The sequence below is a fragment of the Anthonomus grandis genome, chromosome 13, assembly GCF_022605725.1.
Source record: "Anthonomus grandis grandis chromosome 13, icAntGran1.3, whole genome shotgun sequence".
In the NCBI taxonomy this organism is placed as follows: domain Eukaryota; kingdom Metazoa; phylum Arthropoda; class Insecta; order Coleoptera; family Curculionidae; genus Anthonomus; species Anthonomus grandis.
In genome coordinates, this window is record NC_065558.1 from 19,142,097 (window position 1) to 19,203,044 (window position 60,948).

Genomic DNA, 60,948 nt, shown 5'->3' on the forward strand with positions numbered 1-60,948 from the left:
AAGTACATTGACTTGAAACTGAACTACATATAGACAACACGTTTGATAAATTATTTAGGAATAAGATTCCGATCCTTAAGGATGTAAATCTTGGTTAGAATTAGGAAGAAAGGTTTAAATAAACTTGTATCCTAAACCTTTTTACTTTTAAGCTGTAAATGTAATGGAACGCTGCAGATGGATATCGAACTCCTAAATGACCTCAAGGTAAAAAATTAAAAACTTTAAAACTTTTTTTAAAGGATTTTTTTGGATGTTATATTTATTGGTAGGTTAAAAAAGGCACATTAATTTTTTGAAATTTTTATTTCCATTTTTGAAAAAAAACAAAAAACGGACAAAAAAGAACCGTTAGGGATAAACAAATTAATTTTTTAATTCATGATACTCAACAAAACAGTTTTTCGTTTGATTGCAACATAAAAATACCCCACAAGCTGAACACTTGCTATAAGGTATTGATTGTATAGCACGCGCACTGCACATTTCGCATCTATCTCTTTTATTTAAAAAAAAACCACCCAATGGGATCCACGATTTCCTAGACGGACATCATCAGGTACACTGTAATTATATTTTCGTCTTTTAACTATTGGTCCTGATCTTCTGGGATTTAAAGCTCTACCTGTGTTCATTGTCATAAGCCCCAAACTTATTATTCTTCTAAATTCAAGGAGAAAATTTTCTGAATATTCAAGTTGTAAATTATTTAGGCATTTACAAATGCTATATCAAGAAATCCCCAAAATAGTCGGTGCCACCACTTTCGTGATCTACGAATCATACCACATGTACTTCTCAACTGGTCTGCCCTGTCAATTCCTCCTATGTGCTTATTATAATCAGCTGCAATGGATGGGCATTTCACATCTAATCGTGTTCCACCTTTCTGAGTCCTTTTGACAGTGACCTCCTCTGTACCATGAAAATTAGATGCAAAGTGAACAATTTTATTGTCTCTCCACTTTAATACCCTTACTTGGGTGTTAGAGGTCATTTTCTATCATTGCTGGAAAGCCACTCCTTGTAGACTCCGACACAGTAGATTATGTCGTATCTTCCTTTGAGCCAGATTTCGTCAATTGTACTGTCTTAAGCTCAGGTTTCTCAGACCATGAAGCAGTGTTAACAAAGTTTTTCATAACTAAATCTAAAAGTAAAAATGTTCCACGCAAATTAGGCCGTATTTTCTCAGATCAATTTTTTTTACATTTTAGGCACCTTTGTCAATCAACTGACTGGAATATTTTCTCTGACGACGTTTATTCAGAATTCTCTAGATTTGTAAAAACGCTATCTAGTCTTTCTCACAAATCATTTCCTTTGAGACCTCTTAAAAAGAAGCAACATAACCCCTGGTCTACCCAAGGCTTGCGTACATCTGCTAAGAACATTATTATCGCTTATTATCTCATCTTAAGAAATTTTCAGACAGAGCTTTTTTTCATGAATACGTAAGACTTTATAAAAAGATTTATCAGAGAACTTTAAAAGCCGCCAAGGATATTTACTATAATAGGAGACTGGCTAAATCTAAAAATGTGGCTAAGGAAACATGGTCAATTGTTAATGCTTTGAGAAATAGCCTTCTTTGTCGAATACTATCTCCACTTCATCTGAGAACCTTAATGATTATTTTGTAAATGTGGGAAATAATTTAATGAGTACCATAACTCCTTCCCAAGATCCACTTTCATATCTTCCCATTGCAAATGAGAATTTCCACAGTTTTTTCTTTACGCCCGTAGTGTTACCAGAGCTTTGCAGTTCAATTAGGGAAATCAAAAACAAGGGCTCTTCTAGAATTGATGGACTTACTCTCAAAATGTTTTCAAATCTGCCCGAATGTACATTATGTCATCTTATTACTCTGGTGTTTTTCCTAACTGCCTTAAGTTGGCGATAATAATTCCACTACATAAAGGAGGAGACAAAGATCAGTCTTCCAACTATCGCCCTATCGCTCTTCTTCCCACACTTTCAAAAATTATTGAAAGATTGGTTAAAAAAAGACTTCTATCATTTTTGCTAAAACATAAAATACTTACTTCCCATCAATTTGGATTTTTAAATAACAAATGCACAAATGATGCTATGTTTTCTCTTTTTAATAATGTATACTCTAGCTTAAACAACCAACACCCTACAGCAACAATTTTCTGTGATTTTTCTAAAGCCTTTGATTGTGTTAATCATGACATCTTATTAAAAAAGTTGCAATATTACGGGTTCAGAGGAGCGCCTTTTGAATGGTTTAAGTCGTATCTCAATAACAGAAGTCAAGCTGTGAGAATTGATTCTACTATGTCTTCTTGCAAGCCAATACAAAGTGGAGTACCTCAAGGTTCCGTACTTGGCCCTAATTTGTTTCTTATCTTCATCAATGACATTGCTAATCTAAATATTAACGGTAAAGTCTGTCTATTTGCTGATGATACTAGTTTTACCTGGAGTAATCCGGATATTTCTACACTTCATAGAACCGTATCAAGTGATTTAACTACTATCAAATCATGGTGCGACTAATCTCCTTTGCCTCAACATTTCCAAAACTAAAATGTTGTTCTATAAAAATACCTTGCAATCTTTTGTACTTGGTAGCGCAACAATTGACGAAGTTGATTCTGTAAAGTTTTTAGGGCTAACTGTTGATAACTCGTTAAAATGGGACACACATATTGATATGTGACACATATGACTCTTTATCAAGAAAATGAAGTTCCGCTTGTTTTGCGTTAAGATCAATTTCTAAGGAGCTTAGCTTGTCTACTTCTAGAACAGTTTATTTTGCCCTTTTTGAATCGCTCCTTCGATACGCCCTTCCATTCTGGGGTACATGTAGTGCAACTCAATTTGACCGTATTTCTAGACTACAAAAGAGAGCTTTACGTTATACACTGAGACTTAAATACAGAAGTCATTGCCAGCATTTCTTCAAAAAAATTTAAATATTAACTCTTCCATCTTTGAGTCCATTATTCATATTTGAGTCCGCTTGTCTAATACGCAAACACGGTTCAGCATCTGATAGGCCTTCCCATAGTTATCCACTTAGAAACACGGAACATGATCTATACCTGCCTAACCCACATTCAGAGTTGATCAAAAGTTCCATATTATATAATGCAAAAAAAATGCACAATCATCTGCCATTGGAAATTAAATCCATCACATCTTTTTTTGCATTTCGTAAAGTATTAAAAGCATTTTTACTGGAGAGAGCTTTTTACACAGTTAACGATTTTTTTTTTGTAATCATTGTAATCATTTCGCACTAGCTGATTATGTATTTTTAGTATCTGTACATGTTTAGGTATACTGCTTTGTGTAGCTATTTTTGGATTTTTTATAATTTTTTACTTTTTTAAACATTTTTTACATTTTTTTTATCATAGAGAGATTTTTTAATGATTTTTTTTTTGACATATACATTAAATTGTATATTTTATAATAATATTTTTGACTACTTACAATTTTTAATTCTATTCTATTTATTTATTTATATATTTTTTAAATTTTGTTTTGTTTTTCTTTTCTTTAATTGTGTTTTGTTTGTAGCCTCTTTTGATTGGCTTCATTAGATTATACTGCTTCAATAAGCTTCGCCCTTTGAAAAGTAAAAGTGCTTTCATCTATACTAATTCGCCTTGTTGTTTCATAGGTAGCAATCTTTAAATCGTTTGTTAAAAGTATTTGCTAAAGGTCTAATTTTGTAAATTTTATCCTTGTTATCTTTTGGTATTAAACTGTTTTCATTGCAATGAACACATTTAAGAATTTCTTCAAAACGATTTCTTGACATACATTTGGAAATAATGGGTCCAAGTCTTCACTTGTGTTCCAATAATGTTTCCATGCAGGTAAATGGTGATAGGTCATTAGAAAATTTATAGCAATAAAAGCCAGGAGCTCTTCTCCTGTCAAATTTAAAGATTTATTTCTTTGTGTTGCATAAATATTACTTTGAAAAACAATGTCTTCAATAGATTCTCCCAACAACCGCAAATAAACATCTGTACAAGAATTACAATCTATAAATTCGGTTTCCACAGGACCTTCAGAAAACTAGACTCTGGCATTCTTTCTTCTGTATCTTGCTTGGTCCCCTTTCTATTTATATTTCTTGTTTGATCTTCTGGATTTTCATTTTCTTTTTCACGTTCCAATATTTTTGCGGCATTGTTTTTTTGAAGTAATTGTTTTTTATTATCCCCTACATCAAACACCTTTTCACTTTTTTGTTCTATTTTTGTATGTGATTACTCTACCTGAGCCAAATCTAAAGTTTTCTAAGAAGATTGAAAAGATTGTGAAGAGTTATACGAGCACGACGGTTGTGGCTCTGTAGTGCTTAGTGCTATTTCGCTTTCGGCAGTAACATGTATAAAAGCCATGAAATTATTTTCTGAATTCAAATTTCACATCTTCAGAATCGCTTTCTTTTTCATCCGTTAAAATATCATTGTCCAAGCGTAAATCTTCGGACAAAATTTGATTGGCAATATCTTCTAATTATAAAACCATTTTATTTTATTTGGGTCGGTCATAATTCCTGACGCTACTTTTAGGTCCAACTGAAAAAAGCACATTTTCTTAGAAAAATAATGTTCAGATTTACTGTCGTCATGAATAAACTTACTCAATAATCATTAAACCACCGTCAAAATACAAAAAAATATCAATAAAATCCTATAAAACAGCAACTACTGCGTTATAAAAACAATGCGTGAAATTAGCTACTGCTTACATGGAACGTCGACAGTTATTAACTGTCTATATTTATTTGCACTATGAACACATTTGGGTTTTTGATGCATTTGATTGGTCCACTAGGGGGATTCTCACGTACCGTTGGACATAATATGTATCATTCGCGTTGTAAATATTTTTTATGAGCTTCCGAAATAAGTGGTACTCTTAAGTACCGTCGGGCACTAAAGGGTTAAAACAGAAAATGGATAGTGCCTAACGCCTTGCATGCCTAAACTTACCGGATTCCATACGAACGGACCCAACAAGAGCGCTTGAGACTTCTGCTCCTGGACCTTGTGGTGAAATTTAAAGTATTAAGGCTACAGGTCCTTGGTGAACTACGGGCTGGTAAAACTGATCATGGAGAAATCTGGTCACTGGGCTTACAGAAATGTCGTCTCTTTCTGATGAGCAGTAACTATATGGCACCTGAAACAGTGTATCGCGGGCAGAGAGGAGCAGTAGGACCCAAATGATCCTACATTGGACTGCAATGGGCCTACATTGCTAAACAGGAGGATCATCTTGTATATAGATAGCATCAGAATAAACAACAGAGCTGATGCAGTGGTGCCATATTCCATATAACTAATGCTGAAGTGTTCGCTGTATTGAAATGCGGGCAGAAAATCATAAATTGCGGACACCGTAATATTGTCGTAATAATCTGCACGGACAGCAGGCCTGCCAGTAAGACTAAAAAGATGAGATCCAAGCTCGTACTATAGTTTATAAAAGACCTGGAGTAACTGGTAAAGGATTTAGCTTGTCTGGGTGTCTGAACACTTAGGCTATGCTGGAAACGAGGAAGCGGACTCCCTTGCTAGACTGGAGTCTACGAAATGGCCAGTAGGTCTCGAACATATAATCTGAGTCTGCTGGACAAGTGAACCCTCCGGAGATAGACGGTAGCACCTGCCTACTATCTCACTTCTGCGTAAAGAGACGCGAAACCCGGATAGTGACAGGTCTTTTAACCGGAGACTGATATTAGAGACGCTATCTCCACATCATAAGTATTGCGGAATGCCGGTAGTCTTAGCAGGAGGATAAAACTGCAGACCACGTTACCGGGGAGTGCCCAATACTCACGCGCGCTGGATTCAAATATCTAGGTAATACCTACAGTTTACCCAGCGACATTAAGTCTTTCAAATCAAAGTGCCTTATTGATTTTCCCAAGGCTATTGGCCTCTGGTAATCATCGGTGGAGCACTACGGATCCATTAGGAGCCATATGTGCATACTTCTTTGGTAACCCACTACCTTACAATTTAATACAATTCAATTGTAGTGAATCTAGCACGGAAAATTGATATGCTATTATATTAAAATATATTAATATTATATTATATTAAAATAACCTTAAGTGTTAATACGATATGACTGAGTAGATGAAAATATGCAAATCTATGAGAATTCCGAACATAATTTTTAGAAGTCGTGAAAAAAGAAATTTTCATCTAATTTTAATTGCCGGTCATTCTCGACTGTCGCGCTTTCTATTTCAACAACAACGCACCAATTGTTGGTACATCTATATACATATATTATAACTTTGTACGTAATCCATCGGTATATTTATGGTCGGGTATTGTTCCATTTAGCATTTTGCGCATTTTAATTCGATATAAGTAACTAATAAAAATCCAAGTGACAACGTGGGTGCAGACTGGTTTGTCCAAGATATATTATGTTAATCATTTATTTTATCATGTAAAAATCGTGTTTGCAATTTTTCCTGCAAAATTAATTAATTATTATCGTCGTGACCATACTTGACCCATAAACCAACTAAAATTTGTGTTATTTATACCCGCGCTTCATTGACCAATTATGTGAAAAATATTGAGAGATGACTATAAGAGAATTAGTATATCTGCATAAGAATGACCCTTTCACGAATCCTCATCATTATAACAACTTAAAAAAAATTATAATCAATTATTATTTATTTACCGCAATTAGCGGTGAAGGTGCGTTACCTCAATGCTAAACCCATTAGGTAGGTAGACTTTGGTATATAGGTAAAACCAAATAAGATTTTAGATGGCATTCAAGTTACATACAGAGTGGCTCATCAAAAACAGTTCAGCCAGATTTATAATATTATATGTGAAAATTCCTTCATTGTTCTCAATTATAGCCTCTTAGCGGGGTGGGCATTCGCCCCATTTTTTCACAGTTTTTTTTAACATTGTAAAAAATCATTAGTGATCAGATGGCATATAATGATTATTTAGCCTTCTTATAAAAGTAAATCAAGGAAGGGATAAATCCGGTGATCTTGATAGCACCTCTTCTTCCAATCCTTATACCATGATATATTTAAGTCGGAAACTACATAGTTTTCACATTTTCTTCGCAACACACAGCAATATTTGTCATTTTCCATAGTTTCGATTTTATTTCCATTTTTCGACATTCTCTAACAAGTCTACATTTAAAGGTCTCATGACACTACTAGTCCAAGTGGTTAATTTTTAAGAATGAACCTTATTTGCCGTATTGATCATTAGATTCTCTTTGATTTCATTAGATCGGATTAGAAAGGACAACTATCGTCGTATGATAAAAAATTCTGTCGATTGACAGTGCCATGGAGAAAAAATGAACATTTGTCTAAGAAACAACCAAATTAAGTTAGGATTATTTATAATTACTTAGGATATTATTTTGCAAAATTGTAGATATTCGTCATTTGTATAAACTTTATTTAATTTTTCAAGAGTATAGTAGTCCACGAAACTTCGGTTACATCAGAAATTTTCCTGGTACCTAATAAATAGAAATAAAGGATTCATAGTAACTTGGATCGGATCATCGGATTTTCAATATTCTATTTTTATTTGCCACTGAACAATTGTTTATAAAATAAAACCTAAATATTACTCTCCTCCTCTGCAATAGTATAAATAATTCCTTATTCAATCCAACAACTTAAAAAAAGAAGACCTATAGAAAAACACAATCCGAATCAGCTGTTTTACTCAAGAGAAAGTTGAATTATGAACTGATATTTGTTAGTTTAAAAACAATTTGGTGCTCACATACGCATCCTATACGCATATATGTATGTTATATGCCGAAAGTATAAAACCATATAATTTAAAGTTAGTTCTTTAAGAGTAGTTTAAGTTGAAGAATTAACCTATTTTGTTTATTATAATTAACCTATGCGAAATTCACATTTGATTTCTTTCAATAAATAGTTATAATCTTTTTTATAAATAGCACTTTTTTTTGCAAATCGAGTGAAATCGAGTTTTTAAGAGATGGTTGGCACAGTTGGTAAGATGTGTAAAGCAGGAAAACTTCAACTGTTCATGGCGAGTTCGAATCGCTTAACAGACCATATTCAGAACTTCAACATAGCAAACAAGGCGTCCTCAATCCATCCCGTTTATATTCTTATAAAAGTGATTTGTTGATACCAGTTGTTCAACAATCTGATATTTTTTATTTTTAAATATATAAAACCATTTACCAAAATGCCTTCGAAGCAAACTCGTCCGGCAACAACCGCTAAAACAGACAGAAAACGAAGAAGCAGGCATTGAACCTTATATTCTTGCTGATATATTTTCAGTTATCCCTGAGTATGAAGGTGATCAAATGTTAAAACATTTAATAGTTCGTGCGAATATATAAATAACATAGTTATAAACGATAAAAAAATACTTACTTACACTGTTTAGAAAAAGCAGAGCTGCCCAACTAATAAATTCAAGAAATCCACAGCCATATGCAGAAATGAAGGAACTACTTAATCTTTACTTTGGATATTCCAGTGATATCTCTTATATAAGATCTACAATGGCTTAGGTAACTTTCAGATTCCCTTTTACATTTACATTTAAATTTTTTAATCGCTTGGAAATGTTAAATCCAAAAATGCATACTTCTATACTAAATTGAGAACAAAAACTTGCTTAACGTAATGTAATATACTATAGATACTATAGTCCTAAATACTTTCTTAGCGGTTTGGAACCCCGATTAGGCCAAATCATTCCAATCATTTATAGGGAACTGCAACTCTCTTACTTTGAAACCCAGAAACCCTCTAAAACGGTCGTACCTCCAAAACCTTAAGACCAACTTTTAGAAGACCTTCATTTCAACCACCTAAACGTTCACATTGTGGCCGCATAGGACACTATGATTATCTGGTCTCGTCTACAATCGACCCCAACCTAGCTCAACTCAATATTCTAATATATATATAATCCCTTTCTTCATTCAAGAAAATCCAAACTATGTAAGCCGCAATCAACATCGTCGTCAATTTAGCAAAGGGGCGTATTTCATAAAAATAGCAATTTCAGTTTTCCAACTGTACGGATACAACTGGAAAGACACATCATCTTTCCAAATGACGTATATGAATTGGAAAGCGTGTAAAAGTAATACCCATTTTAAATTTTGGCGTATCTTTAAAACAGGTTAACTAACTTAAATTGCTCTAATGAGTACATCACATACGCCTGTTTGCTAATGATATTTCTATAGGGATGAATGCCGTATATTGCCATATCTGCCTATTATCGAGCCTTTTCGTATGGCAGTTTATTACTTGCTTTTGTTCAATGTGCAATATTTTTAATTAATTGCTATGGATGCGTTGATTAAATAGAAAGATGGGACTCAAAATGTAGTGAATTCTAGGAAATTTTTCATTTTGGCCATATCGGAAGTTTTAAAAATATGTGCACGTATTAAAATGTTTTATATTAAAAACACGATTATCATTGTCACTTATATCAGGTCATTTTATGGTCACTGTATGGTCACTGTATATCAGGACATTTTATACGATATATTCTGAATACTTTTTGTATAGCTAGGCTAATGAAACATACGACATTAAAAAATAAAAATGTATACAATAATAATTGTAACTGTTGTCCATTTACTTCGATGCATTTTTGAAGTCAGTAACTATTTTCCAATTGCACATTTTCAATCAATTCAGATTAGTTTAATTTCGTGTCAAATTCTTTGCTTTAAATCATCAACATTATTTGGTCTATTCACATAAACCTTGGACTTTAAATAGCCCCATAAGAAAAAATCTAATGGGAATATATTCGGTGACCTTGGTGGCCCACTCAATCGTGCTTTTTCATCCAATCCATCTGTTGGAAAAATTGCATCAAGAAATTATCGGCGATGGCAAACTAGGGAGGTGCCACGTCTTGTTGAAACCATATCTCGTTACATCAACTTGTGGATGAGTAAATAAAATAACTAAAGCAGGGAAGTTCAAACTGTAGAAAGTCTAAGTAGCGCTCTCCTTTTAATGCTTCTTCGAAAAAAAAAGGTCTGAGGATTCGATTTTTCGTAATACAAAATTCTGCTCACACATTAATTTCTTGAGGGCCTTAGAACATTGAAAGGCTAGAATTAGTATTGCTATGGAATCATGGGTATTTTGTTTGCTTGCAACAACTTGCTCTGATGCAATGATGCCAAATGCTTATGTAGAAATGGCAAAAAAACACACTTTATAATATCATAAAAGTCACTTATTTTGCCAGGGGTAAAACAATACTATTCCTCTTTAATAAAATATGAACCATTTTTTTCCATAAAATTAGATAAGATATTCTATAAAGAAGTCAAGATTCAAAGTTAAATGAATGTAGATTACTCTACTACTGCTCGGTCGCATTGTTGATTCCACCGACACTGTATTTGTGTTCTGTGCCGACACAAGTAATCTTTACCAGTGACGTCGTCAAAAAATATTTACATGATAAATATTTATTTTAAATAGATTATGCTTTAAATTATAAATAATATTACCGTTCATAAGCTCTTTATGCGTTTTTTTTTGAAAATTTTTTCATAGAATGTTGAGTGTGGTCAAAATATTGATAAAAAAGTGAGGATGATTGGAAAAAATACAAAACTTTGGAAATTATGAAGATTTTTCTACATACTTAAATACGTAATTATTGCCAGCCTGCACAAGGTTTTTTAGTTCTTGATTTTGCTATAATTAAAATAGATATATATTAGGAATAAAAATGTTAATATTTTTTTTTTCTTTAAAGATGTTATTTTTGCGTTTAGAATAACATATATCTATTTCTACTTTTAGTTTTAATCCAAAATCTAACATAATAGCAATAAGTTAAATTAACATTGTTATATGTGTTGATATACTATAGCTGAAAATTTTATCTTTTATCTGAAAAAGAGTGTAAACTTGACAACAGAGAATATGTTTGTAAACAAAACACTCCCTTGTGTGTGCGTTGTGTGTGGTATTCTTGGGTCCAATGAGGATTTTTTACTTGATCACTCATATTTGACAAACCACTGACTTAAGGCATATTCACAAAAAAATTGCCATTTTGTGGCAAGTTCAAAAGATAGTTGGTAGAAAATAAGGTATAAAGCGCAACGTCCTAAACTGCCTCTATGATTTATTAGACCTAGAGTAATATAGGGCTCGGTGGTCTGCTGGACAACAACAAATAAGACCTCAAAAACTGGTTGAACTGCAAGGGCTGGCCGGTTTCGGCATTATAAGTGCAATAAGAACCACACCAGGTGCAGCGCTAAACATCCGCCTGGGTTTTCCAGAACTCCGACTGGGGAGGGAGGCGCTGGCATCCTACGTAAGGATGAAGGATAGCGCCATGTGGCAGCATGAACCAGATGTTGTAGGGCCTGCATCCATTACCAAACTGGCGGAGAAGGAAATGCGAATTCTGTTGCCTCTCAATGCAAAGCTAGAGGACACTGTATGACTAGAAGGTTCCTTTAAGGATGATATAGCAAGCATGGAAGAATGGCCTACCACAAAGGATCAATCTCGAAAGGATTTGCAAATATGGGATACAGACGGTTTAAGAATGGACCACAGAGGGCTGTTGAGCTGGAGGGTGTCGTAGAGACACCGATAGAGGACAAGCTTTCTCGCTTGGAAGGGATTCGACGGTTTTTCCAGCGGAGGTGTTTGTCATTCTAGAGGTGCCTACAAGGGGAGAAGTTAAAGAGGGCGCGGAAACAGAAATAACCATTTACTTCGGCAGCCAGGCTGCATTATAGGCCATCAAAGCACCCAGAATCAGTTTTTAAACTGGTCCAAGAATACAGGGATACGTTAAATAGGAGGAAGACGTTGTTGGGTTACGGGACATAATGGATTGGAGGGTAATGAGTGGGTGAAAGAATTCGGTGGGCTCGGATAATCTCTCCCACTGATCAGCTTCGAGCTCTCCCTTAAAGTAAGAGATACATTTCCCATATTCTAGACAACTGAGCCTGGGAAAAGACTAGGAAAAATTGGAGTTGGAACAGTGGTTGTCGACAGACCAAAAAACTGCTATCAAAAAATTGTATAATATAATGCAAACCTATAATTGAAAAAACACGCTTTTTCTCGAAAACGCCGTCTATTTTACAGATTACTGAGTATTACTATATAACTAGAGTATCTAAAGCTAGGATAGCATGGCTACTGTCCTGGCACAGAGGGATAATAGCAGATATGATTAAAGTCACTGTAGACTCAACCGACATCTGTATTACCACAGATATAACTAGCTAACGCAATTGCGTTTAGGCGTGGAGCCCATTGGGCCCTAGTTGTGGCGTGGCGGAGGAACCGGGATATCATTTTATAGGAGAATGCAAAGGATGGGATAGTATTAAGAAAGAAACCATGGGTTCCTCTTTCCTGCCATGAGAGGTACTAAAGGATCTTAACTGGAAGCTCTCTGCCACTAGAAAGACGGGTCGCTTACTTAGGGAGGAAGGCCAGCGGTAATTATGGAGTTTTAAGGATTACTGCTAATAAAATATTTTTACTTCTTCTTTTTGTTAGGACTATTTTGTATTTGTAGCCCAGAATATGTAGGCATCTTAACTCCAAAATTTAGATAGCTTGCAAGAAAAAAAAAGGGACGGACTACCTCTAACATATTATTGCCCATTTTTATATTGTATTTGAAAAAGTAAAAAAACATATTTTTTAGATAGTCATATCGATAAAATGGACGGTTTTCGACAAAATTTTTTTTTATTGAATTCGTCTTAAACTTTAGGAAAAAAATAAAAAATTAAAAAAAAACATCTTTTAAAAAATTTGATTATTTAAAAAAAATAACACAATAAAAAAAATATTATTGTATGTAGGTTCAACATGATCTTCTTCTAAATGTATGCATTTCCTTATCATTTGAACAAAAAATAGTTGGATCCTCCAAAATTGTTGAATATTGGCCTTATTTCTTCACAATGAAAATTGATTTTTTCTATGAAATTCTCTCTAGTATAAACTGGATTAGCACAGACTAAGGAGTTTAGGTATCCCCTTAGGTAGAAAAAAATCTAAGGGATTAAGATCAGGTGATCAAACAGGCCAAGGCACGGGTCCCCTCTTTCCTACTCAATGATTTTCAAAATGCTTATTTAAATAATCCCGAGTTGCTAGGCTAAAATGTCGCGGTACTTCATCATGAATGAACTTCATATTAGCGCATATTGTTAATGGTACATAATCTAAAATTTCCGGTTCAAAAGTTAATGTTTTCAAATTGATGTTGGTGATGAGATATAATACAGACAGATGTGGTTTTTATCTGCCCTGAAATGTAAATTGTGCAAGTTAGTAGTTCTGTATTTCGAAAATCCAGCTTCATCAGTATTGAAAAATTGATTGAATAAAGTTTATATTATTTTTATGCCTATCCATAACCCAATTTGAGAACTCATCCATTCGTCGTGAAACATCTTCGGAAAGAAGTACATGAACTTCTTGTAAATGGTAAGGATGCAACCATTTAACTTTGAAAATTCTATAAACCGTAGATTTTTTGGGCAATCAAACTCGACTGCTACTTTTCGCACACAGGATCTACTTCTACAGCATTTAAAATATTTTTTTCTGCATCTTCGCCACAATTCTAGTTATTTACACAATAATGTTTAGCTTTGATAAACGTTTGTAAGATTATGCATGGCATTTATTTCCTAATCAAAAAATATATATAATTTTTATCAGTTTTCCACAGACGACAATAAACACGTTTTAACGTTTTTCTATAAGAAATTTTACGATTCGGAAATCGTTCGCTGATGGCATTACATGTTGCTATAAGTCCATACATTAATCAGAGTGTACAGGTGAAATGCAGTAATCTTATGAGTGCCTTTTGTATTTTTTAAGCTAAAACTACAGGTTTACCTTTACCTACTTGTCATTATATTAGAAATCCGTGACGTAACTTGCAACCTTTTAGAGATACTGTGATAAAACAAATAAATTGTATAATGCAAACCTACCAACTAATTTTCTAAAATATATAAGTATGGTCTTAAAAGGTAATTCAAAGATTTGTTTAATCTTATCAAAGAGAATTTGAAAATTATAACCCAAATTTATACAATTTAATAAACAGTGCTGTCATCAATTTCATCGCAGCATCAGTATCAGTTAACGTAAGACATATTCTGTGTGTGTTTAGGACCTAACATAACACAGAATTGTACACAACATTTGGACTTGTTGAGAAGTTCTCAATCTAAAAATTGTTCTTTTCAGTCTTAAGGTGCGCTCTAACCCACACTTCTTCTTAATCTGCAATCCATTAATGTTGTTGGAATATCTAATGCCAATCTATCTCATGTAAACCTGTTCATTGCTTTATATTCCAAAACCATGACATCTTCTTTTTCACAATTCCTTTTCCGCCTTCGATCTTTCCTTCGATATTTATTAGTTGCAGAAAGTTGTATTTTTTATTGCGCATAATATGATTGAAGTACGCTGTTTTTATTTCTTTAATAGTGTTAAAATGTTAAAAAGTTAACGGTTTCTGTTTATCATTTCTAAAACTTGCATTGAAAATTCTGCAGTATACCCACATTTCAAATGCTTCTGATTTGTTAATCATATTTATCTTGAGAGTCTAACCCTCAGCTCCATATAAAATAACCGGCTAGATGTAGCAATCTACTGTCTACTGTGTTTATCTATTTGTCAGTTTTTAATTACATAGTTTGATGCTAATGTTTCATATTAGTTTTTTATAGTCTTTATAAGGCTCTATGTGACAAAATTATAAATTTATCGTTTGCTATGTATTCTAATCCGTATTTTCATGACTCCGAATTTGCTATAAATTCAGCCGCCTAAATCGAAGCTTCATCCGGTATTCTAAATTGTTTATAGGTGTGGGTATTTCTATGTCAAAAGGTGTAACCTGTCTTATTGTTGATGACCAATCTGTCTGTAAAAATATGTTTGCAGTTTTTATCAAGATCCTTTAGAAAGTGATTTCGTAGTATATTTCAATTTTTGTGACCCATATTAAATTATTATAAGTTTTGGTATTAAACGGACTTTTACGATATCAATTTGATAATTACCCAGCACGGTTGATTAGTATATTTATCGTTTAATTTGAGTTAACGAGGAATAATTTCATACCGTGAGAGTATTTGTGAAAACAAAAATTCATGATTTTTTAGTTTTATTCTTAACTAAGCATTTTTATTTATCCTTTTAAGCAAGAATTCCAGTCAAGTTTGCGATATAAACGTAAATAAAAAAAAATTCTTGAACCCGTATACTTCGGTTTTCAGGGTGAAAAGACTACGCATTATTGTCATCACTGGTTTTCTCCCAAGATCATCAAGTTTAATCTTAAATCAAAATGATTTGGGATTAAACTTCTTAACAGTAACAATATTCATTTTACTGGTGCCCGTTTGGTTTTACCTGAATCGAAAATTTGCTAATTTTGCAATTACATTTAATTGAATAATTCAAGATTCGCTTATTAAAATTTTTTAAAACTTTGCACAAGGGTTTGCCAGATTGGTCTCTTCAAAAAGTTATCTTACATTTTTTGTATAAAATGTACCGGGAAGCCAATAATTGACCCCCTTAAAAGTTAAATTGGTTTTCCTATGTTCCGCTCGGCGACGCACCACCCGGTATATGGTTATTTTCCTCACAGTAATTTTAAAAGGGTGTATCCATTTTTGCGCAAATTGATTTATAGCAGCTATTGAACTGAACCAAAATGAAAACACTTAATTATTAAATTAGGAGAACAAAATTTGTCTTTATGCTGCACTAGTCAGCAATTTTACTGATGCAGAATTCCATCCTACCTTTGACAAATATGGATTTGATCATTTTGATCTTACAGTTTTAAATGCAAGAATAGAGAGTAAAACACTCTCTTGAGATTCCTGTTTCGAAGTGGATGCTGCAATATTAAATGAATCACATTTTGATTTTAAAGAATCAGGTAATTCAATTTTTAATATTTATTATTTATTGAATAATATTGCTCGGAATTAGGCGACTGGCTTTGAATAAATCCTGATTCTAATGTAAAGGTAATCAAAAAACTAGACTGCAGAGGTTCTGGTAGCTTGGGCTCGATTGCCTCCTCACGTTCGGAATATGCGGTTTTGCCCTCAAAATGAATTACCCCACAGCTTAAATATGTATGCCTAAAAAGCATTTTAATTTCAAATATTGGGAGTTTCCAAAAAGATGTTTTACCTCCATGAGGATTTCTTTCTCAAAATTTAAGAACAAAAACAAAACGTATAAAGTTTAACGTATAAGTATTTATAATTATAAGTAATTATAACAAGAATGCAACGTAAATTCAACAGAAACGTTGAACTTTAACATAACAAATTTTATAAAAACAGAAAACTGAAGCCAACAAGGCAAATAAATTGGTCGTCTCGGTTGACAGTTTCTAACCGTTTTTCAGGAACCGCGTTTCGTAACAGAGTTAAATTTCAGGAATTGTATGTTTACGCAACAGCAACCGGTAAAACCGGACCAATCGGTTAACTTAAGGGACGTATCCTTAAATTTTTGTTTAATTTTCATTTCCACACCAAGCAGTTTATAAAATATTTATTAACCTTTATTATAAAGGTATATTTCCTTTAATGATATTACGACAATAAATAATTTAAATATTTCTTTTGAAGATTTGAGGGCTTAACCTTAGAAAATTGGAGCGTATTTCAATGAAATGGTCTAACCACAGATGTAAATAGCTCCGCAGTTGTAAATGATGATGTAAATAGCTGCGCAGCTATTTACATCTGTGGTCTAACAACGTATGTACGTGAAGTATCTCTGGAAGATTGCAGTATTCTGATGTTATAGATAATTTGAATGTATTGCGAACATTTACATTATTTATTATGTGCCGAAACGTTCTTTTATGAAACTTTGTGAGTTTGTAGGATTGTTTTTATTAAAAAAGTTTTTAAACAAGTCTTCGTTCGTTCATCATTGCCAGAAAAAACTTATATGTGCATTTTTTTAAGAAGTAGGGTCATCTCAATTGCATGCAAAACAGTGAGCAGATATCTTGGATTAAACTTTATCTACATTAGTTGTACATTTGGTGTGACCCAGACATATTTATTATTTTGAAAAACAACCGGGGAAAGTCGAGAGATAAGGTAAAATACCATGCAATAAGAAACAAAGACAAGACAAAAACATTTCAAAATTATTCATTGCTCAAATTCAGGCTGGACATAGTTTATTAAAGTTAAGTGCATCGAAGTAAATAATGCAAGTAGGTCATAAGATAAAAATCGCCATTCTACCTGGGCATTGCGTTACTATTAAAAAACCTTTTCATTTAAGTTTTGATACTAAACTCTCAGTACAAAAACATATTCATTTCGAGCATTTTGCTTGGAGATAATCGACTAGTTTAACCCCTGGTAAAACAGAGACATAAGAGATTATCTCGTGCGCGTGTTATACAAAGCGCTTGTAAAAACGGGGTATATAATTATTTAAAAAGACTAGCAGATTTTTCTTAGCATAAATAAAGTTCACGTTTGTATTTGAAACACTATTGGGTGATACCTTCAAAAAGTACTAATAAATTATATTTGTAAAAATAACAAACGTTTTTCATATGTATATTAAAAATTTAGTGTATTAATAAAAAAATTAAATTAAAATAAACCTACTGTGAGGAATTTTAATTTGGCGAAATATAACAGAGACTAATAATAATATTTAAAAAAACAGCTATAAAGTAAACAGCATACACTCTCAAAGATCTATATCAATGCGAAAATGATCAAAATAGTATAGAAAAATTAAATTCTTGTGAAAATTAATTCTTTTAGTATTTTTCTGCTTTATTTACTTGTAGAAGAGGGAAGTGGCTGTGTTGCTTGAATACATCTAGTTTGATTAATTTGTATTATTTACTTGTGAATTATAATTTCAATAATAACAATACATCGTAGGCATCTCTTATCCTAATTTTATTAAAAATCAAATATTTATTTCAATCTCGTGTTTCTAGCGCCTATTGTACCCAGTAACACAGTTCTATTTGTATCCAGTAAGATTTTATAATGGGGGAGTCTCAATTTTATTAGAATTATCAATTTTTTACTGGTTGATCCTCTGAAGCTTTTGATCTCTCGATACTTACCTTTAATGTCAGTTTTTCGTGGATTTCTCTACGATTCTTTAACCTCGGGTTTCTATGAGCCACTTTATTAATTTTTGCAAGATTCTGTACTATTAATAAGATCAATAAGTATTGGGAAGCGCAACGTTACGTAGATTTAAATCATTGTGTTTGTTTCCACATGCCACTGGAGTCAGAAGTGCTGGTAATTATTTCCAGTTTGCAATCGTTCAAATCTGTCCATGGTTCTTAAGGGAAGTAGGATGAGGCAAGCCAAATTTGTATATCTTTGTTTTGTACTTCATCAATCACTGAAAGAGTGGCAATAACTTACTATTAAGCGGGAATATGTTTGATTGTAATATTTTGGGCATTTATATAAAAGTTCTGGGTCTATCTAAGTAAGATAAGAGCTAGGTTCTCAGTAGTATTACCGAGAAAATAGAAACGTATTTGTTTAAATGCCTCTTGAATTGGAGTTTTGGTAGTTATAGCTACTATTTTTTTTATACGGAATACACCGGTACGAAGGCCAAACCCTATGGTTCTCGAGTATCACCAGTGCTACGAAGGGGTCTGTGGATATTATTCTTAAAGTTTTGCAAGTTGTAATATTTGGGAAAGACGTGGTTTAAGAGTTGGTTCCACAGACTTGCACTTCTCCAGAAAAAGGAGTTCCGATTTAGCGAAGTTCTAGGCGTCTGCAGATGCCTGTCGAGTAAATCTTGCATGTATAGCTCTATAGGTGGAATGATATGGGCTAATTCAAAAGAGCATTTACTGTGATGGTATCGATAAAAGAGAATAAGGTTCCCCACCTTCCTTTCTTATTATTATTGGAAAAAACAATATTATTAATTATTATTATTATTATTATCAGATTTCTGGTGGAGTCCTTTCTATGTTATCGGACTCTGTTTTTTAACTTTATTTACAAAAATAAACTTAGACTAAAAGTACATGATGTATTTTTTAAACTAGGTGATGTTATCTGCGTTTCCAATGAACTTTCTGACGATTCGAAATGTGGATAATAGCGTCAACTTCTGCATCACCTTATAGATGCTTGGTTGAGCAGTTTCATGTTTTCGTCAGGCTCTTTGGTAATATTCCTGTTATTGACACAATACTTGGAACTGTCCGCACTTCTCTCATTTCCCATTGTCTTCGTATCTGGTGTTCTAGGTTGTTCTAGGTTGTTATTATTGGGAATAGCTACATCAATTAGGGTTGTCTTCCTAGAAATTTTATTGATTAGGATTAGGTCAGGTCTATTATTACTTACTCGTTGGTCTGTAAGTACAGTGCGATCCCAATACAATTTGTGTTGCTCATTTTCAAGAACTGGTTCCGGCTTATAATTATAATATGGTACCTTGGCTGCCAATAAGACGTTTAGTTTTTCTGCGAGCTCTTGATGCAGTATCTTTGCAACTAGATCATGTCGTTCTTTATATTCCGTTGGTGCAAAAGTTTGACATCCACCAGTGACATGCTGAATAGACTCCGTTGTCTCACATCCATACCTACATCTCTCACTTTGTACCGTCGGGTCACCTACGACAAACGTTAAATAATTTCTTGTTGGTATTACTTGATCTTGGATAGCCACAAGAAAGCCTTCAGTTTCGGGAAAAGCTATCCCGAAGTCAACCAGTAGTTCGACGCCGCCATATCAACATACTCTTGTTGAACCTCGTGAACATGCCTTCCATGTAGTAGTTTTCCCATCCAAGCTTGCATTTTTTCTTGCTTGGTGCGATGATGTATAAGCAGCTCAAGCTCCTGTAGTTTAAGTGGAGTTGAGTCGTCTGCTTCACATACGGCACGATAAATATGTGATGTTTCAGCCTTTCTTAAGAAAAAGGAACGCAAGTTACTAATTTGCTGAGTTAGCTGCTTCTCTATATCGATCATTCCTCCCATATGTCGAGGTAACATAGTTCGTTCTACGGCACTCCGCGGATGATACTTATTGGCTTTCGTTAGGAGTGTTCTAGCCTTTCTTTGCAAATTTTCAATGTCCGTTTTACTCCATCCTACAATACCAAAAGAGTATTTTAATGAACTGACTCTATATGTATTAATAGCTTTAAATAAGTTTCTGCTGTTAAGACTTATTTTAAAAAGTCGTCACATTCTTGTAGTGAACTTAGTAGTCAGCTCATTCTTTATAGTTCTATGGTCTATTCCTGCTTTATTCCTAGATATTTGTAGGATTCTTCTTTGTCCATAGCATTAATTATCTGACCGTTTTCTGTTTGAAAGTCACCCGGTTTACCCTTAATAATGTTTACAGTTCGACACTTATCCAGTCCAAAGGTCATTCCTATATCATCAGAGAATTTTTTGCACTATTTTAAGCATCTGATTTACTTGATTTTATGTTGCCGCAAGAATTTTTAAGTCATCTATATAAAGTAGATGGTTTACTCTTGTTAGTTCTGTATTATTCTTTTTTAGACCAAATCCGTACCTAATTGAATTGAGTTGGCTAGATAGTGGGTTCATGGCAAGGCAGAACCAAAGTGGACTTAAGGAATCTCCCTGGAATATATCCCTATGAATAGGAATCATATTAGTTCCAATGCAATTAACGTTAGGCACCTGAAGATTTATTGATGTTCGCCAAGATGCCATAGCGAATTCTAAAAAGGAAATTATGTGGTTATCTTTTTAGTACAATTTAAGTATATTAATAAGCGATTTATGTGGAACTGCATCAAAAGCTTTTCAGTAGTCAATGTATGCTGCGAAAATGTTTCTCTTGACAGTCCTTGGACAAGAGGTACCACTCTCTTAAAAAATTGGGTATATTCTGGGGATTCATAAGCACGTCGTTTAGAAGGTCGATCAGTTGTTGATTTGTTGGCCACAATTTTTTAATCCAATAATTTTGGACGTGATCTGGGCCTGGAGCTTTTATTATTATTCTTTTTATTATTATTATTATTGCCTGTCGTAAAAGGTGACTAAAGAGGCAACATAAGCCACTAGGCTTAAATGATAATCCACACCCATAAAAATGAAGAATAATTGAAGCCTCGGAAAAAGGTCGCTGCCTGGGGATTGCCAGGGCATGTCCGAACCCGGCGCTGGACACGACAGAATGCGGATCGTCAGTGGCAGGGTGCTGAGGAGGCGGGCTCCTATCTACAGCTCCGTCACAGCTCCATCACAACCCCAAGTTGCACAGAGTCACCACCAACAAACACCAACCAAGACCCAACCTCCTGAAGGTGTTACGCAGGAAAGTCATCCAGTGCTCACTCAAGCAGGGTTGACAGCGGTTAAAATAGACATCTGCCATGAACTTATCTATAATGCGCATGTTCTTTAAGGTGACAAATCTGGGGCAACAAATTATTGGCTACAGATAACAGCTACATGCCGAATTCTGCAGAAAATATCCAAATGTGAACATAACTGAGCAGAGAGTCGCTGATCAATACCGCGTAATTCTTAAAAACAACTTGATCCAAGAAACTCGAATTAATTCTATTAAAAGGGAAATTGCAACACAAATAAATGACCAACAGGCCTTAAATGAAGGGTGGAATAATTTTCAGGATAATGCCGACCAAGAGAGAACAGAAGCGGAAGAAGACTTACACCCACCAGACGAAGCACCAATACCAGTAGTGATAATCAATGTAGAAACCCAAAAAATGAAGACCAGAATAATGAGCATAATATAGAAGTGTATTTTAAACTTAGAACAGAGTTTAGAATGGCAATGGCAGAGTATGAAGGCACAAACCCCTCAACAAGACCAGCTCTTCCTAGAGTTAATATTTTATGTATAATAAACAAGAAAAAAAAAGGAATAAAATATTTATTTAAAAATAATAAATATTTTATTCCATTCTATGCATAAGGTTTTAAATGCTACTATAGATTGTCCCGAGTTATTGTCTCTTTTTAAGCTTAGGGTGCCTTCCAGATTGAATAGACAATCAGAAATATTTTCAGTCTCATTCCACCATACCAATTATGGTATTAATGAGCCAATTGCTCGAAGTGCTAATGGTCTGTCAGGACAGATAAGCTTTTTTGACTCTAGGATTACATCTTTTAAGGGGCAGTTAAAGAATATTATTTCATAGGGGCTTTGATAAATTAACTCATCTACACCTTTCATTGATTTATAGATAGTTTTGTATCTGAATATATATGTTTGTATGGGTATGCTATGTAACACTTTTGTAAATGGATTCCGTAAATAAATAAATAAATAACCAGCAAAGTGTTACACGTAATGAAAGACCGACACCGCCATGGGAAAATGCAAAAAAATATTGAAGATATTAGGAAAGACATTGGCCGGCTAAAGGAATATATCGGAAGTATCAGAAAAGTACAAGAAAGAGTAGAGGAAATAATGCGTCAATCCCAACAACATACACAGCAGGACCCAGAAAACTGTACTCCGGAACAATGCTTAGACACCCTTAAACAAAAATTATCTATTTTTTCAGGTCGCATAAGGGTATAAATCCAGTAAACAAAGGAAACAAGATAATTTCCTTTTTGAACGCTCAGAGAAGCAATTCTATCGAAAGCTTAACGACACTTCTCCAACAAACACTGCCATTAGTGCTTACTACGACCTTCTAACCGACGTGCTCATGAATCCTCAAAATTTGCCCAATTTATTTTGATTTTGTTTATTTATTTAGTTTTTTTTTATTATATTTTAATTATTGAATTAATTACGTTACAATCAGGCATTTAACAACAAAAGAAACCTTTTCGCAGCTTACACTGATTACCAAAAAGGTGATTTTTAAAAAATAAAAATAAAAACTAATAAGACATGGCTTTAATAGTTTTAGCTTTAATAACAGCCTGAACTCTCTAAGCCATTGTACAAACTAGGCTTTCACAAAATTCGGGAGTGAAACTATTCCATATTTCTTGCAATTTAGTACGTAGTTGTGGCAAAGTAGGCTGAGTTTCTTCTTTCTTAGCTGTTGTTTCATTTTGTGTCAGTGTCTCTATTGAATTAAGATCCGAGCTGCTAAGGGATATGACAAAACTTTAATGTTATGTTCTCTCATCCATTTTTTGGTAGATTTAGACATATGGCATGAGGCTCCGTCCTGTTGAAAGATCAAATCTCCGGATGGATATAAATTTGCTGCGCTTAATAAAAGCGAATGTTTAAGGATGTCTTAATATTTTTCTGCATTTATTATGCCTTTGGCCATAAATCCTTTGACGACATGCAACCCCATACCAGATGCCCTGTGGAAACTTTACAGTTTTTTTGAGACAATCCTTATGGAATGCTTCCGTTTTTTCTCAAATCACACGGTAATACTCTCCGATCCGACTCAGACATCAAATTTGCTTTCGTCGATATAGATAACTTTGGTCCAGCTATGTTTTGTCCACGAAAGTTTTGATATGGCCCAATTGTAACGATTTCTTTTATGAATTTCTGTCAACAATGGTTTCATTGGCCTACTCGAATAGATCAAAAAAATTAGAAACTTATATTGCCAAAAGGAAGCCATCAAACTTATCTTATAAAACTAATACCGTGGATCTATCTTGTGGATACATTTACGACAGCATTCTCTAGAAACATTCATCCCAATTTCCCTATTCCACCTTGCAGTTACTTCTCATAGTGTATTTTTTCTTCCCAAGTTAATATTCATATTCGAAATAAATGCCTAAGACTTCTTTGAGAAACCAAATTTGGACGGCCTGAGCTTTTGCCGCGAACATCAATACTAGCAGTTTCACCATATTTCTTAATTATATTAAACAGAGTATTTGCTGCTACAGTTAATTCAATGGAAATTTCACGCATTGTTTTTCCTTTATGGTACTGATGGATAATAATTTTTCGCACTATTGGATCAGTAGGTGTTCCGCGTGCCATTATTATATTTTATTCGTAATAGAACTGACGTTTGTGTTAATTATTGGTACTTAAATGACGTGTGACAAATATTGTTAACAAAGCATTACTTATTCGCATATTTCATTTTAAAGCCTTCTTCGCGTCAGACTAATAAAACTTAAGAAATATGAGGAAAAGCAAAACATGTTCCATCGCAATATTTAATTGTCAGCATTTTTCAATTATCAAAATAATAATAAAATAGTAAGCAACATGAAATACATAATTAAACCGAAAAATAATTCCATACATTATATAAAATGTTGTTAATTTCATATTTACAACTAAAAAAAATAGAATAAAAGAATTTCGATAAATTGTAATTTTATTTGCAAAATAACTGCTTGTTAGGGCTCGGAAAATCCTCATGTATAAATATATAATATGCCGTATGTCACGGTGTTTTTAGTAATGTATTTATTTAATACAATATCAACAGTACGAATACGATTAATATGATACATACGAAACAGAGTTGGTAGGTAGAGGGGTTGGTTGATAGGGTATCGTACGATACGAATTTATACGAATACGAAAAGGTTTTTACAATTCGTATGAATTGACAATGAAGTGAGATTCGTATCATTGGTAGGAGTCATACGAATACGACCCATCTCTCGTGGATGCTACAGGAGAGAACCAAGAATCTTGAAGCCAGTGGACTTCACAACTCTATCTCCATGCAACTTCAGAAATCACTAATTTTATCTACGTGCAGTATAATCCGAACGGTCTTTAATCATCGACCAATAATAGAGTACTAAAATCAATATTTTTATATTTTGTGAGAACACAATAACATCACCGATACTTTATTATAAAATTATAACCCGCATCTAAAATGAAGGGCACAGGAGCTCATGAGCATTTTTGCGATTTTTCAGCAGACCGATTTTAAGGTTGAAATTTTAGCTTACGAACGCTATGTTGCTTTTTTCAATCAATTAACTTTTTTTTTTTGTGAACATAAAACAATAAACAAACTCCCTAAGTGTTTTGAGACTGTATTTCCATTCAGTATAAAAAAATAATAAAATCGCATACAGGTACAAAAGTGACAGGGGAAAGAGAGGTCCATTTTATTGAAATGAGCCTGTTCTTTCACAGTAATCATAACCTCGATCGTCGTTAGTGCGAAAGGCTCCAAACAATATTCCTAAAAAAATAATAGATATTACTATTGTAGATCTATAAAACCGACCTTATCCTTAAAATTTACCAATTCGTTAATTAGTGATGCGGCAGGTTTGAAAAAAAGTCTTGCGCTGCTTTGTTGCAAAACTTTTTTAAATGCTGCAGGTCCCGAAACTTCTCAGCAGATATTGAAAGCTGCCCTAAATATATAAAGAAAATACGTAAAAAACAGATTTAATAATAATAAAAAAAATGTGTACCTTCATAACTTAACTCAGGTAGCATAAATTCGTTGTCTTGAAGATGACGAACAGCTAATCGCGAAGACTTTCGGTTTTTTCCTTGGAGCGAAGCTGACTCCCAACATCAATTATATGTAGTGCGATACTGTATCAAAGGTCCTCTATTTATCTTAATTTCTCTGATTGGTCTAGATGGAAATGGCGACTTTTTTGCGTAACTATTGTCAAGAAATTTTCCCCAGCTGCGGAAAAAGGTGTGCTTGACCTCGATAACCGTAAATGGAGTTGGGGAATGGCGGGATTCTTCTAATATTTTCAACCAGTCTTTGGGAAGATCTGCTCTGCTTTTTTGGTTTACGAGGCCAAAATTCTTATCACATTCCATATAGGAATGTCCTCGAATGGGGAACGTGATAGAAGCTGATTCTAACCTTTTCTTGTTGTTGACTAAGTTATGAAGAAAACGAAAAAAGGTAAAATTTTTTTGTTGGCCACTGCATGAATCACAAAATATTTGTAGGTGCTTTACTTCTCGATCTAGATGGTTATATATGAAGTTATGAAGCAGTGAGCACACATCATCTGAACCGTTTTTCCCTTGGGTTTCTGGATAGACGTAAGAATAGCTCGCAGGGGTAGACAATACGTGAACATTAAATGCGTATGTTGATAGCTGCCTTTTGTAATAGGTATCATTTGTTGGTATATTTGGCGCTGGAAGATTCTTGGCAAAATCCATACAAATTGCCTCTAAATTAGATTTTTTTTACTGTTTATCTTAGCCATCCTCTTCTTACTATAAAAAGTTTCCGCTTTTTTCTTATGTAACGCGTTTTCTGTAGTTAATCTCTCCATCTCCCTAGATATCCGTAAGATCTCCTCAGATGAGTTTTTCACCAGTTTTTCAGATTCTAAGTTTTTAATTTTTATTGTGAACTCATCACAGCTGCTACAAGTATCCGTTCGTGGATAACCAAAGGAGATATTGAAATCACGGCAAAACACCTGCCTGTACGACTCGTACGATATTTTATTGCCAGGGTGAAGTTCCTTAAACATTTTATGCATTTTCTTTATGTTTAGCTCTTCAGAATAGACAGACAGGTATATTTTTGAACAGTCCTTCAGGCCATAATGACTTCCACGACCTTTAAATGAATTGATATGCTGCCTGACTAGGCTTATAGTTTCTACTGGAAGCTTATTAGAATGGTTTGGGTGCCTACCTCGTTTATCTTCAGGAGCATAGCCTGTTTCCTTCAAGCTTGCTACCAAAATATCCACTTTTTTTCTTGATTTTTTTTTTATGGTGAACACAAGCACAAGAGGAAAGTCCTATGTCACTCTTGGAGTGGTGCTTGAGCGAAGATATTTATGGTTATTTATCTTAAATCGCTGTAGGTTGTATGCGTCGGGAAATATGTGAGGTGGAAGCCCGTTCCACAAAGAAGATGTTCTCCAGATGAATGAGTCCCGATACAGCGACGTCGTTGGGGTAGGCAGGTGGACTCGATGTTGATGAGCCGCAACTGCTAGACGCGTCCTTCTTGCCGGAATAGCCCTGGGTGGAATCAAGCCTGCCAGCTCAGAGGAGCACTTACCGTGATAATAACGGTAGAATAAACAGAGATCAGCCAACTTTCTCCTGTGCTCCAGACTATCCAGACTCTTTGTCAGTTCTGGTTTGTCGATAAGACGAATAGCTCTCTTCTGTATAGAATCCAGCAGGTTTAAACTATGCTTGGGTGCAGAGCTCCAGACATGCGAGCAATACTCGAGGGAAGGGCGTATTTGAGCCTTATAAAGAGTCAGCAGCTGTTCTGGTGTATACAGTTTTTTCGTTTTGAAAAGCACTCCGAGTTTTTTGGAAGCCGCCCTGGTGACCCCGGCAACGTGGTCATGCCAGGACACACTGGCATTGGCATGATATTGGCAATGTTTTCCCTGCCATAACCAGCTCCGGGCCAACAAGGTTAGTCTTCATCATAAATACTGCAGCCTGCGTTTTTTTAGCGTTAAAATTGACCAGATTTTTACCGCCCCACTCCAAGATTGCTCTAATATCGTTGTTGATTGAAGCTACTTGTTGCTGCGTAAGATGAGAACTTACGGCTGTCGTTGGTTTGGCGGACTTAAATGTGGAAATAAGTGTGCTATCGTCCGCAAAGCTGACAGTGCTTCCTAGCAAATCTTTGATATATATCAAGAAAAGGCTGGGGGGATAGAATACATCCTTGAGGGACTCCAGCGTTAATGTCAAATTTGTCGGAGAGATATCCATCGACGGCTACTTGCATTGTTCGTTGTTCAAGAAAATTTTTGATCCAATTCAATAAGGAGTTTTGTATGCCGATTGAGGAGAGCTTGGTTAGTAGTCCCTCATGCCACACTCTGTCAAATGCCTTGGAATGCCGTGCTTCTCCATGGCCTCCGTCCACAAGTGTGTGACGTGAGCCAGAAGATCGCCGGTGGATCTAAGCTTTCGGAAGCCGTATTGATGATCGCTGATTAGTCCAGATGATTCCAGATATCTTAACAGTTGTTGGTTGACTGCTTTCTCCATAATCTTCGATATTACTGGAACTAGTGCAATCGGGCGGTAATTGGAGGGCATCGTCTTCTTACCCTTTTTGGGTACAGCTTGCACTCGAGCAGTTTTCCAGCTTGTTGGAAATTGGCCCTGCTTATACGATGCCGTGAATAGTCTACATAAGGGAGGAGTCAATTCGTCTGCACAACGTTTTAGTATTAGGGCTGGAATTCCATCGGGACCAGAAGCTTTGTTGGTGTCTACGCTTTTAAGAATTTTATTTATAATTCGTTGGGGAAACGAAATTTCTCCCATCGATGAATTCACCCTTGGCAAATATGGCAGTGTTTTGCCTTGCGAGTGCAGAGTAGAATCGGACGCGAAGAGTTTACCCAGTAAGTTGGCTTTTTCCCTTGCTGTTACCACGATAGAACCATCATTTGCTGTTAGGGGTGGCAAGGCCGACTTAGCAAATCCTTGACTAACGGCTTTCGATACCGACCAGAAAGATCTTGTTCCATTTGGGCAGTTTAGCAGTGTGTTTTTGATCCTGTTGTGACTCTCTTTGCATTCATCAATAATTCGCTTGCAGCTATTTCTGGAGGCTAAAAAGTTCCTCCGATTTTCGATGGAAGGATGTTGACGCCATTTGCGATATGCTCCGTTTTTAGGGTTAACTGCCTTTTTGCAATTCAGGTTGAACCATTGCTTGTTGTTTGATCCGCATTTAGTAGAAAAAGGGATATAAGCTTCCATTCCTGCCAAGATCGTCTCTGTAATTTGGTTTGCACATTCTGAGATGTTATTGGTTCTAAAGCAGACTTCTTTCCAAGGGAATGAGCGATAAAATTCCCGAAGATGGTTCCACTCTGCTGATTTATAGTGCCATACCTTCCGCGGCATCGGAGGATCCTGCGTTTTAACCTCCAATTGGCAAGAGACTGTAATCAATTTGTGGTCCGATGTTCCTAGGGGGGCATGTACTGATACAGTGTACGAGTCAGGGTCTGAAGCCAAGACCAGATCTAGGAGACTCGCGATATGCCATGTATAGCAATAAATGCTTTACGGCACACGTCAAATTCCTCTGTGCTACCTGCTACCACAGCTCGTACCCTGTACTTGTAGGATGCACTGTAGTGCTTAGCACCTTCTCTCAATGTCTTACATTGAACCGGAAGTACTGATATTAAGCCACTAAGGTATGAATTTTGAGCATTAGTCGAACTAAGCATGTTAAAATGCTTTAATATGTTACATCTTGTATCACTGGGTACAACATCAAAACACTTTTTTAAACAGTTGCAATCAGGGCCCATTTCATGACTTTGGAGTCTCATTTTCTTATTAGCGTCCCTTAATCTGTCGTAAGATTTTCTTTTTTTGCTCCTAGGCTCCATTACACTATTTTTCAGGTTTAGTTCTTCATCACCACTTTCCATAATGAGAACTTTTTGAGTTTTAAGGATAAAACAAAGAAAAAGAAAACAAACAAGCACGCTCTCGTGTAGTAGACCAACCAACTGACGCAATATTACTAAACATTGGAACAAATTAATTTTAATAATAGCATGGTTGAAACGCATTGCATGAAAAAACGCGCTCATTTCTACAATGAGCCTGTTTTTGCTCGGTTTACACGATAAATGAGCTCGTTCTACCCGTGTATAGCTTTTTTTTTAAAGCAGATTTTCTCTTCAATGAGCATGTTTTATCTAGTTTGGAATATGGGAGGTAACAGTACATATGAAATACGATCAATCCTGAAAATATCACAGTTTTGAGTAAAATTGCAATGAGCCCCTTTTACCCCTGTGCCCTTCAAATGCGTGAGAGGAAAAAAATAGATCGTCAAAACAATTTAGATTTTACTTACAAACTTAAGTTTATATCAATTTATTTATTCATTATTATTATCTAGACAAAAAAATATTAATAACTATTGGGAATTTTAGGAGATACGAGCATTCTAATGATCAAATAAATAACACTGGTCGCGGACTATGCATAACTAACTGGAAAGGACATATGCTGCGTTCTTGATTCTTTCTGTCAATTTTGACATTTGTCATGTTTTTGGTTATGTTTGTTGTGGTTTTAGGTTAAATGATATAGCGTCTCTCTGGCTAGTGTTTGTCTTCTGTTTAGTGTAGTCTTATCTCTTACAGTTGTATGTCAAGTTTTCTAATCGAGGCCCTCTTTCGTTTAAGACGCGTTTATCCTAAGTAAAAGTATCTCCGATACAGTTTTCAAGGCTTCTCAAATGAATATGAAACTAGTAGACCCAGTAGTCCGCAGTTTCAGGGTGGCGAAAGTATTTCGTGAAAACACCGACAAAATAAACAGCATTGACTTTTCCACAAGCGGGGATACTTTGATTTCGTGCAGCGAGGATGACCAAATTGTCATTTACGATTGTGAAAAGGGCACCCAGGCCCGCACTGTAAACAGTAAAAAATATGGAGTCGACCTAATCCATTTTACACATGCAAAGAACACTGCCATACACAGTTCAACCAAAATTGATGACACTATCAGATACTTGTCGCTGCATGATAATAAATACATCAGGTACTTTCCTGGACATACAAAGAAGGTTGTTTCACTATGTCTGTCACCAGTTGAAGATACTTTCCTGTCCGGATCAATGGACAAAACACTACGGCTATGGGATTTAAAGTCACCCAACTGTCAGGGGCTTATGCATTTGTCCGGACGTCCAGTTGCCGCTTATGATCCTGAAGGTTTGATTTTTGCTGCTGGAGTTAATTCTGAATGTATTAAATTATATGATTTGAGATCTTTTGACAAGGTAAGAAGTATGCTTTATTAGTAAGCTATAAAAATGATAGATTGTATGTAAAAGGAGCTATTTTTAGAAACTACTGAATATTTTAAAGAAACAAAGTTAGCATGAAGGTAAATGATGGAAGCTCTGTTGGGATACTCCACAGGATGGGAAGCACTTCTGCTACATGTCCTATTGAATATCTGTACCAAGCTTTCCTAATAATGATTATCACTTAAAAAGCTATGTTTAACTCTTTGCACTCAAGGGCTCCATAGCGGAACTCTTGAGTTTGAAAACAAATTTTAAATGGCTCTGCTCCGGAGCCCTCGAGTGCAAAGGCCTAATGTTAGTATAAGATAAGAATAAAAGCCAGGGCATAAAGTGAAATTTAAGAACATCGTAATGTACAGTGATATTTAGTAATCAATACTCTATCAATAATATTGAGGTACAATTTTAAAAGATAAGGGTAAGGTAAAGTAGTGAATTTTAAAGAAGCTTAAAGTCTCTTTGAAGAAAGTAATGCCTAATTTATACTTTGTCAATCTTATATATAATGGTAAAATGATCATCTGATTGATTAAGCAGTTATTACAATACAGTTTAGGTCTGGTAGATTAACAATAAATTTGGACAGGATAGCTAATTTTAGTTCCCCAAATTAAGTTCTTTGAGTTTTACCAATAGCACTTCAAAAATCAAGGGCATTTTTATGCTGAGACAATTTTTTTTAAAACAATATCCCATCATTTAAAAAAAAATGTTTTTTTGAAAATATAATACCATTGTAACATTTGGTAACTGCCATAGATTAATAGAAAAAAAGCCTGGTACATGGTAAATGATATAAGAAAAAGGAACCCTTATTCAAAAAAACATGCATAGAATCCAGACATATAACTCTTATAACAAAATTCCTGTTATAAGAGTTATAAGTTATAAAACTTATACACAGAGTACATAAATACAACCATATGAGTCATAAGTAGAATCTGTATTGTTGTGACAAACTCATAATGAGTTCCTTATTTTGTTGGGTATTACATCAGTTATAGTAAAAATCAATTTAGAAAATACTACCTCATATGCTCAAATATTGAAAACAAGAAGAAAATATACTTTACATTTTTAAAATAGATAAGATAGATTCACATTTTTAAAAGAAATATTAACTTAAATCTTTAATGATACCTTTTGTTATATTTAATTTAATTTAAGTTCAAGTTTTAAATACAATAATCTACTTGAGGTACCTATAATAGATTTTTTTTTATATACCCAGGAGCTGAGGTTTAATCTATTGATCTCTGAGCTCCTTTCTTCTTTTCAATATCCTACCTAACTTTTTTATGAATATTGATATTGAAAAAGATGAGAAAACCTACTTATTTAATAAAAATACCTAATTTAAACTGTTTCACTAGTTATATCTACTAGCATTATCAAGGTAAATAATATTAAATTAAAAATATGAAAAAATACACTTATCCTTTCTAATCTCTTGTCTGCAGTCCTCTGCAAAACTTCTTTTTTAACTCGGGAATAGTGAAATAAATATAAGTAATATAACTTAAAAATTAATAAATAAAACAGCTGTAGGGAGGATTTTATTAAATTATATCTTAAAATGCATGTTACTGCTTTGGATATTTTATTGCAAGCAGTAAATTGTGTTGCATTTTCCCCTCTTTAATAAAAATTCCTGACAAACTATTTTGTGAATTATTCCTAGTGATTCCATCTGATATCATAGTAAATAGGTACTACAATATTGTTTTCTTTCTATTGCAATTGTTAGGCTTAGGCAAAAAGAAATTACCTGAAGGTACCTTATATAAAATACCCATTATAGAGATTAAACTGTAATTAGCTACCTGAATTTTATAACCTTTTTTATAGAAAGGTATAATTTTGCTGTTTTAAAATTATTTAGGAAGTTCCTTTTAAATATGCCTAGAATCACCAAAAAAACCAATGGAGATTCTTATATTTTTGGGTACTTTTAATCTCTTTGTCAAAGAGAATTTTTTATTAAGATAATAAAACTTTCCTTTTATTTGATTGATTAAAATATATTATTAGTTAGTTCCTAAAGGTTTCAGTTTTAATTGAATTTATTATGATCATAATGTTATAATTTTTTTTTCAGACCACACAAAAAATTTTAGAAGTAATGGAATATTATCAAAGTATTATAATCAACAATATTAAAAATAAATATATTTATATCATAATTGTTATAATAAACAGAGAGTAATTTTATCAGAAATCAGCTTATTAGAGCTTTTTTATTCCTAAGTATTTTATTTATGCTTTTAAGTAACAATTTTTTTTATATATAAACGCATTCAAAAGATAATAGGGGGAGATATATTTAAGTATACCTCATGGAATTAATTTTTCAATTAATATGAATGAACGCATTATAAATGCGTATGAAGGAGGTGTCTCTCAAACCAATATTGCAAAGCAATTTTCTGTCGGAAAAGATGTCGTTTCAAAAACTATTAAGAAATTTCGAATTCATGGTAATGTATGTATTAAACCTTAGAGAGGTAGCCGCCACAGAAACACATCTAAAAAACTAGACCGGCGTGTAAAGAGGATAAGTCAAAGTGATCCTAAGATTTTTTCAATACAAATTTTAGCCAATCTGGAAGGTGGTTGTATGCCTCAAGAACAATTCAAAGACATCTGGTTGAAGCAAAACGACTTGACTTTAAAAAAAAAATAGAGACAGCAGGTTAATTTTTCCAACTTTTCATCCTAACTGGACGGCCAAAGACTGGATAAAAGTGTTGTTTTCCGACGAATCAAAATTTTGCATTTTCGGTAGCGATGGTGCGAGGTGGATACGTCGACCAGAAGGCAAAAGACTACATCCTAAATATGTTACCCCACAGTAAAGCATGGAGTAGTTAATGTAATGGGATTGCTTTTCTGCATATGGTATGGCGCCAATATATAAAATTTGCGGAAAAATGGACCGATTCGAGTATGGAAACGTCATCGAAAATGTGATGCTGCCTTATGCAGAATGGGAAATGCCGTTAAAATTCGTGTTCCAATGTGACAACGATCCTAAACATACCGCCAAAATTGTAAAGCTATAGTTTACGGAAAATACCATTAAAGTTAGTCACCGGATTTTGAACCAACAGAAAATTTGTGAAAAATACTTGACAACCAAATTCGAACAAAAAATATCAGAAATGCGGCTCAAGTACATGAAGATACAAGTACAAGTCGAAAAAGTATAGAAGGCGATTGATGATAATGTTATCAATAATTGATTCCATGCCCAGACGTTGTGCAGCCGTAATTGAAAACAATGGTTACTGGAGTAAATATTAATATTTTATGTTTTATAGTGTTTATATTAAGAATTTTTGGTTTAATTTTGTAAATATAAATTTTTTTTAAAAATAAGTTTATATATTTACACAAAAACTATCATTAATAAACCTTAAATATTGCGCTTGTATTTCTTGTTAAAGGTGTTTTCTTCGTAAATAGTTGTGCCTTCAATTTATTAAAGTTTGCCTTTTCTAAATAAAATAATCAAAAGTTGCTTCAATTTTGTTCGATACCGCATAAGGCCACTTGTTTGTGCGCAAAAGTGGTTTTAGTTTAGTTTTAATCTATGTGCCGAAGATTGTTAGTGACACACGTGTCGACAGTAAAATAAAGAGTTTTGGTTAGTAATTCTTTTTGACAAAGATATTAAGAGTACCCAAAAATAATTTCAAGGCAACTTCATTGGCGTTTTTGGTTAGTCTATGCATATTAAAACGAACTTCCCAGGTCATTTATAACAAGCAGAATTTTACCGTTCTATAAAAAAGATCATAAAATTCAGATAACTAATTACAGGTCGATCTCTATAATACCCATCTTTAAGTACAAGATGTAGTTTTTTTGCCTAAGCCTGCTTTACCTTTAGAGTTGCAAATAGGAAAAATTATACAATTTACTGCTTGAACTAAAATATCCAAAGCAGCATCAGGCATATTAAGAAATAATTTATTAAAACCCTCCTTAGAGTTGTTTTTATTTAAATTTTTTATTAATTCAAATGATTTATTCATTCAATTGTATGGTAGGCATACCTTAAGGAAACAACAGGGTGTTTTCAAAGTTGATTCATTTATTTTAACTGCATATAGGACTCGTCAAAAGGTCTTTATATATACCAAAAATTACCTATATAAAAACTGTATAATGAAGAGATAAAAACATAAAAAATTGAAAAAATAAGAATGTTGATAAGCACATTTCTTGATATTCTCGGCTAATACTGTGTGAATTCTTACCGTTTTTTGTATACTGCTCTTACCGTTATCAAAATTTTCTTCGACACAATCTGCCACAATTATTAAAAGATGTTCCTCTAAATTTGAGACTGAATATGTGGTTCCTACATGATAGGGCTTCACCACATTTAAGACGAGAAGTTCATGAAAATAGATAGGGATCAATGGTCATATAATTCGTGGACATCAGGATTTTATTTTAGAAGCTTGTAAAGAGTCGTGGATTCTCCGAGCAAGATTTTGAACAATTTTTGTAAAAACGGTTACTATTTAACTTAATAAAGATTTTTTAAAAATAATTTTCAATAATGTGAAGTAAGTCTCTTATTATGCGACTTTTATATAGGTGATTTTTGGTATATTAACTTCTTTTGAAGAGTTCTATGAAGTATTAAATTAAATGACTTAACTTTAAAAACCATAACCATCTTATAATGTCTGCCATATAGTTTTACTTAAGTTATTGATGCGTAATGGCATATAAAATAAATTTAATTGTATACACTTGGATACAGAGATATTCTGTATTTGGAAATCTAAGAACTCTAACCTCTAAGATCTAATCTAAGAATCTAAGATCTAACCTCCTTTGGCAGTGATATGATAAATAAACAATATTATATAGCGTGGCCCATCGAAAACAGTCCAGCAAGATTCGGGGATCTTTTTTAAAAAAATTTAAAAAATGCTCGGACTAGGTCGATTTTTGATTTTAGGGGGACAATTATTTTTAGTACTTTCAACCCCTTAACATCAACCTCTTGGCGGGGGTTGCAACGACCCTCAAAATCTTAAATTGTGAGTGGGGGTCAAGTGATAGTCAAGCTTATTTTAAAGGTCTTTTTATTCTAGCTACCACTGCCAAGTTTGAAATTGCTAACTTGAGTTTTCGCAGTATGACAGCTATTGTCAAAGATTTTGAAACAACACCATTGTTTAATACTTTTATCGCTAATTTTGGATTTACAAAACAAAAAGGCTCGCATCCGTCGATTTTTAATTTTAGAAAAATGATTAGAGTTTCAATTTTCAACTCCACAACTCCAAACCCTTAGCGGGGGCGTTCGCCCTTATTTTTTAAATGGGAAGGGGTGTGTTCTGATACATCTTTTGAAAGGGCATTCAGTTTGTTTTACAATAGCACTTTGTTTTTTAAATTTGAGCTGCAGGTTCCTACTTACGTATTATCTTATTTAATGTTGAAAATGTCCGCCGTTTACCTCCATACAATACTACAGTAATTGTTCAAAGTGTTCCCGGACATTTTAAAGAATATTGGGTGTTTGTGGGCATTGATGAATGATGCGGTTTCGTAAATCTTCTAACGATTCAGGCTGGGTGGCATAAATTTCCGATTTCAGATGTCCCCACAAAAAGAAATCAAGAAGAGATACATCGGGTGACCTCGCGGGCCATTCGATAGCACCCCTTCTCCCAATCCATCTACCAGGAAACGTTTCATCCAGAAACTGCCTGCTACTGGTAATGCATAATGTCGAGATACCCCGTCTTGCTGAAATATCTCATTTTCTTCATGGTAGCGTTGGTCGTTTTCCATAATTTCCATCAATGCTGGGTTCACGGCATTCTCCAAAAGGTCTAAGTACGTATCTTCATTTAAATTTCCCGGTAAGAAAAATGGTCCAATTATGTGATCACAAAAAATACCAACCCAAACGTTTAATTTTTGAGGGTGCTGAGTATGAACCTCATGGTAGATCCTTGGATTCGTGTCAGACCAGTACCGACAATTATGACGGTTGACAGTGCCATTGAGAAAAAATGAACATTCGTCTGAAAAGCATAAAACATTTAAAAGATAGTTGGGATTATTTGAAATTAGTTCGGACATTATTTCACAAAACTGTAAACGGCGGTCGTTATCATCTTCATTTAATTCTTGAAGAAGTTGAATTTTATATAGGTGCCATGTATTATGTTTTAGAATTCTCTTTACCGTGGTCCGCGAGACTCCCGTTACATGAGAAAGTTTTCTGGTACTTAATGTAGGGTTTTATACTAACTTCACCGAGAACACCGACTTCTACTGCCTCATTTCTCACTGGATTTTCAATATTCCGTTTTTTATTTGCCACCAAACCAGTTTCCCGAAATTTTGTCACTCTCTAGGAAGGAACTATGATGTACTTCTTTATCTGCATGTCTCTCATTAAACAAAGCTACCGTTAGTCTTGCACATTGATTGTTTATAAAGTATAATTCAATCATTTCCACTCTCTCCGCAATAGAATAAACTATTTTTAACGAATCGAAAGAAAGGCACAGAAATAACTAATTCAACTTGTTTACTGAAGGTAAAGTCGGATTGTTGACTGATTTTTGATAGTTTAAAAACAATTTTTTACTCACACATCTAAAATATCCAGTAAAATGTTTAGAATTCCATTGCTTGGCGATGCGTAGCTCAAATTTAAGAAACAAAGCGCTTTTGTAAAACAATGGTATTGTTTCAAAATCTTTGACAAACTGTCATACTGCGAAAACATAAGTTCGCAATTTCAAACTTGTCAATTGTAACTAGAATAAAAAGACCTTTAAAATAAGCTTCACATGACCCCCACTCCTATTTAAGATTTTGAGGGTGGTTGTAACCCTCGCCAAGGGGTTGAAAGTATTAAAAAAATTGTCTTCCTAAAATCAAAAATCGACGGGTCCGAGCATTTTTTAAAAAAGGGTTTAAAAAATGTTTATTAAACCTTGCTAGACTGTTTTCGATGGGCCACCCTGTATATTTTATACTTTAAGAGGCTACAAACAAACCCTGTTTGTTCCCATAAATTGTTAACATTAGAATATAGTAAATATATTTGTATTATTTATTAGTATTATTATTAATTTGGTCTTACCACCAAAATAGTTATTTACGTAACAAGTGTGTAAAATGACACTTTTTTTATGAATGGGAAACTTGACAATTCCCATAAATAAAAAAGGGGATTTTACACACGTGTAAAATTACACATACAAAATTTTTTCTACTACTGAAGAAAAAAATCAAAAATACCAAATTACTTTACGCACCTAAACGACTTTACGGTAAAAAAAACATCAAAACATTTGTTGAAAAATTATAAATTAAATGTTTTTTACGCACAGTAGTAGAAAAACAATCTTTAAATTCACTCTCATTTCTATTTCAGGGTCCCTTTGTCACTTTTAAGCTCTCGCAGGAAAAAGAGTGCGATTGGACAGGGTTAAAGTTTTCAAGAGATGGTAAAACAATACTTATAAGCACTAATGGATCTATCATTAGGCTGATCGATGCCTTCCATGGGACTCCTTTGCAGACTTTCACAGGACACCTCAATAACAAAGGTTTGTAACTTAAAAACGCCTTTTGACGATTATACAAAAATAAACTCCCTTTTAGGCATTCCCATAGAGGCTTGTTTCAGTCCGGACTCCCAGTTTATCTTCAGTGGTTCCACGGATGGCAGGGTTCATGTGTGGAATGCCGACACTGGATATAAAGTGTGTGTATTAAATGCAGATCATCCGGGTCCAGTTCAGTGTGTCCAGTTTAATCCTAAATATATGATGTTGGCCTCCGCATGTACAAACATGGCTTTTTGGTTACCCTCAATTGAGGGTTCTTAAAGTTATTTCAAGATGCTTTATCAACTTCAAAAACTATATAGAGTTACTTTTGGAGTGTAAAAAACTGTATTTAAGAAATTTATTTAAAATTGTTTTAAGTTAGTAAGGAACAAGTCACAGTTTATTGTCTTATTGTAAATACTACTAATTTTATACTAGACTAGTTCTTTGTTACTAGAACTACAGACAAAATAAAATGTGATTTTTTTTTTAAATTAAATTTCTGTTTTTCTTCCTTAAACACGAACGTATTTACTACGACTCTTGTATAGTTTAGCCCTCATTTAAAGGTAGCTAACTACATTTTACTTACTACTTTTTGATAGATAACCCAATATTTATTAATAGATACCAAACAAGTAGATAAATGATATTAATTTTATCTAATACAAGAGACATTTAAAGTTAAAGTCTGAGTTGTTGCAGTTTTTGCTGGAGAAAACTGAAAAATCATCAGTTCCACGGTGACCACAGTTGCCGCTGCCTAAAAGAGAAATAAAACAGGCTTCTTCAATTAATATATAAAATAAACTCACACCTGGAGAAGGAAATTTTTTGTTATAAGAAAGAACCCATGTCCGGTTATGCCATTCGGTAAGTAGTTTATTTGGGTTATCAACCGACTTACCTAACAAAAAAAGTTATATGAAAATATATTTGTGCTCTATACATACATTTTTGATTTTAATATATTATTGAATATACCACACAGCGACAGATGAAAAAGGGAACACTTAATAACTATTTTACTCTTCAAGATATAGAAATGAAATTTGGTATATCGATAGGATTGTTACAAGAGCATCTTTTGATATATTCAGTTGATTTCCGTCACCATGACACCCTATTTTAAAATTTCAAAAACTGATTTTTTGAAATTTTGTCAAAAGATGCTTTTATAACTATTCTATCGATGTACCAAATTTCATTCGCATATCTTGAAAAGTAATTAAATGTGACCTCTTTCCTGTGGCATTCGGTATACACTTTTGCTTTAAGTCACAATTAAATCTCAGGAAAAACCTATATACTTACATCAATAGAATAATGCTCAGTCGATAAACAATACAAATATTTCAAAGGCTTTCTTGATGCTTCGTTAAGAGTGGCTGAATAGAGCGACACTGCTATAAATCTAAAAACTATGTAGCCAAAGGAGTAGAAGAAGTATATGCTATCTATTATAGCTTCTCTTTCTCTAAAAAAAAGTTTTTTTCAACATAAAGCATTGCAGATAGATTCTACTTTCTAGACTAATGTTATGTTTGATGATTGATAGTTTAGGGTTTTTCTACGTGAAAATTAAATATTCAAGATGACTCAAAAAAAAGATATCAATATGTTTTTTAAATGGAAACCATCATTTTTTAAAACAGAATTAGAGAGAACACATTTTTTACAAAGGATATGGTAGTGGTTACATAAGCGATTTTGAATAAACAAAAAATGACGATAAAATGTAAAATTAAAGAAATACCTATCTAACTTAAATGTTCGAATTGGGCACCGTTAACAATCTGACAATAACCAAGGCGATTTAAAAATTCTTTTTGAACGTTGTCAATGACATCTGGAGTAATTTTTCTAATTTCCTGGCGTATTTTTTCTTTTAAATCTTCTAAACTCGCTGGTTTAGTGACATACACTTTACTTTTTAAATAACCCCATAAAAAGTAATCGCGGGAAGTTAAATCTAGCGATCTGGGTGGCAATTCAATGAACCCTCGTCTACCTATCCGACGATTTGGAAAAACTTCATCTAGCTAATTGCGAACGGGTAAAGCATAGTGTGGCGGGGCTCCAGCTTGCTGAAAAAAAAAGATCACGTTGGTGCATGTCGGGTTCTTCCAAATACGGATACAAAGTTATCAGAGCTTGGATAAGATAATTTTGAAAAAAGTCCAAATACCTCTCACCAGTGAGAGTCTCATCAAAAAAGTAAGGTCCTAAAACTCTTCCTTCCACTATACCGCACCACACATTGACTTTTTGAGGGTGTTGTGTATGACATTCTGTGAACCAATGCGGGTTTTCGGTCGCCCAGTATCGACAATTCTGTTCACATGGCCGCTTAGAGTAAACGTTGCTTCGTCAGAAAATATTATCCGTTTTACAAAATTATTGTTATCATTACATAATTGCTGCATTTGCTCACAAAATTCATTTCGGCGATCAAAATCATCTTCCAATAGCTCTTGAAGTGAGAATATTTTATAAGGGCGGAACTTTGCTTTTTTCAATACTTTATGCAGAGCAGATCGCGATAAATTAACATTAAAATCCGTGCCTGTGAATGTGGCCTTGGGATTATCTTGGACCGTTAACAGAACGTTAAGCTCATCTTCTTCAGTTATTGAACCCCGACCAGCTTTTTGAGTATCCCGAACATGTCGGAATTCACGAAACTTTGCTTAAACTCTGCTTACCATGCTTTGGCTAATACGAACCACCTCCTTTTGAGTACGCGACATATCTCCGAAACCAATCATGCACAGGATTTCGATTCTTTTACGTTCGGAAACTTAACAGTAGGTAATAAAGTGTAGTTACTAATAAGACGCAGGATATGACACTGCTTTTGCCTCTCAAAAAGAATAAACACCGCTTGCAAATGTAAAAATACTTCAAATAGTAGCACCAAGATACATTCACTTTTTGACACTAACAACAACTAAAAAAGCAAAATACCAATATTTAATTTAGATAGGTATTTCTTTAATTTTACATTTTATCATAATTTTTCATTCAAAATTGCTTATGTAACCACTATTCATTTGTACCATATTCTTGGTAAAAAAATGCGTTAAAAAAATCTTTTGTAAAAAACATATTGATGACGTCATATATTTTTCTTTGAGTCACCCTGATATTTAATTTCCACGTAGAAAAACCCTAAACCAAATATTAAAATGGACGGGTTCTTTTTTCGAGGGGGTTTTTCGGGCATTTTTTCCAGAAACGGTCCATTTAATTTTTATTGAATTTATCCGCTACTTTATGGATGCACTCTATAAATTCAATGTTTTAGTTTTCGAAGCAATTGATAATAATACAATAATAATGACCTGCTTCAATGTAAAAAAATACAGCAAACATAAAATATAAATACTCATAAATACAAACAAATATAAGTCTTTGTACAATAAAATAAAAATTGCACGTGGTGATAATACATAGTGCATTCATGATGAAAGGAAGAAATTCATTTAAAATTTAGGTATTTTTTCTTTTATTTTTTAACACATCGATTAATCATGACACTTGCACGTTTTTTGAAATAAAAAATTTCATACAGGGTGCTTCAAGTAGGAACTATAGTGTCCACATTAATTTTTTTAAATAGAACACCGTGTATACTATGATGCTTTACAATAATTCTATGATATATTCTGAATACATTTTATATAGCAAACCATATGCTTAAGCAATGCTTTGTCAAATATGACGTAACAGACTAACGAAACATGAAATTCAAACATAAAAATTTGCTCTAGATGTATTGCAACTAATGTTTCATTTGTTGTCCATTTGATTCAATGCGTCCTTTGCAATACAAATTTTGGTAACAGGGTGTCTCTGACAGTAGAAACTATGACGCTAACATTAATATTTTATGGGATTTCTTAGAAAGTAAGTAGACCTTTGTAAGTAGTAAGTAGAATCTATTTGATAACGGTTTGTTATGCATTTGAGAGTACAATTGTCATTTTACGCATCATTTTTTAATGGAAAGCATTTATTTAAGAAAGAACGAATTGAAATACTCATGTTTTGAAGACCGGTTGCGTATAGAACAAAAGCGCTACTTCGACATTCTACAATTTGAACTTATCCCTGCTTTAGTTATTTCTTGTTCCCTAATACATAACCAGTAACGAGATATGGTTTCAACTAAACGGGACACCTGCTCACTTTGCCATCACCGTTCGACAATTTCTTGATACAACTTTTCCAAACAGATGGATTGGACGAAGAGGACCGATTGAGTAGCCAAGATCACCGGATATAACTCTATTAGATTTTCTCTAATGGGACTATTTGAAGTTTATGTGAATAAACCAAATAATGTTGATAATTTAAAGCAAAGAATTCGATAAGAAATTAGACTAATTGATTTGCAAGTAATTCAAAATGTGCAACTCAAATTTATTTACTGACTTCAAAAATGCATTGAAGTAAATGCATTGACAATAAATTGAACATCAGTTGCAATAAATATTGTATAAATTTTTATTTTTTAATGTCGTATGTTTTACTAGTCCATTATGTCAAATTTGTTAAAGCGCTGACTTTAGGCATATACGAGCCCTAATAACTATTGACGGAAAATCAAAAAAGGGATGGGCTTATGGGCCAAATCAAAATTTTCGTGAACCAATTATAACTGGAACAAAGTTATCTATAGCGACGAAAGCAAATTTGATGTCTGTGTGGGAGATTACCGAAAACGTGTGATACGGGAAAAAACAGCAGTATTCCATAAGGATTGTCTTGTAAGAACTGTAAAGTTTCCACAGGGCATCATAATGTGGGGTTGCATATCGGCTAAAGGATTGGGAACTTTACACTTTATTGAAGGCGTGGTAAATGCAGCCAAATACTAAAAAATCCTTGTAAATTCACTTTTACTAAGCAGCAAATTTATATCCATCATCATGATGTCATACGGCTAAATTTAAAAAAAATGGATAGGAGAACATAGCATTAAAGTTTTATCACATCCCTCTAGCAGCCGGATCTTAATAGACACTCTGGCACAAAATGAAACAACGGATAAGAAATAATCCTCTGCTTATACTTTGCCATCTCCAAGAAGTCGTTGTTAGTAGACAGTATCATAGTACCTCCATGAGATAAACTACTTCTATCAAATCTAGTTACTATAGTATAATTTTGAAGAAATACGGGCTCTTATATTTCTCTCAGGCATTTATATTTAACCAATGTTCATTTATAGCCACAATTCCTGGAAAATTTAGCTCTTCTAATAAAATAAATAATTCATTATTTTATGTCTTTTAAGGACTGAATATTTAAGAGAAATATAATAAGCTTGCTAAAATCAGAAAAAAATTTTATTTTTCGTAGGGAAACCACAAAAAAGTAGCTGTTTTGGATTTTCCTTAATTTTCTGAACTCGTAAAAGTCTTTTTGATGAAAAGAATGACCTGAAGGCAGAGAGATCTGCTTCAACTTCATCGGATTGGAATCAATACCATAGTCACCATAATAATTAAAACCCTGAAGATGCTGTCGTACTTAGGTACCGCAGTTATGCCTGGTTATGTTTTGACAATTTTCTATTTATTTCTTATTAAGTTATAGACTAATAAACTAAGTAATTAATGCACTTAATATGGAAAAATATGTTCAAATTCTGGCCGGCTTTTAGTCAAGGTGTAGGCTCTAAGTGAGCCCTTATTGACAATATCTCAAAAATTATTTTTTTTCTTTAAATTCTTGGACTATTTAAGATGACTATACGTATTCAATATTCTCTTATGGGTAAAATCTAAAACTAATCATTTGTAAAAGTTGTAAAACCGTTTTATAGTTGGAGGTAAAGTAACCAGTAGTGGGGAAAATAGATCTGAATAGATAGAATAATCTGTTGGGCTTAAATGGTTTGAATAAAGTTGTTATCGAGTTTAAATTTTTAAAAAAACTGAGGAACTTTTTATGTATTTTTTATTTTTTGTCCGGTTTTTATTTGTAGCATTGTTCTACAGCTCTTAAGCTACAGTCATTGCAACTTGTGCATAAAAATTTAGTTAAAAATTATTAAATTTAGACTACAGTTATGCCTCAAAAGCTCTGAATACATACAGGCTTTTAGTTTTCTGTATTGTATTCTTCCGAGTACGGTAAGTTTCATGCTATTTAACTATCAGAATCTATATGCGGTCTGCCAGCCGCGCATGAATTCTGCAGTCCCTTGATAGTGGAGCAAATTTAAAAACTCATAGCCGAAAATCCTGGATTAAGCTCGGGATCTTGATGCATGTCGTGTTACTATTTGGTAGATTTGGCACGAAATTATTTTGTATCTATACTGTGTTCAAGGATTGCTCTTAAGGATTTTTTTTATACAATGGATATCTAATTTCTACAATATTCGTGTTTGGATTATACAAAAACTGGATGAAAATGGGAAAAAATTTTTGGTGTTTTCAAGTTTTTTGGTAAAAATAGAAAATTTTGACTAAAAAAACTGGAACTACTTAAGAAAAGCCCAGTAGAGTGGCATTTTTGATCCTAGATTGTCAGCACTTTATTATGGCTTGCCTGCACTTTTTTGCATACAATTTAGCAGCACTGCATTTTAATAATACCCAAATTGGACTGATTTGTCAAAGGTCTTAATTGAAGACGAGAGATGAGAACAAAATATACAAATGTTTCCTAAACAAATGTTTTATAATTATTTTGTGGTTTTTCAATAGCTTAAGTAATTATAAAATACTTACTTGATACTATTATAAAGCTGTATGCAAAGAAAAACTATATTATTCAGAAATGAAATTAACACTAGTCCGGCAATTTGGCTGTCTACAACTTTGGTAAGGCGAGATATTTTGTAGTAGTCTTCGCGGATTTCTTTCCAAAATTTATTAGATGGATTCTGGAAGAAAATTGTTTTGTTATATACAGTTTGTTAAATGGTCTGTACAGGATGAGTCAACGAGCGCACAAAGTAGTTTATTTCCCTGAAGAAATATTTGTGTATGCAAAAAAAAACTTTTTTTTCGATATTGCTATGTTCTATGCGTTTTCTGTGTACGTGTGTTTGTGTATATTTTTCGATTACATCATATTAAATCATAAAATCTTATCCCATATTGTACGATGCATTTTCGATAAATTTTCAATATAGACATAAGCGATAAGATAACAGAAAAATATACAAGATATTCTCTTTAAAATAAGGGTGATTTTGTGATTTAATGTTACGTAACTTTGGTCTTACAAAAAAGACACCATGTATCTGCATTTTAAATTTTTTATAGTAGGTATTTTTGACTTTTTTTTCGTCGGTGAAGAAATTCTTTATGAACACCGGTAATTCTTGAACCTCTGGTAGTGTGGAATTTCGTGTAAAATTTATCCACTAAAACTTGCCCCTGCTAAATGGTACCTTGTTGGTTTCCTGCACTACGGTCTGCTTTGTTGCAGTCTTTGTGCCCCATAGATTTACTCCAATATGTTCAGTTCTATCGCTTCTAGGAAGTCCAGATTTCTCTTCCTTACAACCCCTACATGTTTATTTACTTTCCCGAGTCTATATAGGTATTTCTTGCAGAGTGCATGGCCCATGAGCAGTCCTGCTATCTTTCGCACTTGTTGCCTGGAGTGTCTCAGTATGTTCTCACCCTTCCTGAATGGCGAGCTGCACAAAAGTTGTTTGGAGAGGTCCAGCTTTGGCAGTTGTTCCCAGTAGTTTTTATAATTAAGTTCCAACCAGTCTCTCATTTTCCTTTTTCCAAGTTTTATCGCTGATCCAGCATTTTGGTTCTGGGCCTATGAGTCTGTTGCTAGTTTTCTTCCTTCTAAGTTGGATTACCCTTCTTGCAGTGCCATGGTTGCCCATAACCTGGACACAGGTTTGGATACCTATGTTTGCCTGTAAGTATGTTTGCTTCAAGGCCCAGGTTTCGCGTGAGTTGTCTGGCCTGTTGTTAATCGTCTAGTACGCCCACTGCTACCCGATCTTTGATCGTATGGCCGATTATACCGAGTAGCCATACTTGAGTAGCCGCCTTGCCTAAGCCGGGTAACTTCTATGTTCAGTAGTTCCTTTCCCTCCTTATTTACAAAGGGTTTGTCTGACCTTGGTTTTGTCCGATCTTAGTGCCATACACTCAAGGTCCTGTATTTTAACCAATTGTGTCTAATTGTGTTAGCATCGTTGTGCCATTCTAGGGTAGGCTTTTTGCTCCTGATATTGCTTCAGCCCGTACTACTAGGATGTAGTTTCTGTTTCTGCGGTTTTCTAGTGCAGCAGTCGGTGTCGTTGATATAGCTCCTGCTCTACCCAGACACGCTATTTTTTGTATTTTGTTGAATATCTAAATAACAGTCCTCCTTTCTACCTCATGCCACCCTATTGGTGCTGCGTATGTAATGATGGGTCTCACCATTATTTTATATAAGCAGTATATCATTTTTAGTGAGAGTCCTCATGATCTGCCGAATATTTTCTTACAGTACATAAGAGTTTTCGTGGCCTTGTTTCTATTATTTATTACGTGCTTCTTGTAGCTGAGTTTTTTATCCAAGATCACCCCTTGATTTGAACTCATCTTCGGGTCGCAGATATCCGCCAAAGAGCTCTAGTCTCTTATGGGCTCTATTTTCCTACTTTTTGTGAAGAGACTAGGGAGGATTTTACAAGGCCTACCCTTAGTTGTTCAGCTATGCTCCGCTGCTCGACAAAATTCAGAGCTCTTTGCATTTTTGCAAATATATAGGCTTGATTGCCCCCTGTGCTATTAGAATGATGTCGTCTGCGTATCTCACAGCAAAAGTATGCTCTCTCTTCAGTTGTGTCAGCAGGCTGTCCGAGACAAGGTTTCACAGCAGCGGTGAAAGTGTACTCCCCCCTGCGGTGTTTCCCTGCAAACTTTCACTTTTACCGGTGTGCTGTTGAGACTCGCTATCCCTTCCTATAGTTTAGCATTTGGTTGAGCCAACCTTTATTGTACTATGAGTCACTGGCTAGCTGAATTGCTCTGACCTATATTTTGGTTTTCCTCTGGGTGGGAAATATGGGTTGATTTTCTTGGACTAATTGGTTTGACTTTCTTGGATGCAACCTGACGTGTGCGGTGCAGGGGCGAAGGATTTTTTTTATAATATTTAAGGATGGGTTTTTGAGGAATTGGTGAAAGGTGAAAGGTGATGCTTTGCCAATGCAAAACTTTGACTGGAAATCGGAAATCTGGAAATTCTGATAGTTGTTTTCTTATTTTAATAATTTTTTTTTTATTTTATTGAGTTTATTACGATGTAAAGTAAGGATGGAATTTTGGGGTGCAGTTTAAAACCAGTAATATTTTATTGATTTATTTTATTATTTTTTTTTTATTTGTTTATTTTTTTTAAGAGCAATTTAAAATGGATCGTATAAATATATTCACTCATAGCAGAATCCTATACGAATAAGTTTTTGTTATGTTTTGGGGGTCTGGTTTTGAGGGTTTTATTTTTGCAATCTTTATTTTGTTTTTAAATTTGTGTGTTTTTTAAATAAAAATTCTTCAATTTTCTCTATTTTAAGATCGTAGTGTATTTCATCGCTTTTTAGAAACCACGGGGCACGCGGAATTGTTCTAAGAACTTTATTTTGGAAAGTTTGCAGTTTTTTTAAGTATGTTTTTGGGGCTCAAATGAAAGCGTTTGAGCCCTTAGTTAGAATGTGTCTTATTAAGCCCTGAAGTTAGTTTAGGTCTTATTATTTGTTTATAAATTAAAATTTTGTTTTTTAGTAGGCTGTATAATAACTAAAATTGTTGGTTGCATTCTTGAATTATTTCATCTATGAGAGTTTTGAAGTTTCTTAATCTATTTATGTGGATTCCTAGATATTTTGCGCTGCTTGACAGTTTTAGGGAATTTTACTATTTTCTATTTTTATTTTGTTTTTGAGCCCTGTTTTTTTCTTTGGATATAAGTAGACCTTTTGTTTTATCGGTATTAATTTTGATTTCCCATTTTTTTGCCCCATTCTAATATTAGGTTAAGGTGTTTTTGGAGTTGAGTTATAACTATATTGTCTTGTTTTTTGGCTGTTGCAAATATGCATGTGTCATCGGCAATTAGGGCTGTGTTTGTGGCTGGGAAGAACTGTGGAATGTCTGCTGGGTATAGAATAAAGAGGGTTGGGGATAAAGAGGAGTCTTAGGGGACACCCACTTTTATTCTTGTAGGATTTGATTTTGTGTTATTTATTTTTGTTTGAAAAGACCGGTCTTTTAGAAAGTTTTGTATGAGTTTGATTAGGTTTGTGTTTATCTGTTGTTGATATTTAGTAGTAGACCTTCGTGCCATACTTTATCGAAAGCTTTTTCTATGTTTATTAGGATTAGCGCTTCTTCTTTTTTTATCATCTATTAATTTTTGTATTAAATAGCAGAGTTGGTGTTCTGTTGAAATTCCGGGATTTTTTTTCTACTTCCTCTGTTAAACGATCCAGTATGATTTTTTCGATGATTTTGCTTACTGTAGGGAGAAGTCTAATTGGTCGCGAATTTTCGGGGTGTTTAAGTGGCTTGTTGGGTTTAGGGATTAATGTGATTAACGCTTTTTTCAACTCAGATAGAAGTGGGTTGTCTTCAGTATTGAATTTATTATGTGTAATAGTTCTAGGATTATGTTATCAGGAATATTCTTGATCATTAGATTTGTTATTGTATCGCGACGAAAGTTTGCTGGATTTATTGGTTATTTATAGAGATTTTCTTATGTTTATAGAGGTAAATTTTTTTGTTTTTTGGTCATGATCGGGGTTATTAATGTGGAATTATTTTTTTAAAGATTCTGCAAAAGTATTGGCTTTTTATTGTTCTGTGGTTGCTAGTGTATTGTTGGAGTTGAGTATAGGGGAACGTGTGATTTGATTTTTCTCCGGTGTGTTTTGCTTAGCTGCCAAAATTTTTTTTGTGCTCGTCGTTTTCTTCTAATGTTTGCAGAAACTTATGCCAATGACCGTTGTTGAACTCTTTTATATCTTTTTTAATTTCTTTGTTTAAGCATTAACTCTTTTTTTTTATTTCTGGATCTAGGGATCGTTGAGCTTGTTTGTCTGTAAGTCTGTGCCGGGATTTTATTTTGTTTATAACATCTTTTGGGAAAGCGAATGGGTGGGTGTTGGTTATTGGAATTGTGAATGTAGAATTTTTAAATGCTTCAACGATTTGTGATGAGAGAATATGGACATTTGTTTCTATTGGTTGGGGGTTTTTGGAAGCGGAAGGAGATGTGTTTGTTTTAAAAGATCATTGAATTTTTTCCAGTTTGTTATTTTTTTAGTGTTTATTATTGGCTTATAGTATAGCTCTGTTATGTTCATAACTATTGGGGTGTGATCTGATGAAGCAAGGTATTCATCGTTTGATATTGTTAGATTGTATGGGAAATTTGTTGTTATCGCGATGTCCAAAATATCTGATGTTTTGAAATTGAAATAGGTGTGCTCCTTTGAGGCGCGTATATTTAAGAGATTTTCTGTGGCGTATGCGTTTAGTTTATATCCTGCTTGGTTGCTTTTTTCCAGCCCCAGTTTTTGTGTTTACTGTTTAGATCACCAGCCACTGTTGTTGACTGGTTTGAACTAAACAGTTTATCTAAAATAGTATTGCTAAGAGGGGCTTTTGGGAGCTTATAGACTAGAATTATTTATATTTTCAAAGTTTAATTTAATGGGTGTTATTTTTATGGATATGTGTTGAGTGGTGTAATTAAGTAGTGGTTTATTGAGTTTTTGATAATAATTGCTGTGCCTCCCCTCCTAGTCTTTCGGGCCTATCTGTTCTGTATGTTATGTAGTTTGGAATTTTTAGTGTTGTGTGTGGGCATAGAAAAGTTTCTTGTATTAGTGTAATGTCTATATTTTGATAGATATATGTATAGTATGTATATTTATTTATATATGTATGTATGTATACTCAAAATATAGATATATGTCTATATCTATATTTTGAGTGTAGAGATGGTCTTGGAATTCAAATCTATTTAGATAAAAAGAATTTGAATTTCAGCTTATGATTTTGATGTGTTTCGCGGTTATATTTTCCATTGATCAAAAACACGTGTCGAGATTTGAAATAAAGAATTTTGGTTAGTGGTAAAACTGTCTCGTAATTTGTTTGTCTTAAGTGTTGGAAAGTCTTCTTTTTGGGTTTTATGTTTCGCCGTATTTTGTGTTTTGTTTTGTGTGTTATTTTTTAGCTCTATTGTTTCTTCTGTTTCCATTTCAGGAAGGTGAAATTGTTTTTCTTTCTCCAACCCAACTCGGCGAATCTAACGAGTAGATTCATCGATCTGGAATTGTCAGAATTGTTATGCTCTTCCTGATTATTTAGTTGATTTGGGTTTTGGTTGAGGATTGAGGTTTTGCACCGACTTACCCTTTGGTTTTTCGGTTGACTACATTTTCTTTATCACTTTTCACACACTGATATTGTTTGTATGTACCTGCGGTTGTCGGCCGGGGGCTTGGGTTTTTCTTTCTTTCTTGTTCGCCTATTTCGTATTTTTTTGCTCTTCGTGGTTTTTTTTTAAATGTAGCGCTTGGATTTTGATGACACTCTCTTGGTTTTTGTATTTGCACGATGGAGAACACTTCTGAACGACTTCTTCGCGTCGTGGCGTCTGAGAACAATAGTGGGGAAAAGAAGCACCGATATTAGAGAATAATGCGAAATACAAGAAATAGTTGGTAATCTACCTCTCAGGAAAAGATGCAGAGGCAGCTTTAGATTTTACAGATGGACAGATCACCAAGAAGAAAAAAAAAAGAACTCTCAGTTAGTAAGCAGAGCCTCCCATGAAGACTTAGACTTGTAGAAGACTATGTAGGTGCGAGAAATGTCTAGAAGTTTAAGAGCATCAGTTTCAAAATGTATTAAAATAATTTTTGTAACTCTTCATTTGCTTATTTTCTTTGGTTTCATTTTTCTATACATTGACTTCTACGGATCCAAAATTCTTAAAGTTTTGTATAATTTTCTTGACAATATCTGCTACTGGTTTCTTTTTTCTAGAAATAACTTCATTACATCCCTGTAAATAATAAAATAAAAAAAAATATATGAGTTTTATGTGTATAATTCAATCTTTCGGACATGATTTATTATTGGCAATTTGAAAATGTCAGATACTGACATTATTGTATCACTTGATTATTTTCTAATATCGCGGCGTCCTGGCCATACTAATAAATTGCAAATTTATTTCAAAACTATAACTTTTTGTAATATGTATCATACAAAGTTATCCATATTTTTAGAGTCTAATACGATTGAATTAAAAAAATAGAGGGTTTCCGTTTAAAAAGTCTTTTTAGACGGCTTAATAAGTTTCATGTATATTCTGTTTTTTGATTACCCTGTATTTTTTGAAATTTCATATAAAGTCTAATAAAATTGATTCCTTTCTACAAGAAACCCAATCAAAATATAACGATTAAGGTTTCCTTATAGAAAATATGGATAATTATTGTGGGGTCTGCAATAAAGTAAATTTTTAACGTAAAAACTTAAATATAAAAAACGGTTAGAGTTTTAATTCAAAAATTCAACGTTGACTTTAGTATACTGTCAAATTTTCACATTTTTCCTAATTATAATTTTTGGACAGACCATCGATGCGATTCCTGGAGACTCACCCTGTATATTTATAATGTATACGTTTGACTTACTTACCGCATTTGCTTTTATCCTATACGATACCTGGTTGAATTTTTCTCTTAAAGAAATACTAATCAAAATTATGAATAAGTCCGTATAGTTCCACGTAAAGGTGCTGACAAAATTAGTGAACTAAAAAAAAAGAATTTTAGAATTGAGACAACAAGAAACAGCTATAGCGTAACTTCACGTATCCATTAATATAAAACTAAGTTGTTTCTTTTTCGAAAAGATGTTTGCACACGTCGATCTTAGATTAAAGTCACATATTTAGATTCTTACTGTAATATTTCCGGTTTTAAAATATTAAAATAAAACACCTTGGTAATATACAATGTGGCCCACCAAATACGTAACATGTTACAGGCAGGAATATTTTTTCCGAAATATGTTAAACTTTTTAGTACTTGTCGAATTTCCAGGAAAAAAGGAAGGCTGGTAAAATAAAATGCAAATTTTGTATTTACATTGCCCATATATTTAATTATTGAAAGTTTTGTGTATGTAAATACCATATAAAAAAATCTAGGATTATTGTCGGTCCAGTAATGACAATTGTGTCGATTAACTAAACCGACAGGGACCGACCGTTAGGGAAAAAACATAATAAAGGAAATTATCAATTTTTAAGAAGAAAATTCGCACGGACAGATAAGTGATAAAAAGATTTTTCGGGATACTTAGTAAGACCAGAAGCAGAAGGAACAACGGTAGTAGTTGCGGACCTGTAATTAGCTTTAGAATACTCAAAATCAGTTACTCATACTTAGTTACCGAAATTGGATTGAGTCACTAAAAATATATTTCAAGCTTTGGTCATTTCTGAATTGCTCAATCTTAGATTTGACTACTTGATAATGGCTAAAGCCAAAATTGAATTAGAATTCGGGCTTTGGTCACTTGAAATAGTCAAAGTAAGATTAAGCAAAATAAAGCAACCATTGGCCGTTTTCGTGCTTTGCACGAGACATATTGCGCACACAACAACTATATAGGCTCCAAAACTGTCCCCTGAGGAACACCATGTACTGGCATACACTTAGTATGTCTACTTTCTCCCTTTGCCTGTCTCCGTTTGTTTTTAAGATAACTTAATTAAGTAAAAAAGCTAGACCCAAAACTGCGTAATATCCAGCCTTGCCGACAGAGTTCGATCAACTACATTGTCAAAAGCCCTAGATAAATCTAGAAAATTTGCAGCATCAGGGTAGTCTATGAAATGAAAACTGCTATAAAATTGACTAGTTAATAAGGCACATTACATCAAAAGTAGAGACATTTTTATAAATCCAAATTGAAGTTTCAAATTTTTCCTATATTAAATATGAATGCCAATGGGTCGATTATTCTGAATATAATATGTATCTACTTTTTATTTTAATTGTCTTCACAATGGCCGCTTTCCTTCCTTTCTTCTTCTTGTGTCCACCTTACTGGACCTTTGGATATATACCCCATATGTCCATGTGCTTTTGTAGTTTTTATTAATGTGAAGATACTCGTATTTAGCTTTGATGTAAATAGCGATTAATCCTTGATTCTATAACATTTTCATCCACAGGAAGGGATCTGAGAACCGGTTTGGGAAAAAAAGAAAGCACAAAGATCAACCACGTGTTGACTAGGTGAAAGTTGACATGGCAATAAGTATCTTTAAAATAAAATTTATTAAAATTTATTAAATGCGTCAATAGTTTGGAGAAAAACGGCATAATTCTTTGATTGCGTTTTGATGGTTTTAAAAATATCTTTACGTTCTATTTCATTAATCGGCTGTATACACATTTGGATATACCGATTATAGGTTCGGGGTCTACCGGCCGTTTCTCAGATCCCAGTATAGCAAGACTGGAAGTCCGCTTCTGCGTTTCCAGCATAGCCTGAGTAGCCAGGAACTCAGACAAACTGAACTCTGCAGCCCACTTTCACAAGTTTCTCCAGGACCTTTATGCACTCCAGTACGAGGTTGGAGCTCACCTTTTCGGCCATATAATAGCCTTAATGACAGCCTTGCTGTCCGAGCAGATTGATACGAGAGTATGTATATAATTTTAGGGAATATATATTTTTGCCAATTTCACCCTTTAAACCCTAACTTTAGCGAGAATGTCCTCCCTCATCCCTAAAATTTTAAACGGAAAGAGGGTATTATTCTCTCTCATTTTAAAGGTATTTTTACCTAAATCATACCCCCAGTTTTATATCACTATTGTTTCTCTAGCCATGATTTTTTAAATATTTTTATTTTCCTTAAATGCTTACCAGTTAGTCGAGTAACCCAGGTAGAACTTTTCGTCAGGAAGACATATTTATTTGGTTCCAGGTAGAAGAATGTGGTCTTAAAGATATCTTAATTAGGTCTTCATTGGTCTTCGACGTCAATGATACAAAAACTATCGTCTCCAAGACGTCCCTTTACTTTTAGGAAGAAGTCACACAAAATAGTCAAAAGAACTCTATTTTAAGACCAATTTGAAATTGCACACTATTCTTGATTTAAGGTAGTATATTCTTATAATTACTAAGACTAATAATATTGGGATTATCTAGAATATATAATGTCAATTAAAGAAAGGCAATGTCTTAAAGGCATACTTTGGTTTAAGGCAACTTTAACGGCAACTTATGTTTGGTTACAGAGCTTCATAAGTGAAAGCAATATTCAAGAGATGGACCAATCTAAGTTTTGAATATCGTTAAAAGCTATTGCGATGTATACACACTTTTCGTTTTAAGGAGAGCCCGAAGGTTTTAAGAAACCACTTTAGTTACTCCCGTTACATGACCATGCCGAGACATATTGCTTCCAACCTCCACACCTAACAAGCGAACTGACGAAGACAGTGGTAACAAAGTAAGCCTGGATTTAATAAGACTTGGTAAATACAGCAAACTGGATGGCACCAACCTATGGCACTGGGTGTCCTCTATTAGGCGATTCGAAGGAAGACACCAATATACAGTCAAAGCTGTAAATTGGATAAGAAGTCTAGTCGAGAAGGTCGTTGATATATAACATGAAGAGGGTAGAAGACAACATGCATCCCTGAGGAACATCAGCGTTAATTTGACATCTCTGCGAGGTGTGTCCATCAACAACAACCTAGACAGATCGATTCTCAAGGAAGCTTCCAAACCAAACAACGAGAGTTGGTGGCAATCCATAAAAATATTGTTTGTTTAAGAAGTTTTCATGCCAGAGCTATTGCACGGGATTTACCATAGTTCTCGATAGCCTCGGTCCAAACATGCGTGACATAGGCCAACAGATTGCCAGTAGACCAGTGTTTTCTAAAACAATGCTGACGGTCGATAATGATGTTGGTGGACTCCAGGTATTTTAAAATTTGCTGACTGATAAGTTTCTTCATTACCTTGGCGATTTCCGGGATTAAAGCAATCGGATGGGAATTGATGGGCACCGTCTTTTTTCCTATTTTGGGTATTGGCTGAATCCGCGCAAGTTACCAATATCCAGGGAAGAGACCGCATCAGGGCCTGTGGCCAGTGGTCTTGTTAAATAAATAAATAAATAAATAAATAATGTCTTTATTATACTAAAATGTACAAGGGCGAAGTCTAGCATAGGGCTAATCAACTTAACCTCTAATTACATGATCAAAAATATATACCAAATTACATAGATAGCAGTTATAGAAAGAAGATAATAGAAAACCTGTGAAATCCATTAAATCTATCTTAAGTTGGAAAATAAGCAATAAACATAAAACTAAAAAAGAAGAAAAAAAATGTACACATTTTCCCTTTAAATTATAAGGAGATCATCTGTAACGTGAGAAAATGCGACCTTGATTTTACTTTAAAACCAGCAAAGGACATGCACCTAAGTGAATTCGGAAGTTCATTATACACCGAAACAGCATTAAAAAGAAAATATCTGTGAAATAAGGCAGAATGAAAACGAGGAGCCGATAATTTACTTATACATCTTAGATTGACGTCGTGCATATATTCGAAAACTACATTTTTCACGAAGGTAAGCAGGGGAGGATGTACCAAGCAATCGATGCACAAAAACGGCCAACTGATGAAGATAAAGATTCTCTACACGCAACCATCCAAGAATACACATTTTTTCTGAAAGACAATTTTTTCTTATTTTTTTAAGAGAAACACATTACAGAACACTTACTAGGATTTAATTTTAAATTATTGCTCTACGAGAAAGTTGAAATACATGACAAATCTTCATTTATTCTACTACAACTTCTTAATACGTCATCAGCTTTAAAAGAATAATAAATTTGCATATCATTCGCAAAGGCCTGAATACTGCAATAATTAACAACCCAGTATGTCATAGCAGATATGTATTGTACATGTCTGCTATGCACATTAGAAATAAGATAGGACCCAAGACGGATCCTTGTGAACTTATATAAGAGCGGTTTGACTGAGCTTGATTTTCTTATACCACCAGTTGCTTTCAGAAAGATACGACCTAAAGAAGTTTAATTAATTATTATCGAATCCATATTAGGACAATTATGCTAAAATCAGGCTGTGATCAAACGTATCGAAAGCTTTATAAAAGTTAAGCAATACGAGCGCCGTAGTATCATCTTTATCCAAAGCCTCAATGATTTCTTGAGTAACTTTTAACAAGGCAGATGTGGTGCTGTGCCGCTTTCGGAAACCAGACGTGTGATAAAGAAATCATAAATCTGTGGCTGAATAAACTTTTCCAAAACTTTAGAAATTACTGGAATAATGGATATAGGTCTAAGGTCGCAATAGTTCTTTGGACTACTGATTTTAGCTAAAGGCATTATAAAAGAAATTTTCCAAACATCAGGAAAACAACCTCTTTCCAAACAGGAGTTTATAACATGAGACAAGTGAGGAGCAAGATGATGAATACAATGTTGGAGCATATTCGCTGAGATGCAGTCACTACCACAGGCAGTAGATTTGAGATCTAAAACTATTTTTGAAACTTTTGCTTCAGTGGCTAAGCGAAATCAGAACTGAAGATCAGGATTAAATGAATGATTAAGAAAATATTCGACTGTTTCTGGGCATTTATCTGAAAGACTATAAACTGATGAAAAATAATCATTTATTTTGTCAGGATTTTAAAGGTTTACAGGTATAGAACGGTTAGAAGAATTTGTGAGACTATGGTTTTTTATTGCTTTCCATAGTTTTTTACTATTGCTGCTTTTTTGATGAAGTTCCAAATATGCTTTCTTTTCCCGCCCAATCATCCCCACCACCGGATTTCGTAGTTGCTTGTAGAATAGCCAATCGGGTAAACTCTTAGACTTTTTAAATCTCGATAACGCTTTATTTTTTTCTTTTATAAAGAATTTAACGCTTTCGGTAATCCATGGAGTCTAAGGTTTAGATATCCTTGAGGTAGTTAATGGGGCATGTGTCTCAAATAATGATAAAATGTTGCTGGACAAATACTCGACTTTTTCACCCAGACCATAAATATGGTAAATATTATCCCAATTTATTTCTTCTAGATCAGCAAGAAAATCATTCCTGTCAAAAAACCTAAAATTGCGGTAAGACCTATATTTTATTTGTTCATTGTTAGTGTTCAAGCCTTTAAGAACTTTTTCAAGACTCTGTGACGGAAGACTATCTCTGGCATCCAAGCCTTCTGCCGTGTGGTTCTACTTACTTAATTTGGTATAACAACAATTACCATAAACCAATAAATAATATTAATTTTTTTAAAATAAGTATATTATGGGTAATCCATAATCCTATCGTGATCCTGTAATTTTTTTTAACTAAAGCTGTTTTCTTGAAGAAGATTCCTTAATAAGTTTCGTTTATGAACCATATAAAACAATCGTTTAATGCTATGTGCCAACATTTCATCGAAAAAGAAACAACGAAATTTTAAATGAGTAAGTAGGACTTCACGCCCTCATATATGAATAATTACTTCAACTAATGCTCCAGTCCAATGTGAATAGGGTATTAAATGAAACCATTGAGGAAAAGCGAACCCAAAATATATTTCCACTGGATAAGACTTGTAATGTTCACAAAAAAGGCTATGATAGATGTTTGTCAAAATAAACAAAATATGCTCCGCTAAAAAAATTAATAGAATTACAGGCTCCTCTTTAAACTTATGCTTTCACTTACTTAAACCGAAAAACATGAAAATTATAACAGTCCAAACATTCGTTTTCTTAATATTCCTCTTACAATCGTATTGTCTCATAGCATGCTCTACATAGGAATATTCTTTTAAAATGAAGGGCCACCTCATTGCTATGTAAACAAAGTATAGTGAACTTAAAGCGTTAAATATATAAAAACACATTGTTGCTAAAAAAAATATACACACTGCTTCACGCTTCTATTAGATAAACTAATTGGACTTACCCGTTTCGTCCACAATAAACCCCTTCAGAGCCATTTTGGCGACACAAAAAAATCCAGTTATAACAACACACATAAAATGCACAAGCGAATAAAAAGATCTCCAACTGAAAATTTTAAATTTTACCTTGCAACTGTCGGTTCCAAGATTGTACAATGGCATAATTCCGAAAACTTGGGATAAAATTAAGGCAAAACGAATATTATTATAGAATGTATTTGTTTTTTTAATAAAACCGATTTCTATGTTTATATTGTTTCTTGGAGATACCATCATGTTTGGGTCTTGACAGAAAGGCAAAAATTCTTTCTCTATGATTGTATTTTGTAGTGGTTGGTCTCAATCAATGTTAATGGTTTTCGCCGATATAATCTTTTGTTTGATCAGTGTTAATAAAAACTGTGGTTGATTTATGTGAACAAACGAAAACATATTTTTCTTTATAATTCTTTGTAAAGAAAGAATTTTTTTACTGATGTTTGAGATTTTTTTTGTCAAGTGGAAATAGATTTATTAATTGTCTTTCGAAACAAAACATAATTAAAACATATATTTTATCTTGGAAAAAATATTTACTTACAAACTTATATTGAAGCTATATGTTATATATTGATTATAATACGTTGTTGTTTGTGTATTTAATCTATCATAGGTACGTATTAGTAATATTATTAATCTTTTTATCACTTTAGATGTTAAGGTAGTTTTTTATAATTAAAACTGAGTTCTCATACAAAGTATTCATAGTAAATGGATGACAAAGATATCTTTAGCCCAAAGTGTACCCTACTTGTAATAAAAAGAAACACAGAGGTGTAGAAGCGTAATCTCTGCAGTATTTCAAGTGATCGAATACAAATATCTCGATAGTAATTTATTGACTTGAAACTAGGAAACCTATTTTTTTTCACTTATCCACAAGTTGCACCAAATATTTATTCCTTCGTGTTTTATAGGTTAACATCGATATGACGTGGTGTTTTCAAAGTTGTGTTAAGCAGAAATTAATAAAAACAGTTTTTCCTTTTTACTAGACTAAGGTACAATTATCTTGTCAGTAATTTACCTACCCTTATCGACCTGAAATCAGTACAAAAACTGTTTTATTCTCTTATAGACTAGGCTGAGAGCAAATGTTGATCTCTGCAATATTTCCAAAAATTCATGAACCAGGGAACAGTATCCGGCTGCTAGCCCTAAAAGTTCCTTTTTGCCAACCCTTGAAACCTCCTTATTAACGCTGGTCACCCTCCCTAGCCTCCCTAAGCAGGCAACTCGTCCTAATGACGGAGAGCAGGCCTTCCCAATTAAGGTCCCTCGAGTGATAGGAAAGGGAAACCCACGATTTCTCTCCTGATTGTAGCTTATCATTCACACTCTCATATCAAATGATATATAGTTTCTTCCACCAGGCCATAACTAGGACACAGCGGATTAGGCACCGCGCCTATAAGATATGCAGATATCGGTTGAACCAGTGACCTATTAGGACTTTAGTCAGATCTGCTACAATCAACCACTGTTCCTACTCTTATTTGATCTAGTCTTTTCCCATGCCCAGTTGTCGAGGACATGGGAAATATATTTCTGAATTAGTCCAGGGCAGGGTTCGAGGCCGATTGGTGGGAGACATGATCAAAGCCTGATAAATCTGTCCTCTCGCTCATTGATTATTTCCGTTTTCGGGCTCCCGTCAAGTTCTTACCTTATCGTCAGAATGGCGAATACTTCCACTTGAAACCACGTCGAATATCTTCTGAGCGAGAAAGCTTGTACTCGATTGTTCTCACTACGATAAACTCAAGCTCCTGACAGCCTATATTTGCAAATCCTTTCGTGATCGAGCCTTTGTATTAAGTTATTATTTCCTGCTTGCTTTTTCAGCCTTGAAGAACCACCTAGCCATACAGTGTCATCTGACTTTGCATTGACAGGCAGTAGAATTGGCACTTTCTTGCCCTGCTACCCGGGTTGATGCTACTATGTATCCTTTATCCTTACATAGGATGCCAAGCGCCTCCCTCTGAATCCATAGTGGGAGTTTTGGCAAACCCCCAAATGTTGAGTTAAATGTTCAGTGCTGCACCTGATGTGGTTCTGATACCACCTGTAATGCTGCCACCGGCCTCTGCAATTTAGTCAGTTTTTGAATATTTGAAGCCCTGTTGCCATTTATCAGACCACTGGGCGGTAAATTACTCTAGGTCTGATCACTGCAGTATATAGCTAGTGTAGGATGTTGGTATTTATACTCCACTTCCTACGAACTACCTTTTGAACTTGTCATGAAATGACATAACCTTTGTTTCTATCCAGGTACATGCATAAATACTTGACCTCTTGCTTGATTTGCAGAGGTTTCAGGTACAATAATGGCGGCCTTAGCTCTGCAAGATGTCTCTTTTTCGTGAAAAGAATGAGCAAAAAAGATTT

At 34.0% G+C, this 60,948-nt stretch overlaps 2 protein-coding genes and 1 long non-coding RNA gene across 4 annotated transcripts; 1 reads left to right on the forward strand and 2 right to left on the reverse strand.

The window, feature by feature from the left end:
* Positions 1-25,152: 25,152 nt before the first annotated feature.
* Positions 25,153-25,906, reverse strand: LOC126744249 (uncharacterized). The gene is made up of 3 exons (XR_007663090.1): positions 25,506-25,906; positions 25,331-25,445; positions 25,153-25,267 (listed from the first exon to the last, which is right to left on the reverse strand). It is a non-coding gene; the product is annotated as an uncharacterized LOC126744249 (long non-coding RNA).
* Positions 25,907-30,097: 4,191 nt separating this feature from the next.
* LOC126744004 (WD repeat-containing protein 82) lies at positions 30,098-38,959 on the forward strand. The gene is made up of 3 exons (XM_050451311.1): positions 30,098-30,829; positions 38,283-38,457; positions 38,513-38,959. Exons 1-3 carry the CDS (start codon positions 30,281-30,283, stop codon positions 38,737-38,739), a joined length of 951 nt encoding a protein of 316 aa, XP_050307268.1. The 5' UTR covers positions 30,098-30,280; the 3' UTR covers positions 38,740-38,959.
* Positions 38,960-39,103: 144 nt separating this feature from the next.
* LOC126744016 (gustatory receptor for sugar taste 64f-like) lies at positions 39,104-58,343 on the reverse strand. Of its 2 annotated transcripts, XM_050451327.1 has the most exons (7): positions 58,275-58,343; positions 58,069-58,220; positions 52,161-52,277; positions 45,207-45,361; positions 39,775-39,937; positions 39,276-39,367; positions 39,104-39,223 (listed from the first exon to the last, which is right to left on the reverse strand). In XM_050451327.1, exons 1-7 carry the CDS (start codon positions 58,288-58,290, stop codon positions 39,193-39,195), a joined length of 726 nt encoding a protein of 241 aa, XP_050307284.1. In that variant the 5' UTR covers positions 58,291-58,343; the 3' UTR covers positions 39,104-39,192. The 2 variants fall into 2 exon arrangements, with proteins under 2 accessions (XP_050307284.1, XP_050307285.1); XM_050451328.1 differs by lacking the exon at positions 39,276-39,367.
* Between the last annotated feature and the right edge of the window lie 2,605 nt (positions 58,344-60,948).

What these genes read in the sequence shown, in the direction of transcription:
- LOC126744016 (XM_050451327.1), bottom strand. An exon ending in CAGCTTTATAATAGTATCAA is followed by an intron (nt 39,938 to 45,206) that starts GTAAGTATTTTA and finishes ACTTTTTTTTAG; the next exon opens with AGAAAGAGAAGCTATAATAG. An exon ending in CTGAGCATTATTCTATTGAT is followed by an intron (nt 39,368 to 39,774) that starts GTAAGTATATAG and finishes TTTTTTTGTTAG; the next exon opens with GTAAGTCGGTTGATAACCCA.
- LOC126744004 (XM_050451311.1), top strand. Translation starts at nt 30,281, where the DNA reads ATGAATATGAAACTAGTAGACCCAGTAGTCCGCAGTTTCAGGGTGGCG. An exon ending in ATTTGAGATCTTTTGACAAG is followed by an intron (nt 30,830 to 38,282) that starts GTAAGAAGTATG and finishes TTTCTATTTCAG; the next exon opens with GGTCCCTTTGTCACTTTTAA. An exon ending in AGGACACCTCAATAACAAAG is followed by an intron (nt 38,458 to 38,512) that starts GTTTGTAACTTA and finishes ACTCCCTTTTAG; the next exon opens with GCATTCCCATAGAGGCTTGT.